Source organism: Perca flavescens, chromosome 9, assembly GCF_004354835.1.
Source record: "Perca flavescens isolate YP-PL-M2 chromosome 9, PFLA_1.0, whole genome shotgun sequence".
Taxonomy (NCBI): Eukaryota; Metazoa; Chordata; class Actinopteri; order Perciformes; family Percidae; genus Perca; species Perca flavescens.
The window spans coordinates 13,858,753-13,929,097 of NC_041339.1; the positions used below are offsets into that span (position 1 = coordinate 13,858,753).

At 39.9% G+C, this 70,345-nt stretch overlaps 7 protein-coding genes across 8 annotated transcripts; 6 read left to right on the forward strand and 1 right to left on the reverse strand.

The window, feature by feature from the left end:
- Window positions 1–3,806: 3,806 nt before the first annotated feature.
- LOC114561857 (trypsin-3) lies at window positions 3,807–5,144 on the forward strand. The gene is made up of 5 exons (XM_028587985.1): window positions 3,807–3,864; window positions 3,947–4,094; window positions 4,274–4,406; window positions 4,547–4,804; window positions 4,910–5,144. Exons 1-5 carry the CDS (start codon window positions 3,807–3,809, stop codon window positions 5,066–5,068), a joined length of 756 nt encoding a protein of 251 aa, XP_028443786.1. The 3' UTR covers window positions 5,069–5,144.
- Window positions 5,145–5,987: 843 nt separating this feature from the next.
- LOC114561856 (duodenase-1) lies at window positions 5,988–7,937 on the forward strand. Its single transcript, XM_028587984.1, has 5 exons — window positions 5,988–6,424; window positions 6,513–6,660; window positions 6,768–6,906; window positions 7,199–7,432; window positions 7,529–7,937. The coding sequence occupies exons 1-5, from the start codon at window positions 6,295–6,297 to the stop codon at window positions 7,670–7,672; spliced, it is 795 nt and encodes a 264-aa protein (XP_028443785.1). The 5' UTR covers window positions 5,988–6,294; the 3' UTR covers window positions 7,673–7,937.
- Window positions 7,938–14,702: 6,765 nt separating this feature from the next.
- Window positions 14,703–21,401, forward strand: LOC114562159 (duodenase-1-like). Its single transcript, XM_028588459.1, has 5 exons — window positions 14,703–14,765; window positions 20,177–20,324; window positions 20,432–20,570; window positions 20,899–21,132; window positions 21,229–21,401. Exons 2-5 carry the CDS (start codon window positions 20,224–20,226, stop codon window positions 21,379–21,381), a joined length of 627 nt encoding a protein of 208 aa, XP_028444260.1. The 5' UTR covers window positions 14,703–14,765; window positions 20,177–20,223; the 3' UTR covers window positions 21,382–21,401.
- Window positions 21,402–23,264: 1,863 nt separating this feature from the next.
- On the forward strand, window positions 23,265–25,934 carry LOC114561954 (serine protease 57). Its single transcript, XM_028588131.1, has 5 exons — window positions 23,265–23,359; window positions 23,458–23,611; window positions 24,114–24,243; window positions 24,390–24,644; window positions 25,279–25,934. Exons 1-5 carry the CDS (start codon window positions 23,317–23,319, stop codon window positions 25,429–25,431), a joined length of 735 nt encoding a protein of 244 aa, XP_028443932.1. The 5' UTR covers window positions 23,265–23,316; the 3' UTR covers window positions 25,432–25,934.
- A 1,381-nt stretch (window positions 25,935–27,315) lies between these two features.
- Window positions 27,316–31,563, forward strand: LOC114561549 (spindlin-1). Of its 2 annotated transcripts, none has more exons than XM_028587606.1 (5): window positions 27,316–27,480; window positions 28,231–28,269; window positions 28,559–28,806; window positions 29,017–29,250; window positions 30,876–31,563. In XM_028587606.1, exons 2-5 carry the CDS (start codon window positions 28,250–28,252, stop codon window positions 31,079–31,081), a joined length of 708 nt encoding a protein of 235 aa, XP_028443407.1. In that variant the 5' UTR covers window positions 27,316–27,480; window positions 28,231–28,249; the 3' UTR covers window positions 31,082–31,563. The 2 variants fall into 2 exon arrangements, with proteins under 2 accessions (XP_028443407.1, XP_028443406.1); XM_028587605.1 differs by having other exon boundaries at window positions 27,317–27,480; window positions 28,228–28,269.
- A 1,835-nt stretch (window positions 31,564–33,398) lies between these two features.
- Window positions 33,399–36,178, reverse strand: micos13 (mitochondrial contact site and cristae organizing system subunit 13). Its single transcript, XM_028588401.1, has 4 exons — window positions 35,994–36,178; window positions 35,417–35,573; window positions 34,216–34,273; window positions 33,399–33,931 (listed from the first exon to the last, which is right to left on the reverse strand). The coding sequence occupies exons 1-4, from the start codon at window positions 36,140–36,142 to the stop codon at window positions 33,834–33,836; spliced, it is 462 nt and encodes a 153-aa protein (XP_028444202.1). The 5' UTR covers window positions 36,143–36,178; the 3' UTR covers window positions 33,399–33,833.
- A 1,692-nt stretch (window positions 36,179–37,870) lies between these two features.
- Window positions 37,871–43,286, forward strand: hsd11b1la (hydroxysteroid (11-beta) dehydrogenase 1-like a). Its single transcript, XM_028588305.1, has 6 exons — window positions 37,871–37,955; window positions 40,271–40,401; window positions 41,540–41,743; window positions 41,816–41,909; window positions 42,857–43,022; window positions 43,103–43,286. The coding sequence occupies exons 1-6, from the start codon at window positions 37,871–37,873 to the stop codon at window positions 43,284–43,286; spliced, it is 864 nt and encodes a 287-aa protein (XP_028444106.1).
- Window positions 43,287–70,345: the final 27,059 nt, after the last annotated feature.

The window sequence follows — 70,345 nt, forward strand, 5'->3', positions numbered from 1 at the left end:
AATAAATGCCCGTCTTGGCCGGGTGGCGATGTTGCTGCGGCCTCTCGGGTGCATCTCCTCAAGTCTGGAGAGGATTGCTGCAGCCATGGAGCGTGGGCCTCCAAACACGCCACCTGCTCCTGTTGTGCCCCTTCCTCCTCCCACAACTCCATCTACGTCCACCCGCTCCATCAGGAGCGCATCGCGCATTCCACTCCCGGACCAGATCCCGCCTGATTGTCCAATCCTGCCGTAGTTCAACATCACTTCTCCTTATGTCCTCTAATATTTCCTCATTTATGTCATCAACACATCCATGATTTATGGAAATGTTGTGTAAAACACAACAAGCCACAAAGAATGCTGCGACTTTTTGAGGACTGTACTGTAAAGTGCCTCCTGACCGATCCAAACACCTGAAGCGCATTTTCAGTAATATTTTTCTTTGTTATTATGTATGGTTTGCAAAATAGGAACTGCTGCGTCCGTGTAGATGCGAGAAGCAATGTGTATGCGTGTTGTGCACACGCTACATTATGGCCAAGCATGCGCCCCTAAAATAGCATCTGAATAACGCACCACTGACTTTAGGCTAGCGCCACTGACTTTAGACCAGGTTTTTCCTGGTCTGTGGCGGAATTGTTTTCTGAAACTGCAAAATAGCACCAGGGAACACGCCTGAACACGCCTCCTCTTTTCGCTGGACCGCCCCTGGGAGCGCAAATACATTCCCCTAATCGGAGTGTCTATTTGCACCCCCGGTACGAATAGCCTCGGCCACACAGCTGAGCTATTCACACCCTGTGACGTAACAACAAAAAAATGTTGCTCACGTGCACCAAAATCATGGCGGACGTTCATCTTCCATTACAGCAGACACTGGCATAGTGGCACTGGGAAAGTTTTGTCTCTAAAGTTTATAACAATTGAATTTCTAGCGGAAAATGAATACTACAGTTGCGCTTTCTGTCTTCCGTGAAAGCATACAACCGTTAGCTTGTTAGTTAGTACCTATTGTTTTGTATACAGTAGGGTTACCAAGCAACCGAGGGTTGAAGACACCAAATGGTAAACAGTTGTACAACATTCTGTAAGAACTGCTAGGTGAGTGGTTGGAACACTGAGCTTTGGTCTGGGAGTCTGGACTTCGATTCTGTGGTGAGGTGATTTTTCATTTTGGATTAGATAATTTGCAAGTCATGGCCCGCAAACGCGAAATTTTTTTTGCAGGGTGGCAGGGGAAGACTCATGAATATTCATTAGGGACTCATCCCTGAATGGCTATTACTCGTTGTCTGCTCTGGTTGGGTTGGTTAGGTTTAGGCAAGAGGAGTGGGATTGGTTATGGTTATGTTAAGAATGTCAGGGCGAGCCAATCAGTGATGAGTTCCCTAATGAATATTCCTGAATCTTACCCTACCACCCTGTAAAAAAAAATATCGTGGCCCACACAAGTGTATGTATTAGCGTCTCTCTGTGTGCGTAATATTGGACACTGCAACAATAATATTCCAAAAAGGTGTAATACATGAGTAGTATGGATAAATGTGTGTAGATATATGCCAAGGTACTGTAAATGTATGTAATATCAATGTATGCAAATAGCATACATTGATATTTGTACCAGACGGGGTATTAATAGAACACATTGCTGTGTGTACCGGCAGGGTACGAATAGCATTCATTTCTAATTGCACCAGGGTATGAATAGCATACACTGCTAATTGTACCAGGGGTGCAAATAGCCTCATCCTTCCCTAATTTACCGATGTGCGTCTGTGGAGGGAAAAGTCCACTGTGCGTCGGGTGCAAAATAGGAATACATGCGTCGGTGTACAAAGGCAATTGCGCTGAGTGCAAGATAGGGCCCCCTATCTGTTATTGGTGCATACAATACCAAGCTATTAAAATAATTATTATTGACATATTTATATATTTAGGTTAAACATGCATGTGGCACAGTGAATCCTTATGCTTAACTGTGTGTGTGGATGTACACCTTATCTTCATTGTTGTGTCAAATAAAAAAGAGAATTCACAAATAGGCAATTTATCTTTGCTAATATTATGTTGGACTCATGTTAATGTATATTTTCAGACATATTTTAATTTCTGAGGACCCCCTACGGGTCGCAGACCCCCTGCTGTATATTTCTGGCATAACTTATTAACAAAGAAACTTTCAATGTACATTATTTCAATGTATATCTATTGGATTACCACAAACTGGTAAAAGGGGAGCCTTTGTTCCCCCTGAGGGTTTACCCAATTAGTAATCCAGCCTTGGATACAATGATTTTTATTCTTTACAAACGGAACATTAACTAATCTTTTAATCATTTTATTTCACTTTCTACTAAGACATAAAGTTGCAGTTATGGTAATCAGTATTTCCAACTGCTGTACAATATAATTCAAACTTTTTTGTGAAACTTGTTGTTGATGCTGCTTTGCACCATCTGCAGATAAACATGATCGTTGCGATTAAACTACCACATTAGTTTCATAACTGTAACAGGGAGAAATTGTTGCTTCAATCTAAAGCACGGAACTGGTTTCTGTGGTTGATCTGGTCTGTCGCAGAATTCAGAAGTAATGTTTGAGTGGGCTGTTTTACCAAAATCCAAAACAGCCAAATTGTGACGCAGCATAAAATAATTAGTATCTGATATCTTAGCATTAGTAACTAAATGTTCCATTAAATATAAAGACAACAAAGTGTTACTGACTCATCAAATTCACCCACTTTAAGTTGACTTATTATGAACTTAAACAGTGAGGAGAGTGTAAAGTTCTAGAATAAAACTCTGACACAGCAAAGTAGCTTTTAGACTCTTCAGTGAACTTATTAAGCTCCATTACAATCGTTTATATTTCTGTCTTGATTTCTGAATACCTTGCTGCTTCTGCAGTCTCAACACGACAATTAAACTAAAGCGCCCCCTTGTGGACTAAATAAAACAATGTCTGCTTACAACCTAAGACACATCACATGGAAATACTAGAACATCATAACATCACATGTTATAAATCATAGAGAGCAATGCAGTAATAAGCAATGAGGAAGGGAGGTCTCAAAGTCAGAATGAACTTAATCAAGAGGCTGAAGGGTCCTGTAGTTTATATGGTATCGATGGTGTGTTGCTGTGTGGAAAGGAATCCGCCGACACTGTTTCTTGATTATAAAGGTTTATTTACATCAAAGGAATTCAGCATCAATTTACAAGTCCTGCAGAGCTCGGAGAGCGACAGCTACCCAGATTCTCAAAAGTCACTCTGGCTTTCTTTGTTTGAACATGGTATATATTCTATAACATATGTAACATAGATGGGGGAGGAAACAATACTTTGACCAATGGCTACAAGCCAACCGGCCTTATTTTGGAGGGGCCATTGATAATGCATCACAGATGTTTTCAAGAGAGGTGTCTTCTGAAAGTAGAGTAAAGTTCATACGAGGTCTCCTGTCGAATCTTAGATACCAGTCCTAAATGTTCAGATAAAGCTCAATACATGTTATATAGAATGATCAGATAAAATAGGATGAAAATACCCCTCAGTCCTAAATGCAAAAGTGAATGATGAATGACATAAAAACTAAGAAGGAGAAAGATTGAATGAATGAATGTGGCAGACTGTGTTAAACGGTTCACATACTGACCATAATGTGTTTCAGACAGCAAACAAGATAATGCACAGATAATGAAAACTGCAGACTTGCAATCGTACATTGCCCAAAGGATGTGGTAAGAGTTTGAGATGAAATGCAAACTACTGTATAAAAGGGTCAACTTGAAACCCCCAAGGAGACAAGTCTGGCTGGCAGCATGCATGCTCTGCACCAGATTCTGCTTTTTCATGTTCTGACATGTCTCGGACGAAACGGTAAGATTACCAATCTCGTTATTATTCATCCAACCTTTTAATGGAACATTTACCTGATTTTGATTATACTTTTATTTTACAGCACATGGAAGTGTAATCATACACGGGAAAAAAGTCCCGCAGAATTCAATGCTGTATATGGCCTCGGTGCAGAACTCCAAACATCATGTATGTGGAGGATTCCTCATCAGTGAAAACTTTGTGCTCACTGCTGCACACTGTGATGATGAGTAAGTTGCTTTCCCTCTTTCAGCAATCTTTGATTTGTGTAATTAGAAATAATAATGAAAAAAAAAAACTAATATTTAGCAAAAAAAATGCATCAGTTTTTGCATTTTAATTTGTGTGATTTGATTTGTCGGCACAACTTAAGAAACTACTGACAACCTCTCTATGATCATTCAATCAGAGAACCAACAAGTGTGGTTCTTGGCACCCACGATATCACAAAGGCTGATGACTCAATGAGGTACAGTATAACGAAATTCAAGCATCCGCACTATAAAGGTGTCTCATATGGGAATGACCTCATGCTCCTCAAAGTAAGTAGATATTTAATTTTCATTATCAGCTCCAACTTCCAGCCATTGTTTGTTAAATTAAAGTCTGATGAATTAAAAGAAGTTAGTTATGAAATTAGACATTGTATTCATTTTTACTTTCTGACTTTGTGTGTCTCCAGCTGTCTAGGAGCATTGGACTGAACGACAGAGTACAACAAATTCCACTTCCCAAAGATGAAAAGAACATGACAGAAAACGTAGAGTGTAGTGTAGCTGGATGGGGTTATACTGAAACTAGTCCATTGAGAATAGTTGATGAGCTGAGAGTGGCGAATGTGTCCATCATTAACCAGGACATTTGTAACAAGACATGGGGTGGTCTTCCTGCCAATGTTATCTGTGCAGGTGGATATAACACAATGAAAGGATTCTGTCAGGTAAGTGTTCTGTGTGTTTATAGAAAATGTCAGTTGGTATAGAAATGCTACAAATATCTCAAACCAAATAATAAATAAAGAAATAAACACTCTTCTTCCTCACAGGGTGATTCTGGCGGTCCTCTGGTGTGCGACGGGCAGGCTGTTGGTGTTGTGTCTTTCAATCACAAGAAAAACTGTAATTACCCACATATTCCCAACGTCTACATGGACATATCAAAATACCTTGGCTGGATCAATGACACTCTCAAAGAGAATAGTTAAATGTAACAATTCAGCATGCTTTTATTATGTATTGTACTGGTTAATTGGCTTTAGAACAGCATTCTACTTCCTGTTGCTGCCTTTAAATCTTGTCTTAAAACTAAAAATCTTTAACAAAGTTTTGCTTTAGCATACATTTATTGTACTATGGAGGTTTTCTGGTGTCTCAGATTGCTCTGTAAGTAAGACGACAATTCAAAATTAAAGTTTATTTCAAATACCAGGTTTAATTTCCTTCTGTAACAATCTCATCAGACCACTCGAGTTGCATTTATATTTTAAGAAACAATACTACTACTACTACTACTACTAATAATAATAATAATAATAATAATAATAATAATAATAATAATGGATTATCTCTTCTGTGGTGTGTCATTTTGAATGAAGGGGAGTGTAAATATTTTAGCAAATTTGGACAACCCATTGGTCTTAATAATGACTTATAGCTCATCTATAAAGCATGTTAGCGTGTTAACCATATCAAATTTGGTTTGGCTATACCGTTAGAAATAAAGCTGCAAAAACTGAGCAAGACACTGTCTTACCCATACCAAGACATGGCTGCACTGACACATAAATAATGTTAGGAATAGAGTTGTTAAAGATATTGGTGATGGGGACACATCCCCTGTGTTCACTCACAAAAAATAAACTGACGGGAAAAACATAGGCAGGAGCAAACTGACGCAGGTACAAACACAAGGCACAGGGAGGAAACACAAGGGCATGGCTACAAAACGATCTGACACAAGACAAGGGGAACACAGAGGCTAAATACATGAGGTGATGGTTAAATCAGAAACAGGTGAGACAACAGGTGAAGCACATCAGGGCGGGGCAGGACAATCAACAAAGGCGGGAAACAAAGCAAAGCTAGACATGACAAGACAGAAGACCAGACTATCAAAATAAAACAGGAAGCAGGACAAACAGACAAAACATGATGTAACCTAAATACAGACACTTGACACAACACCAGGGATAACAGAGACGACAGGAACACAATGCAGAATAACAAAAACGGGAAACAAACACACAAAATACCACTATACACCATATAAATACAAAAATGAATGGGGAATGACATGAAAGAAGAGAACTGTAGTAGTGAGTTCACACATACTAATCACATGATGTATGTGCTGTGCAAAATTGCAAAATTGCATCGCCCATAGGATGTGGCTGGAAGTCAAGATAAAGTAGATGGATATCAACTTGTGAAGATGAAACTCTGCTGTATAAAGAGAATAGACTTGACAGCCTCAATACAACAGGTTGGTCGTCCTGTTGCCATTATGCACCGCCTTTACAAGTTTCTGCTTTTTCATGTTCTGGCATTTCTCGGACGAAACGGTAAGACGAACAATCTGACTACTTGTCTTCATCCTGCAAATGTGATATTTACTCATTTTAACTCCTTTTCATTTTCGTATGTTTTTAGAACTTGGGAGTGCAATCATAGATGGGAAAAAAGCCTTGGAGAAATCAATGCTGTATATGGCCTCAGTGCAGGATTATAATGGTCGACATGTATGTGGAGGATTCCTTGTTAGTAATAACTTTGTGGTCACTGCTGCGCACTGCAATGTGTGAGTTACATTTCCTCTTCCAGCATTCATTTATTCATTTGATGTTGTTTATTGTTGGCACAACTTGAGAAAATCCAATAACAACCTCCCAATTGTTACTTTTTCAGGGAAATGGAAAAAGCCATGGTTGTTCTTGGCACCCACGATCTCAGCCGGGTTGAGAAAACAGTGAAATACATTGACAAGATCTTTAAACACCCATCCTATAAGAGTGACACACGAGAGAATAACATCATGCTCCTCAAAGTAAGTATATATTCATTCAACCAAGTAGTTGACAAGTAGAGCATTTTTAGGGTTGTTAGGTTGGTACAATAGACTCGAAACATATCCGGTGGGGGTAAATGTAAAAAAGGGTCAGTGAAACGCAAAACGGCAAATTATGTCATTTGAACCTAAATAAAAAACCACACAGCACTATTGCAACCAGTGCATATACTGTAACACTTCTAAAAATAACCTTCATTTAAATGATTCATCAGCTCCGATTTCTAGCAATTGTTGTATTTGTACTTTTTTTGATTGTGTGTGTCTCCAGCTGGGTGGGAAGGATAACTGGCACTTTAAAGGACAACCAATTCAACTTCCAACTTCTGAAAAAATCATCAACGACAAGTGCAGTGTAGCAGGATGGGGTTTCACTGAAAGCAATAAGCATACAGTTAATGATCTGAGGGTGGTGGATGTGTGTATCATCAACCAGGACGTCTGTAAGAAGGAATCGTCTGGTCTTCCTGCCAATGTTATCTGTGCAGACAAAGGATTATGTAAGGTATGTTTATTTAAAAAAATGTGGTTTCTCTTCCAAAAATGTATCAACCTCTTACATCCTCTAGAATGAACAACTAAAGATATTTCCTGCTCACAGGGTGATTTGGGTGGTCCCCTGGTGTGCAACGGGACTGCTGTTGGTGTCGCATCTTTCTACAAAAATGAAGTCTGTGATGGTCCCAACGTCTACACGGATATCTCAAAGAGTCTTACCTGGATCAACAAGGTTCTGAAAAAATAATTAAATCTTACACAAAGCTTTGCATCAGCATACTTTAATTGTATTTGGTAGGTGAAGTTGTGCAGGGTTTTTTAACTGCAAAGAGAATTTTTTGGTGCCCCCCAAGGAGGTTTTAGCTATCCCCAAAGGAAAATCACCAGCAACAAAATGGTAAGAACTGGGAATAAAAATAGTAATTCAAATCCTCTCTAAATGTGTTTAAGAGTAATTTCAAATGAAATCAAACAACTGTTGTAGAAGCAGAACATAAACTTGAATATGAATATATCCCGTGATTTATTTAAATATGAATATCATTTTTTTTAAACCAGTTTTGTTAATTGGGGTTTCATTTACTCAAGCACAATATACATTTTTGTTTGTCAAATTGTCAGAATTAACAAATGCATATAGATTTCTGTCAAATAAGGTAACAGACTCATTGCCTTTACAGTATGTAAACCGGCAATGCTTACTGCTGTGTGTATCTGAGTCACTCTGTCAGTGTTTGCTCTTTAACGGAAAGGCAAAATAAAAAAAGAAATGTCTCAACAAATGGTTTTCTCTGTCCTTTATTACAACACACAAATGCTGTTTAAATTCCTTTTAAAATCTGTTTTCCAGGAACCCACAACATGTCTTAGAGTAGGTGTGATGTACAGTAGGATGTAGTAGAGCTGGTGTAACTGGCTTGTGTCGGCAGATGTTCATTCATTTGAGTTGAAGAGGCTTTATTACAGAAAGGCAGATGTTGAGGGATGATAACATGAATACAAAATAATGTGTTAATTAACCTAATTGGAAAAGAAACAAAGCTATTGCAACTCTTTTACTCTTTAACTCATAACCATGACCTCACCATTATTTATTTGATTATATATAGCTCAATGTCTTCTTAGAATAAAGTTAGGCTCAGCTGAAGGGTAATGATAAATGAGAATCAATTAAGAATGAAACAGTCCTGTACAGTCAATGACCTACATTATGACAAAGAAGATCTTGCATTGTGTTCATTTAGGCAAAAGGTAAAGTTTTAAGTGGTATAATCAGTGTTTGGAATAACGGCGTTTAAAAGAACGGCGTTCGGTAACGACATTATTTTTTCAGTAACAGGGTAATCTAACTAATTACTTTTCCCGTCGTTACAACGGCGTTAACGTTACTGGACGTTAAATGCGGTGCGTTACTATGCATTGATTGAATAAACTGTGTAATCCGAACGCATCGCTGGCTCACAGCTAGTGAGGAGGTGGGTTAATAACGAGGTAAGCGATTATGATTGGCTAAGGCAGAGTCATGTTTCATGGTAGCCAAACAGAGCAAGTGTTTTTACACACATGCCAGCACACGCGACACACACGCGACACACACGCGACACACACACACACACACACACACACACACACACACACACACACACACACACACACACACACACACAAACCAGCTAAACAGAGATTTGATGAAGCTGCAGAGATGGCGAGTCAGGAGCAATCCGAACAATCATTTTTCTTTTTATTGCACTATTTGCACATTTACACTGTACATTTAATATTTGATATATTATTACTGTATATTTGTTTTTATTATATATGTTAAAAGTCTTGATAATATATGATGTTGTTTTTATTTGTTGTTTGTGTACCTGGAGTGGTAACAAAAATAATTTCCCCCTGGGATTATTAGGCAAGGCAAGGCAAGGCAGCTTTATTTATATAGCACATTTCAACAACAGGGCAATTCAAAGTGCTTTACATAAAACATTAAAGAGCAGTTAGAAAACAATTAAAAACAATAATAAACAAATTAAAAACATTAAAAGACAAGAATAAAATTGATAGTGCAGTATAAGAATAAAAGTTACTGTGCTGTATAAGAAATTAAACTTAATAAAATAGATTATTTAAAGAAAAGCAACATCAAAAAGATAGGTCTTTAGCTTAGATTTAAAAGAACTGAGAGTTGCAGCGGACCTACAGGTTTCTGGGAGTTTGTTCCAAAGATGTGGAGCATAAAAACTGAATGCTGCTTCCCCCTGTTTAGTTCTGACTCTGGGAACAACAAGTAGACCTGTCCCAGACAACCTGAGAGGTCTGGGTGGGTCATAATGTAGTAGCAGATCAGAAATGTATTTTGGCCCTAAACCGTTTAGTGATTTATAAACTAGTAAAAGTATTTTGAAATCAATTCTTTGAGGCACTGGAAGCCAGTGTAGAGACTTCAGTACTGGAGTGATGTGATCTACTTTCCTGGTTTTAGTGAGGACTCGAGCAGCAGCATTTTGAATCAGCTGCAGTTGTCTGATTGATTTTTTAGGGAGACCTGTAAAGACACCGTTACAGTAGTCAAGTCTACTGAAGATAAAAGCATGGACAAGTTTTTCCAGATCCTGCTGAGACATAAGCCCTTTAACCCTTGATATATTTTTAAGGTGATAATAGGCTGATTTTTTAATTATGTTAAAGTGGCTTTTTAAAAATATTAAAGTATTTCTGATTCTGATTCTGATGAAAAATTGGCATTTTCAAGGTGGAGATATAAGCACTACTTCAAATTAATTGTGGTCAAAGGCAAGAATGTGCATGTAATGTCCTACATTATGTCCAGGAGCGAAGACTTTGTGGACTTCCGTTATAAGCAACTCTAATTTAATGAAGCATCTCACAACGACACACGCATCTACAAAGCTAGTGGCCAAAAACACCGATAGTCTACCTCCACCACAGATGATAGCTCGCCATCCACTAGCAAAGAAGGACTCGGAGCAAAGTTTACTTTTTTTGTGAACAAAACACTTGGAAGTACAAGTTGTTTACTTGACCAGTTGTCTCAGGTTGAGAGAGCTTGATTTCTTTTGCTAGAGTTAAATGCACTTTATATGGTGTAACTGTTTACTTTTCTTACAAAGATAATACTTGAAGTGCAGGATAAACCTCTTGCTGTCTGTTGACGTGCAATAAATATCGAAAGTTATGTACAAACACCTGCTGTTCTACTCATTTCAACTGACTTGTGAAAACTGCTCAAAAAAATCCAAATTCTTTGACATATAGCAACTTTTTTTTTTAACAGTAAAGCAAATAGTTACTTTCCCTGGTAACGAGTTACTTTTATTATAGAGTAATTCAGATACTAACTCAGTTACTTTTTGGAATAAGTAGTGAGTAACTATAACTAATTACTTTTTTAAAGTAACGTTCCCAACACTGGGTATAATACCAGTAATCTTATATGAGCGACATTATATGGTAAGACATGTTGGAGTTTGGTGTCTTTGGTGAACATTGACACTCACATCTTAGGTTGGAAACTGTGGTTACTTTGGTTCAGCTAGTTTGTCACAATTCAGAAATGTGGGCTGTGTCAAGTACATCCCCACTCCCCATCCCCTTCTGACCAAGAACAGATCCACATTCTCTCTTGTACCACAAGCCATCAAAGCCTTAAAGTGCCCATATTAGGAAAAAAATCTAATTTTCTGGGATTTGGGGTTATTTTGTGTCTCTGGTGCTTCCACACGAATACAAACTTTGAAAAAAATCCATCAATGCTGTTTTGAGTGAGATACGGTTTCTGAATGTGTCCTTGCCTTCAGTCTCCGGGTGAGCTGTTCAAAATCTGCACGGCTTTCTACGTCACTAGCCGAAACGAGGTGGCTAACCGCAACCCTTAGCATGCTAGTGTCAGCGTTAGCATGCTAGCTAACGCTAACACTAGCATGCTACCTTGTTCTCAATAGCAAAGCACTGCTACAACACACACAAGTTCACCATAATCTACAAAAGAACTACTTCCATGTGCGCCCTCATTTAGAAGTCTCCCAGCTAATCCTGCCTTGTAACTGACCGAAGTTGGAGAAACAGCCTTTCTTTTACTGTCTATGGAGCTAGCTAGCTGACATCTGATCTACATCTGAGCTACTGCGCATGTGCGAGTGCAATCAATCAAATCAAGCTAAAAAAGAGACAAGGTGAAAAGAGGAGCTGCAGCAGTGAGAGAGAGATGTGCAGTACAACAAAAAGATGGTGTTTTTTGAAAATTAAACCATGTAAACCTATTCTGGTACAAGCTTAAAATACATTACATTCCATTACATGTCATTTAGCTGACGCTTTTATCCAAAGCGACTTACAATTAAGTGATTTCAACTGTGAAGGTTCAAACTCCAGTAAGTGCAAGTACATTAGCTTTAAATAAGCAAAGCTACAAAGAGACATATGAAAGTGCAGGTTCAAGAATTACATTTTTTTTATTATTATTATCCGAGGTGTAGTCGGAAGAGATGTGTTTTTAGCCTTCGGCGGAAGATGTGTAGGCTTTAGGCCATCCTGATGTCGGTGGGGAGCTCGTTCCACCATTTGGGAGCCAGGACAGTGAACAGTCGGGATTTGGTTGAGTGATTAGTTCTCCCTCACTGTGAGGTGGCAGCAAGCAGTTTGGCTAATGCAGAGAGAAGTGAGCGGGTTGGGGTATATGGTTTGACCATGTCCTGGATGTAAGCTGGGGCTGATCCGTTCGTGGCCCTGTATGTAAGTACTAGTGTCTTCAAGCGGATGCGAGCAGCAACTGGTAACCAGTGAAGAGAGCGGAGGAGTGGTGTAGTGTGAGAGAACTTGGGGAGGTTGAAGACAAGTCGAGCTGCTGCGTTCTGAATGAGCTGCAGGGGTTGGATGGCACATGCAGGGAGGTCAATCAGGAGGGAGTTGCAGTAGTCTAGATGTGAGATGACTAGAGCCTGAACCAGAACCTGAGCCGCCTTCTGCGTTAGAAAGGGACGTATCCTTCTGATGTTATGCAGCATGTATCTGCACGATCGGGTGGTTGCAGCAATGTTAGCAGTGAAAGAGAGTTGGTCGTCAAGTGTCACACCCAGGTTTCTAGCAGTTTGGGTGGGGACTACCACAGAGTTGTCAATTGTTTCAGGTGGTGTGTGGACATCCAAGATGAGATGTCAGTTAGACAGGCCGAGATACGTGCTACTACTTGAGTTTCAGACTCAGGAAAGGAGAGAATTAGTTGGGTGTCATCTGCGTAGTTGTGATAAGAAAAGCCGTGCGACTGAACGACAGACCCGAGAGAGTTGGTGTACAGAGAAAAGAGGAGGGGACCCAGGACTGATCCCTGAGGAACCCCAGTTTTGAGTGGGCAAGGATCTGAGCTAGATCCTCTCCAAGTTACCCGGTAGGTTCGGTCTGCCAGGTAAGATGTGAGCAATGAGAGCGCAGAGCACAGATCACAGATCTGGTGGTTCACTGTGGTTCACTGTGTCAAAGGCAGCAGAAAGGTCCAGAAGGATGATGATGGAAGAGAAAGAGGTTGTTCTAGCGATGTGAAGCTGCTCAGTGACAGCAAGGAGGGCAGTTTCTGTTGAGTGACCAGCCTTGAAGCCAGACTGGTGGGGATCAAGAAGGTTTTCTGGTGGAGATAGGTAGAGGGTTGATTATAAATGGCACGCTCAAGAGTCTTAGATAGAAATGGAAGAAGGGAGATGGGTCTATAGTTATTTACATCAGAGGAGTCAAGTGTTGGTTTTTTGAGTAGTGGGGTCCCTCTTGCCTCCTTGAGGGCATTGGGGAAACAGCCAGTTGACAAGGAGATGTTAATGAGATGAGTGAGGAAAGGAAGAAGGTCAGGAGCAATGGACTGGAGAAGGTGAGAAGGGATAGGATCCAGGGGGCAGGTGGTTGGGTGGGAAGAGGTAATCAAAGTAAGAATTTGATGTGGAGATAGAGGGGTGAAAGAGGAAAGAGTACTGGATGTGATGGATGGTAAGGTGATTTCAGAAGGTGTTGTGAGAATGAAGAGCGTATGTCATCTATCTTTTTTACAAAACAGTTGACAAAGTGGGTTAGTAGGAGGGAGGAGGGAGGAGGTGGACTGGGGGAATCCAGCAGGTTAGAGAAGATGGAAAAAAGTTTTGGGGGGTTCGAGAAAGAGGATTCAATTTTGGTTTGATAAAAAGAGCTTTTTGCTGCAGAAATAGAGGCAGCGAAGGAGGAAAGAAGAGACTGATAGGTAAGCAGATCATCTGGGTATTTAGATTTCCGCCACTTCCTTTCCGCTGCCTGTATAGTTGATCTTTCAGCACGTACTGAGTCAGATAACCACGGTGCTGGGGAGGATTTGCGAGCCTGACGTGAAGCAAGAGGGCAGAGAGAGTCGAGAGAGGAGGATAGAGTAGAGAGTAGAGTGTCTGTGGCAGCGTTGGGAGGCATGAGTAAGAAAGAGTCAGATGGAGGGAGGGTTGATAAAGTACATGCCGCCAGAGAAGGAGAGAGTGAACGAATATTACGGCGGACAGGTACGGTGTCTCTTGAGATATGGTTGTGAGCTTGGGAGTGTGGGAGAGAGTAAGAGATGAAGAAATGGTCTGAGGTATGGAGTGGAGTAACAGTGAGGTTGGATGTAGAGCAGTTTCTGGTGAATAGGAGATCTAGGTGGTTTCCAGCATTGTGAGTGGGTGGTGAAGGAGAGAGTGAGAGGGCAAAAGAAGAGAGAAGGTGAAGAAAGGCAGCTGACTTCTCGGTCTGGATTTTGAAGTCTCCCAGAAGTACCAGCGGAGGGCCAGTTTCAGTGATGTTTGAAAGAAGGACATCCAGCTCCTCCAAAACCCCCCCAGAGGACATGGTGGGCGGTAGATAACAATGATGACTAGTTGTACCGGATGCGTTATGGTGACAGCATGAAGTTCAAAAGAGAGTGGAGTGAACTGTGGCAGTGGGTAGAGAGAGAACCTCCACTTGGGGTTAAGGAGTAGGCCTGTACCCCCGCCTCTACCAGTGGGTCTTGGTGTGTAGGTGAAAGAGTAGGCAGAAGAGAGAGCAGCAGGGGTGGATGTGTTGGTCGGTGTGATCCAGGTCTCAGTGAGAGCAAGGAAGTCAAGGGATTTCAGGCTGGCAAGGACAGAGATGAACTCAGTCTTGCGAGTGGCAGACTGGCAGTTCCACAGGCCACCTGCAACAAGGTATTGGGTGTGTGTGGAACGGGTGGGATAGGTAAGAGAGTTGGGGTTGCGGAAATATTGCGAGCTAATGCGTGGTTTGTAGTATCTCCGAGAGGAAACACGGACAGGAATGGAGTAGCAGCACATTTCCGGATAAAGACACCGAGCAGTGTAAGTGAGATATGAGATATCGAGCCCACTTAACTTCCCACTTAGCCTCCCGCGACGACTCCTGCGTAGACTCCTTTGTCTTTGTCCTCCGTGTCTTCGTCCGATGAGGCTGCCGATGAAGCTGCCGCGTCATGCAAATGCCAATATTAAATACAAGGAGGAGATTGTGTTGGCTACAGGTGGGGAGGCCACACCCTGGCTAATCAGTCAAAAGCACCTGAGAGTCATTTAACCTCCACTCCCCAAATTCACATTTCACACTGACTAGTTTCACTTTAAGAAGAACCATTAAATTATGCCTAACAACACAACCAATCCAACAAAAACACACAGCAGCAGTAGAAAGTAGAAAAGTAGAAGAAGCAGCAATAACCCAAATAAAGTAAGTACTTCTAGCAGTCCAGTAGTCAGTTCCTTCAGAAATCAAAATGCACTCAGAAAAAATACAATTATGAACCTGAAAATGAGCATAATATGGGCACTTTAAATCAGTCAAAATAAGCTAGATGTCCAGCTGGCCTGGTCATACCCAAGGGTGTAATGTATTGTAGTGTGTGATGTCTGTTCTTCATGTTATTTCTGTCAGTGTCTGATGTAGGGACTATTTGTTTGTATCATATGTCTGATGTCCTGTCATGAAGTGCCTTGCGACTGTGCCGCAAACCCAACAATAAAGTTATCTACTACTACTACTACAGAACCTTAGTGGTGCGTCTGTATTAACCCATTCTTAAATTACTTCAAATAAAGTTGACTAAATACAGCCATTCCGTGTAAAACAAAACCTAATTTTAAATCCTGTATTATTTTGTTTCCTGCGGTAACATTCTCCATCAAGAGATACAAAATTATATTTAAGTTAATAAAACAAATGCAAAGATTATTTGTATCGTGTTCAGTTGAGCTCAACCGTGTTATTAAAATCTAAAAGTGGCAACAAAGTTTTTTAAACACTTAATACAGTTTTACCGGTGTATTTGAAAATGATTCATTCAATCCCACACAGCTGAGAAACTCACTTGCATGTTAGAGCAGAATTATTCTGTCTGCATGTAAAGTGATGAAAAGAGGAACGTGAAATAACTTGTTTAATGTAACAATCACAGAGCTTTGCTTCAGCATACTTTCATTTGATCTGGGAGGGTAAGTTGTGTCTGAGTGGCTCTGTTTGTGGTTGCTATTTCAATGAACGACAAAATAAATAAAAAAAATTTCTCAATATGAATTAGAACACAGAAATGCTGTTTAAATCCCGTTTAAAAATTGTTTTACAGGAACTTATCCACAGAATGTCTTAGGGTAAGTGTGTTGTACAGTAAGTAGTTTGTAGTAGAGCTACTGTAACTGGCTTGCGTTGGCAGATGTTCATTAATTTGAGTTTAAGAGGTTGGTCTGACTGATTAGAGGGAGCCTCCCCCCCTCATTGGAACTACAGCCGTGCAAGCTGTAGTTCCAATGAGACAACCTGTAGGGGGACCAAAGAGGGGAAAGTTACATGGTGTTGCTTTAAAAAACTGTGTTTCCATAAAGAACTGTCACGAAACGACTTCGGGGCACCTTTAACCAAGTCCAGCTGATCTTGAGTTTAACCTTTCCCTGGATTTTAGGACTTAGAATAAAATCAGGCAATATTAACAATAAATAAATAAAAATGGAAATTACATTTAAAAAATATTTTTAAAAGTTTTGCCTTAGCATACATTTATTGTACTATGGAGGTTTTGTGGTGTCTCAGATTGCTATGTCAGTACGACGACAATTCAAAATAAAAGTTTATTTCAAATACCATGTTTAATTTCCTTCTGTAACAATCTCATCAGACCACTCAAGTTGCATTTATATTTTAAGAAAGAATAATAACACTAATACTACTACCACTACTACTACTGTCATGACTCCAGCATCTTGAGCCTGTTTTGCCTGTGTTTGGTTTTTGCTCTAACCTGAAGTCTGTTTGTCCTGAGTTTTCCTGAACACATCCCTGCTGATTCTCTAACTACGCACACCTGCTGTTGTGTGCAATCTGCACACCCGGTCCTGATTATCACCTCTGCACCATATAAGCCGTGACATCCATTCCCTGCCGGATTGTTAACCAGTATGTTTAGCGCTCGTATCATGCCTTAAGTTTTGGAAAGTTTTTTGCTGTTTCGTCACATTGTCCGTTACAGAGCGCAGGAGGAGGAGATGGCCCGACTGCATGGAATACAGGATATCATCAAATACCCAACCATTAGATAACGGCAGAACACAGTGTAAATAACTAAATATCTATCTTTAAAACTATGCATATATCATCAAATGTCAAAGTCTGAAAATACAGACATTAAAGTGATGGTTCGGAGTAATTTACCCTAGGGTCATTTGCACCATGACCTCGAGCCAAACACCCCCCCAGAAGTTTTTTTTCACCTGGGTCTAACATTGGGCGAGTTAGCGTAGAGTAGCGTTAGCAGCTGGGGCTAATGGACCCACGTTTGTATCTCATAAATGACCCCACTAATAATGCCCGAAATGATACCAAAGGTCTACACTAGTACAAATAGGTTATGCACTCATAAAACGATGGATTGGAAAGTTTATAAGTACACCAGAAGTTTATGAACACTTGCCTGCTCTCTTCTGCTCTCTGTTGCTGCCGGAACTGTGCCATCCCGGTCCAAATACAGGTCCTCGCCACTCTGGGGGCAACCGGCTGTTTCCAGAGGGAAATGGTTGACAGCTAAGTGCTGTTTTTTATAAATATTATATACAGTATAATCTTCAACTTTATCACTAAGGCTTGTTTGGATATAATATATAGTTCTGTTAAATCTTATACGTCTGGTATATCGAAGCTGTCCCCGAGTGCCGTAATGCTTGCCGTTTTGTTTGTTTTGTTTGTTTATTTAGGATCCTCATTAGCTCCTGCATTGCAGGTGCTATTCTTCCTGAGGTCCTTACAACTCACTTGTAAATGTGGCAATGCAATAATACATACTCATAACATCATAAACAAATGAAAAATAAAAATGTTAAAACAAAAAGTAAACATACACTATAATTTCTTGACGAAATGACAAAATACACACACATAAGACAAGGACCGACACATAGCTCCACCAGTGCAGTTATCGAGCATTACTTACTTTTAGGTTGAACAACTTTTTTTAAACAGGTACATCCACATACTATCGTACTAAAACATGGCTTTCCTCCTCTCTGGACACATCTCACAATTGAACAAACATGCATATATTTTGTTAAACCTCAACCAATGTTGTTTCTTTGTCTACTCAACTTCTTTAAACAATAGATATGTTTTAACTAAACTTTTAAATCTCCTTTTACTGCTTTCTTGTGTTATTTGTTCAGGTTACACATTCCATTCTTGCATTGCTCTATACATGACCATACGTTTAACAGTATTAGTCTTTGCTTTTGTTAAAGTTAAGTTACCTCTTGTGGCATGTCTAGTCGCCTTGTCGTGTATATCTAAACTGAAAGGTAATTTATTATACAAAATAGATGGTTTCTTTGTAACAAGAATATTCCTAAAAAAAATAAAAATGATCTATTTCTTACAAATAACCAACATAAACATTTGTGCATTGTAACAACATTTGTCCGATATCCACACCTAAGCGCTAAAGGCGCGGCTCTATTTTGAACCATTTGCAATTTAGTTATTTTTTCTTGAGTTGCATTAGACCATACCACTGAACAATAGTCAAGATTAGACAATATTAAAGCTTTAACTACTACTTTGATTGAGCTTTGTGACAAATATGGTGCACATCTTTTAACAACAGAAACATCACTTCCCATCTTAACAACCATGTTATTTATATTTGTTTTGGACATATTAATAAAGGTAGTCTATAGATCAGGGTTCCATACACTGTGCAAGGACAGGCCGAAATTATAATTCAATTTGCAGCAATTCCTGAACGTCTGAGAAGTGTTTAGCTTTTTCTCTGCCAGTCATCATGATACGGTGTAACAACACCGTATGCCAGTGTCATTCATACACTGATCAGCATTCACGAGGTGCTTTGCATTGACTATTTATGGTTAAAAATGGGCGTGCACAGGGCGGGATAAGAGGCTGATCCACGTAAGCACGCTTGTAGGTAATCTCTGATTTATAAAGGGAACATTGCTTACAGGTGTGCGTACACACGGTTTTATAAATCTGACTTTTTTTTGGCATACGCCATTTTAGGCTTTTGGGCGTACGTACACTTATAGTAAGGATCCTATGCACAGTTTTATAAATGAGACCCCAGGATTGTCATTCACACCTGCCTGGCTGTCAACTTCACAGTTGCATTCTTGGATCTGCACAAACCCTCCAGCCTTCCTGCTTCACCCACTGCCAACCATCTGGACTTACCCGCTTCAGTATTAATATTCCAAATAAATACTCACCTTGTTATTCAAACTTACCTTGTCCTGGTCTGCTTCTGGGTTCCAGCACTAGACAAATTGTGACAACTACAACTACTACTACTACTACTAATAATAATAATAATAATAATAATAACAATAATAATCAGAATGGATTAACTCTTCTGTGGTATGTCATTTTGAATGAAGGGGAGTGTAAACATTTTAGCAAATCTGGACAACCCATTGGTCTTAATAATGACTTATAGCTCATCTATACAGCATGATAGCGTGCTAGCATGTCAAATTTGGTTTGGCTATACCATTAGAAATAAAACTGCAAAAACTGAGCAAGACACTGTCTTACCCATACCAAGACATGGCTGCACTGACACATAAATAATGTTAGGAATAGAGTTGTTAAAGATATTGGTGATGGGGACACATCCCCTGTGTTCAGTCTGTCCAAAGTCTCAAGCTCAACGCAGGTCACCCTTCATTAATAGATTTAGTTCTGAAGCCCTGCAGTCTGATTTTGTTCCATCAATGTTCCCTGGTTCAAGCTGGATGTGGATGCCACATCCTGGTAGGACGAAACAGAGAGGACTGCTTGGTGAGCAGCAGCCCTATTGAATGTGTTAATATAACATTTAATATGAATACAAAAATGAATGGGGAATGACATGAAAGAAGAGTAGGAACTGTAGGAGTGAGTTCACACATACTAATCACATGATGTATGTGCTGTGCAAAATTGCAAAATTGCATCGCCCTTAGGATGTGGCTGGAAGTCAAGATAAAGTAGATGGATATCAACTTGTGAAGATGAAACTCTGCTGTATAAAGAGAATAGACTTGACAGCCTTAATACAACAGGTTGGTCGTCCTGTTGCCATTATGCACCGCCTTTACAAGTTTCTGCTTTTTCATGTTCTGGCATTTCTCGGACAAAGCGGTAAGACGCACAATCTGACTACTTGTCTTCATCCTGCAAATGTGATATTTACTCATTTTAACTCCTTTTCATTTTCTTATGTTTTTAGAACTTGGGAGTGCAATCATAGATGGGGAAAAAGCCTCGGAGAAATCAATGCTGTATATGGCCTCAGTGCAGGATGATAATGGTTGGCATGTATGTGGAGGATTCCTTGTCAGTAAAGATTTTGTGGTCACTGCTGCGCACTGTGATGTGTGAGTTACATTTCCTTTTCCAGCATTCATTTATTCATTTGATGTTGTTTATTGTTGGCACAACTTGAGAGAATCCGATAACAACCTCCCAATTGTTACTTTTTCAGGAAAAGGGAAACAGCAAAGGTTGTTCTTGGCACCCACGATCTCAGCCGGGTTGAGAAAACAGAGAAATACATTGCAAATATCTGCAAACACCCATTCTATAAGAGTGACACACAAGAGAATAACATCATGCTCCTCAAAGTAAGTATATATTCATTCAACCAAGTTGACGAGTAGAGCATTTTTAGGTTGTTAGGTTGGTACAATAGATTCAACACTTGAAACATTTCCGGTGGGGGTAAATGTAAAAAGGGGTCAGTGAAACTGTATCAAATTAAAATGTCCCTGAAATGCAAAACGGCAAATTATGTAATTTGAACCTTAAAAAAAAAACACACAGCACTATCGCAAACAGTGCATATACTGTAACACTGCTAACAATAACCTTCATTTAAATGATTCATCAGCTCCGATTTCTTGCAATTGTTTAACTAAAGTCTTCATTTTAACTTTTTGTGTGTGTCTCCAGCTGGGTGGGAAGGATAACTGGCACTTTAAAGGACAACCAATTCAACTTCCAACTTCTGAAATAAACATCAACAAAAAGTGCAGTGTAGCAGGATGGGGTTTCACTGAAAGCAATAAGCATACAGTTAATGATCTGAGGGTGGTGGATGTGTCTATCATCAACCAGGACGTCTGTAAGAAGGAATCGTCTGGTCTTCCTGCCAATGTTATCTGTGCAGACAAAGGATTATGTAAGGTATGTTTATTTAAAAAAATGTGGTTTCTCTTCCAAAAATGTATCAACCTCTTACATCCTCTAGAATGAACAACTAAAGATATTTCCTGCTCACAGGGTGACTTGGGTGGTCCCCTGGTGTGCAACGGGACTGCTGTTGGTGTCGCATCTTTCTACAAAAATGAAGTCTGTGATGGTCCCAACGTCTACACGGATATCTCAAAGAGTCTTACCTGGATCAACAAGGTTCTGAAACAAAATGATTGTTAAATCTTACACAAAGCTTTGCTTCAGCATATTTTAATTGTATTTGGGAGTGGGGAGTTGTGCAGCGTTTTTTACCTGCAAAGAGATTTTTTTGGTGCCCCCCAAGGAGGTTTTAGCTATCCCGAAAGGAAAATCACCAGCAACAAAATGGTAAGAACTGGGAATAAAAATAGTAATTCAAATCCTCTCTAAATGTGTTTAAGAGTAATTTCAAATGAAATCAAACAACCGTTGAACAAGCAGAACATAAACTTGAATAGGAATATATCACTGTGATTTATTTAAATATTAATATCATTTTTTCTAAAACAATTTTCTTAATTGGGGTTTCATTTACTCAAGCATAATATACATTTTTGTTTTTCAAATTGTCAGAAATAACAGGCAAAAGCATATAGATTTCTGTCAAATAAGGTAACAGACTCATTGCTTTTACTGTATGTAAACCGGTAATGCTTACTGTTGTGTGTGTCTGAGTCGCTCTGTCAGTGTTTGCTCTTTAACAGAAAGGCAAAATAAAGAAAGAAATGTCTCAACAAATGGTTTTCTCTGTCCTTTATTACAACACACAAATGCTGTTTAAATTCCTTTTAAAATCTGTTTTCCAGGAACCCACAACACGTCTTAGAGTACCAGTTTTAATGTATTTATTTTATCCAGAGGCCATTTCAGTTGAAAAAAAGGTCAAAGTCAGCCACTTCAGCCACTGTGTGCGTACGTCTCTAGCCTGAAGTATCCCCCCCAGTGCACGAGATTCATTTTCATGACACTTCACTCAAAGACATGTGAAAACACAGATCTTGCATTGTGTTTATTCAGGCAAAAGGAAAAGTTGTAAATGGTATAAAACCAGTAATATTAAAAAAGAATTTAGAATTATGACAATTATAATAATTCTATTATGAGCGACATTATATGATAAGACATGTTGGAGCTTGGTGTCTTTGGTGAACATCAACACTCACATCTTAGGTTGGAAACTGTGGTTACTGTGGTTCAGCTAGTTTGTCACAATTCAAAGCAATATGAGCTGTGTGTCTAGTACATCCCCACCAAAGAGCCTTAGTGTTGCGTCTGTGTTATCTCCTTCTTACATTCCTCTAAATAAAGTTGACTAAATACAGCCATTCCGTGTAAAAACAAAACCTAATTTTAAATCCTGTATTATTTTGTTTCCTGCGGTAAAATTCTCCATCAAGAGATACAAAATGGTATTTAAGTTAATAAAACAATGCAAATGGTCTTTGTCTATTGTTCATTAAACTTCAGTGTTATTAAAATCTAAAAATGGCAAAGACTTGCTTAAACATTTAATACAGTTTTACCGGTGTATTTGGAAAATGATCCATTCAATCCCACACAGCTGAGAAACTCAGTTGCATGTTAGAGCAGAATTATTCTGTCTGCATTAGACAAAACCACATTCTTTCGTAAGAGGACTTTTTTTTTGACACAAACGTGATGTAAACTGATGAAAAGGGGAAATAACTAATTTTGCAAGATTTTAATCTAAGCACTAATTGAGGATTAAACCACAACCTTACAACAATCCCCCCCACATACACACATAATGGCAACTTGGTGTTTTTTAGACAATGCAGACTTTAACTACCATTTGTCAAAAAACGTTTACCTTTGCTATGTCTAACTTTGGGTCGATCGTTAGACATGATTTGTGTGAGAGACACATATGGCAGTGTGAGCCCTCAGAGAATTTTGGGCCTCAGTATAGCCGTTACAACAGCAACGGTTTCTTGCATCAATAATGAAACCCTGTTTTGAAACCATATCTTTTTGTTACCCCACCAACAACTTCTCAGAAAGCTCAACAGCATGTTGGCAAACACACTGAAGCAACAAAGACCACAAAATAAGCAAGACCTATCTTCTCTAAGAATTTAAAACGGTACGTTGAGGGTGAGGATTTGACCAGAGGCCATGGCAACCAGCTACATACTACTGTTGTTCTTTGTCCTAAATGGTAAGCTATCTATACAAGACATATACATCTGCATTTACTACAAACCGAAAAATAACTTGGATGAAGATTAGCAAATAATGACTGGTTTTGTGCTTCAGGAGCCGATGGTACTCATATTGTCGGGGGCAGAGATTCTGTCCCCCAATCGCGCCCCTACATGGCCTCGCTGCAGGTCCAAGGAAGCCACAACTGTGGGGGAGCCCTGGTGAGACAGGACTTTGTGCTCACAGCAGCACATTGTCAGATACCCATGTAAGAATTCAAAAACGAACCAATATCCTTTTCCTATTTTCATTGCCGCCGCTTGTTTCTTACATGTCAGTTCGGTATGAAAATCAACGTGCAGGGAGGTTTCCAGTTTTCCAAATTTGCCAATGCATCATAGTAAACATTGCATTTTTGTATTTATTTCTTTGTCAAACTAAAGTCACAAGCAGAACAATTTTTTTTCTTGGTACAGTCAGGGTCCAGGGATGCTCTCTTTGACAAAAAATAAAGGCAGTAAAATGTTCACTTTGGTGAAGTACCGTACAAGTCTCTGCAAGGTGTTTGTTGCACTGTACAGAAATTAATGGAAAGCACTGATTTGTAGATAGAAAATAGGAAAAACTTATTAAATCATGCTTTGAAAGTTCTCAGAATGTTTTCTCTATACAGACACAGCGACCAATGTGGAAAATGATTTATGTCAAGGGAGGTTGTTAGTCTTAAAATCTAATCTGGCGTCCAGTCATCATTCAATTGTGATTTCTAGACCATACACAGTAGTACTTGGAGCTGATTCCCTGACCGCTAATGAGCCTACAAAGCAGGAGTTCAGTGCAATCAAATCCATTCCACATCCCAACTATGATGGACATGGAAATGATATCATGCTCCTGAAGGTAAGGGTGGATTGTTGCTTACTACACTGTCAGATTTTAAGAAGAATTATCTTCATTACTGTTTCTAGTTGGAACAAAATGTGATGTTACAATTACACAAATCTAACACAGCTAACATTTTTCTTTCATTAATCTGCTTGTCTCAGCTCGACCGTAGCGCCCAACTGACTGAAGCAGTGCAGCTGATTCCTCTGAAAACAAGCAGGCTGAATACATCTAGTCGGTGCATCACAGCTGGCTGGGGGGATATAAATGATAACGGTACCTTAGCAATCAGGCTTCAGGAAGTCAACGTAACCACCCTGCCACAGAAAACATGTCGCAGGAGATGGGGAATGGTTCCTATCACCAGGACTATGGTTTGTGGCGTCGGGGCCCGCGGCTTTCAAGGCTTCTGCTCGGTAAGAGAATACACTGGCAAGACATGGATCAGGCACTCATACCAACCTTTGAAGGAGTTGTCTTTAGTGTGTATAATGTTGGAGACACACTAAACATCTTCTTAAAAACCTGAGATTATTTTGTCAATAGAAAGATCTTTCTTTTTTTTTCCTGTTGCAAAATGATGCCACCGTAATTTTAGGTGTGCAGTAAGCAACTAATACTGAGCACAGAAAGAAAAAAACCTAAGTAGTTTTATATTTTTGTTAGTTACAGAGTTTATTTTTGTTTCCCCTGATTGCAAAGACTTGGGAGAACTATTTTCAAAAACCAAAAGTCTTAGTCATTATTGTTCTCTGTGTGATTTCAATACATTTCTGTGAGATTTCATTCCCGTTTAGTCTTTTCTTTTGTCTATAGAGTCATTTAACAATGTATACATTTATGTGGCATCCCTGCAGCATAAATATCCTGATAGCGCAGGTTCTCCTGAAAGAAATGCTGTATATAACTTGATTGTGCAAAACAGGGTCAAGGTTATACAAGCATTATTACACAAGGAGACCAGGCTAATCAAAGATGGGGGGAAATAGCTTAGACCTCAGAGAAGACAACGTACACCCTCTGTTAAGTGTCTGATCTTTTCTGTTAAAGGGGGATTCAGGTGGTCCGTTGGTGTGTGATGGAGCTGCTGCAGGTGTCGTCTCCTTCTCCGGCCAGCTATGCGGAAACCCCAAGACCCCTGATGTCTACACACGTGTATCATCCTTCAGAGAATGGATTACAAGCGTGTTGAACAACAATTAGGCAAATTAGATGAAATGGTAATGTGTCAATATGCTCAATTAGGATGTAATTTTTAAAGCAAGGCTCTTTGTGATATTCAAACATGTGGTGTAATGTTGTTAAATATCTGCTTATGGTGTTTGTTCAGATGAGGTGATAAATTATGTTTTTGTCACCACCACTTGTCATCTTTTGTATTCGTTATACAGTATGCATTGCAATAGGTCAGACAAAACTCTTCAAAACAAACACAACTTTTCATTCTAAAGATTCAAAGTACACTGAGTTGAATGTAATAATGAAATGAAAAAGTAAGGCACATTCCCATGCACTCACTCACTTTTGTTACACCCACTTTGTTTCTTGTATTAAACAATGGGTCGAACAGTGACAGCACCATAAAACCTATCATTACAGCATTGGAGAAAAAAATATTTTATGTGTCAACGTTTTGTTTGTGTTTGCATATTTAGTAGGTAGCTTCATTCTTGCAGCATAAATGTAATAGTTTCATTTAATTAACAATAAAGGTGGTTGGACAGCTGAACACGCTTGGCATTCAGTTGAACTACAAGTCTGCTCTGGTATATTGCCATTTCTTTAAACCAATCACAGTCGTCATGGGCAGTGATAAGCTCCGCACAGAGACAATGCATAATAGCCCCAGGAAGGAACTTGTTTTGGTGGAACGTCTACGTTCAAAAGTTGTTTTAGTCATGGGAGAGAAAACTCAGATTGGACAGATAGTCTAGCTAGCTGTCTGGATTTATCCTGCAGAGATCTGAGGAGCAGTTTACCATAGTCCTCATAAATCCACCAGAGCTTAAAATTCCAACACAGAGGAAGCAGAAGTATACAGACATCAGCGAAAAGACCTGCATCCGGCGGAATTTCCTGCGGCACCTGAACAATCCCAGAAGTGGAACGTTGTGGATATAGACTATGTGCAACTTGTAAACTGCAACGGGAATATGCAACTTTATAATGTAATTAGTAACTTAACATAATGATAATATAGGTTCAGGTGATAGTGGTGCATTGAAATATGCTGTTTTCTGTAAGGTGTCAGTTGGGACAAAGTATGAATACCTTTCTGTAAAGGCAGGTTGCACATGCTCATCTGATATTCCCAATTATTTGCCCATATTCACTAACCCTGAATGCTAGGCGAGCTGTCCAGTGGTCCTTTAGATTTATGATGAACCTGGTACTGATTTTCTTTCAGTTAATATTTCAAAATCTATTTGCAACTGTACATGCAGACTGGAAAAATGCATATAGTTTGTGCATCCTAATGTTTTAGGTTGGAATTTGACCTAATATTTCACAAAGATGGAAAGGCGTGGATTTCAATTTATTTCAGAGATCACATGTAATTTCCTTTGCTGCAGTAAAGGTAAAATGTCCATCTAGCATTTTAGTGCTAGTGTTAGCTGAGTTTATGAAACTTAAGATGCAAAATGTTGCCATAGGCCTAACGGTGATATTTAAATATTAGGGAAAGAGTGACTTGGAAAAACATAATTACTTTATTAATAATAATAATAATAATAATAATAATAATAATAATAATAATAATAACATTTGATGCTGATGTTGCTTTATAACATTTTTTATACACTGTCTGCCCCTTTAAGTCAAATTGTAGGCTACTCTCGCGTCACAGAAAATCCCGAGCTCTTTGCCTGCTGTTGTGTACTTTTTCTATGACTTTTTCCCATTAATCATGCGCACTTATACCGTAATTACACTATTTCCTAAAACACTCCAACGCAGCATGCACCACTGTCTCCCACTGTCTCCAGAACACCTGTGTGTAGGTTAACTCCGGTCGTTAAAAGTTCATGTCATTGTCATTAAAACACAAATTCCCAGTGTTCATTGCGCGCGTGTTCATGTCCTTATATGTGGTCTGGTAAGCGTAGGCTCGCTGGGAAGTAGAGTCTCGTCACTGCATCTCCCATTTTCCACAGGTTTCGCGAATCGCGAGATTTACATAGGCGGGTTGGTGTGTGGCAGCATTTTTCTGCCAGACGAACTGAACAATACTGATATGAAATCTGCGTAAAGGTAATGAAGACATGTTTCGCGAGTAGAATAAGGCTGTTAACACCTAGTTGTTGCTGGTGTTCGTTACCTGCCGTCAGGGACACCAAAGAGCGGATGTAGCTAGCCGCCTCCACTGATCCTACAGTAACATCTGCATTGAGGTAGAGCTAGGACAGACGAGCGTTATTGATAACCTACAGTGTGAGGTGTAGGTGTGTTGGATTTAGTCCAGGACAGGTGGTATACGGCATGACTTATAGCGTAGTGTATCGAGCTCGCCTCATCAAATTGTACATATATGAATGTTGCTAATGTCAAAGTTATGTGCACTGAAATGTAACCGGCTAACGTTACACACTGTAATTCTTCAGATACAGTGAAATGGCTGACGTATTCTCTTGAAGTTGTGTCCGCCAGATTTTTTTATTAGCTTTTTAATCCTTAACTGAGGCGAGACTTGTGCAATAAATACGACAAACTACACCGTCTCGCCTCTGTAGACTGTGCATTACAAACAGTGACCTCCATGGCTGTGTAGTTAACGTTAAAGCAAATACCCAGGAAGTTATTCCATCATGCTAATCTATTGGCTGTTGGAGTTGTCAGTCTGTGCTGAGCAGCCTGTCACAGGTCTCTTCAGACAGGCCAGCCTCTCAGCTGAAGCAGAGGCCTTCCTTATGCTGTACTTAGTACAGTACATGTAAAGTTTGGCAGCTCAGAACTCACTCACATAATAACTGAACTTTGACCTGTCTTTCTCTTAATCAGTAGCCTTTGACTTTCTGGAGGCATGTCCAAGAAAAGGGGCAGGTATGTAGAAACAAAGCTACTGTTCATACCATCACATGATGCCATTAATGGTGGTTTTAGAATCTAATGTAACAGTACAACTACAATGTCACAAACCGCTGTATAACAAAGTGATTAATCCAGGTATACAATTCTGAAAATAACTATCTTACATCAGATTTACACCTGGAATGAATGTAAAACAAGAAATATTGCATTCTGATTGAAATAATCAGATACATACAAAATAGTGAAATAAGTTTTGAGGGTGGTAACAGCAGACATCTTCTAATTCATCCTGTTTTACCAGAAAGCGGAGTAGCGGGGAGCTGAGTGACACATTGACCCCAGATCCCAACAGCATTCTGGGAGTCCGCATTCAGCATAACTGGCGCGAGAAGGGGAACCAGAGCAAATGGAAGGGAACAGTACTCGACAGGCTTAGCGTGAACCCTTCTCTCTTCATGGTGAAGTATGACGGCTTTGACTGCGTCTATGGCATCGAGCTGTTTAAGGACGACAGGGTATCGAACCTGCAGGTCCTGTCGGAAAAAGTCGGTGAGTTAGAAAGCCTCTCTTTTAATCTGTGCTAGCTGGTTTGATTAATTCACGTTTCAGAATCTGTTGTGAACCAAGACAAACATTTTTCATGTAATAAAATGTGATAAATAAATGAAGGTGAAATGTACTTTTTGCAGCAGTTGGGTTACAGATTTTTCATCTTTCTTAGTTTGATATTGTATTTCCGTTGCGGCTGTGTGTCCACAGTAAACAACAAGATCAAGATGCCTCCAGGGGCGGAGGAGTTGGTGGGCAAAGCTGTGGAGCATCTGTTTGAAAAGGAGGATGGAGAGAAGAACGAGTGGAGAGGCATGGTCCTCTCTAGAGCTCCAATCATGACCAACTGGTATTATATCACTTATGAAAAGGACCCCGTGCTTTATATGTACCAGCTGTGGGACGACTATGGTGACGGAGACCTCAGGATTCTGCCTGAAGCAGGTACTGGTGATTTGTGTATGACAAAGACCGATTGATACTTCACAAAGCTATATTAAGTCTTTAATAATTGTGTCCTTAGGCTTTATAGATCAAGATCTGCTATGTGACGTAAATTAGATTTTTCACTCTGGAGGACTGTTAAATCTTAAATCTTTTGAAATGGATACCATGTGAGTTCACCAGCAGCCGTTGGAAGTCTGTAGTCATCACAATCAATGGTGTTGACTCCAAGTAGCAAACCGGCAAGATAAGATATTTTAAAAGTGAGCACTTCTTGCAGCCATGGACACACAGACCCTCCTGACAGCGTATGTCAGTCACGACAGTGAATTAAGAGCTCGGAGTTAAATCAGGTGTTTCCTTGGGGACATTAGGTATTTATCGTCATGGTGTTCAATAATTAGAGCCAAGACTCTAGACTAATCACTGGTTTCACCAAACAACTGTTTCTGGAGCTGTTCCAGAGGTAATGGCTTGGTTTAAACATGCACAAATTGCTGCATATAATATGAGAATATTCAAATGATGCTGCCTGACATACATATACATTCACAGTAACACCTAATCAAGTGTAATTCAGATAGTGAAATATCAGAATACTGATGCATTATGCCAGATACTAAGGCCTGTAATAACTCATATAGTTTATTTGAGTCTGTCATGATAAAAACAAAAGATATACAGGTTTCTTACACTTCTCTGGAAAGTCTTGACAAGTCTGGAGATATATTTTCATTCCTAGCTTTGTAATATACTGAAGTAATAGTGAAATTGAGAAAATGGGATTGGAGAAAAAAAATTGTCTGTACGCTTCTAATGAGAGAGAGATAGATAGGATGCACACTTTCTTTATTTTTGTGATAATGATGAGATGGACCATTTAAAGAATAACACAGAACCTCTGGTTTTAATACCTTTTTATGCAACGTAATATCATGACTTCGCGTAAACATACACGCCACTGTGGCGTGTTATCTGTACGCATTTTGTGCTATCCGCGTGTATGTCTACGCTGTATACAGCAGACAGCAGTCTGCAACGTCACAGTATAAACATACACGCCAGTTTCTAAAGCCACGCGGCGTGTTATCGCGAGGCTACGTGTAATCGCGAGGCTACGTGTTATCGCGAGGCTACGTGTTATTGTGAGGCTACGCTTGGGTTTAGGAAACGTCACACGCGGGTTGGGTTTAGGAAAAGAACAAACGTGGAAAGGAAATGTCACGCGGAACACGATCCCCGCTCTCCTGGGTGAAAGTCCTGCGTTTTATCCATCCTCCACTAACCTCCCTAAGTGGATTTTCCCCGTTTCATGCTACTCGCTTACGGCGTCAATTCACACGCATTCGCAAGGTAATGTAAGTCAATGGAGGCCAAACGGCGTTGATAAACACACTAAAAAGCGAGTATGCGTCTTGATAACGCGCCAATAATGGCATACGAATTGGCGTGTCATACATACGCCACTTCATGAGATCAGTCTGTTTTATGCATTTCTTGCTCAGAAACCAAACCAGACATTATTTTTTTGTTACACCCACTTTGTTTGGTGAGCTACACACAAGCAACTTTCAAACTAACTCAGTCTTAACCGAAATGTAATGTTATAATGTTTCACTCCTCAGAAAACAAACACCTGTTGCCTGCAGACAGGAAGCCCGGAGAAGAGACAGAGAGTCTGGTGGGGAAACAGGTGGAGTATGTTACTGACAAGGGTGTGAAGAGAACCGGCCTGGTCATCTACCAGGTCCCAGCCAAGCCCTCTGTCTACTATATCAAATATGATGATGACTTTCATATCCATGTCTATGACCTGGTGAAAACCACCTAGAGATACTGTAGTGGACACTTTATCTCCCTCTCTCCAGCCCCCTCCACCCCTCCATCTGCTTCTGTTCCACTCATCGTTATAATCTGTTATCCAAAGCCATGCAGGGTTGAATAGTTATATGCTTTATTGTTCAGAAGAAAGTGCAATCTGTTTTTCATATGCACAGCAGAACTGTAGCACCGCTATACTTGGCTATTTCGAGCAGATGGGAGATTTCTTTTTGCTGCTTTACTTTATACTTTAAGTTTGGACAGTCCAAGATTGCACTGCCCAACAGCGGCAAAGGGCAGTTGTTATTGCATTTGTATTGTTGTCCTTGATATACTTGTTGATCAGTCCTTAAAGTTATTATCTTAATTAAATCCCAGTATGACTAAAAAAAGCTGCTCAAAACGTTCTTTTAAAGACACTTTTCTTTGTTTCATCTAAACAGCTAGTAAGTAGGGCTGCACGATATGGGGACAATATCTAATTGTGATTATTTTAAATATTGCAACTCACAATAATGGAGGGAATGATCATTTTTGCATCATTATTTTTATTTTCATTGAAAAATATAAAATAAATTGCCATTGTGTGATTTATGCAATGATCTGTACCAAACAAAGATTTTTTTTTTTTAAGTCTGTAGAACACGACATTTCTGCAGCACCACAATACTTAATTCAGAATGGTATTTAGAATTTATTTTTTGCCTTTAACAAATATTACGCCCCCCTTCCCCCTGCGATTTGGATATTGCACAAATCAATATTGTGATTTTCATAACATTTTTGATTGTTTATTTATTAATTTTGTGCAGCCTACTAGCAAACACATGCATTTATTGCATTACATGGGCAGATAAATTTGTGTATTGTATTTATCTAACCATATATTATCAAATGCAGTGTTAGTACTGGAAGGAAGGAATGAATGAAAGCAGAATTGCAAAATCACCTGAATGGGGGCCCTTATATTTACAAAAGCCTTAAATGAATACTGCTCATGTGGAAATCTTCTACTGCACCTTTGCACCATATTTAGCATTGTTTAAGATCCTTTGCAGTGGTGATGAAGATGCAGTTTGCTAAATTCTTATTTAAATCTGATCCCACACAAATCATAAAGTGCCTTCCGGCTTGTCACTTTTGCAATATTGTACATACTGTTTCTCCGACTGTCTACGCTCTTACGGAATCCTTGCTTATAAAGGCTGCTTTTTTTGGTTTTCATTCAGAAGTGGTGACACTGACAGCTTGAGGAAAGTTTTGCAACCATTAGTTTAAATATTAGTGCTGGGTTTTGCTCTTAATGCAGTATAAAAATGTTCTTTAAACATTACACACATCATCATTGGTTGTATAAGCTTACTGTTGACCTTGTGGGGAGCACTTTAATGTATAAAGTTTACATGTTTATGGTACGCTATATAGTTTCCCCCAAAATGCTTCTTCCTGAAGAGCAAATGTGGCAGAATACATGCTTTATATCATACGCATGAAGAAAAAAAAACGCTTTGCAATACATTTTCAGATGACAGTATTTAATATGTACAACTTATGTAAAATGCCTTGTAACGTTGCCAGTAGTGGTTCCTCTCATTTATACGAATATCTCATCAAAACACCACCAGCTTTTAGTGAAAGGGTTGTTTATTTACATTCATTATAAACTGAATATTTAACATAAGGTATAATCAACTGACAAACCAGTATGTTGAAAGTAACTAACTCTGGTTCAATTCTTTATAACTGTCTCTTTGTATTGCAAACATGACATGTATGCTTGCAGTATTGTTTCATCCCAACTTTGTCACTAGTTGACGAATTGGTCTCGGCCCTCTCAGTCTTCTTCAAGTCACTCCGTGTATATCCCTCAGTAAACTAGTCAAATCGGTAGGTATACGGTTATTTTTAGTTGTCAAAACTCTGCATGCATTATCTGAACAGTGTGTCCGGAGATATTCAAACCATACTTACGACAGTAGAGAAGTGACAAGGTGTGGCAGAATTGCTACCGTTTCTTTAACCCACGGAAACTGTTAAAAAAAAAAAAAAAAAAAAAAAAAAAAAAAAAACTGTACATCACCGCTAGTGGTGCTGTGTGGTGTTTGTGTTGTGTAGAGTGGAGTTACAGATGACTGTGCGTGCTCTTCTTCATGCTTTAAATAACCTCCTGTTCTGAAGTTGTAGCAGCATCAACAGGCAATTTTGTGTCATTATTCTGTCATGAGTAATAAAGATTTTTGCACATTTGTTTGGTCTTGTTCTTTGAACACACTGCCAGGATCAACAATGTAGTACGTACTCCGCCTCAATAAATCAAAACTAAAGACTGGACGTGTTTTAAGATTGATGTATTATTTAGTCACAAATGGTGAAACTGTATATATACACACTCAACAGACACTCTTCATAACAATGTTTGGGTTTGAGAACAAAGGGCAGTGAAATATTGTATTAGACAGCACTGAGCTAAATTAAATTAGGTGGTATACACAAAATGAAAGAACAACTTTTTTTAAAAAGACATTATGCTTCCTAAGCATTATGTACAACTTCCAACCAATGCCACTATCATTTCGAGAACCGCATTAGCCATTCAGGAGACTGCACTCCTTGCAGCTGAATTTTTGTCTAGCTGTTTTCTTTAATATTGGGCGTTTCTTCTTTCTTGGGAGGGGCTACAACTTTTTAAAGAAGTAATGTCATTTCTCAAGTGCAAAACTCAAAAAGATTGATAAATGTCAGGTTGTCCAGAGAGTTCCTATTCACTTGGTGAGGTCTTTCAGGTACTGCAAACACTGATTTGTGTATCCAGTTGCTTTTGTTGGAGCCTCTGAAAGAGTTGAAATTGTCTGCCGCACCCCTGCAATGAAATAAAAATCAATGGTTTGGTTTTAGGCACCGGAAATGTATACAAAGCATTTAAGGTGTTAACCACTGGTAAGATAATCATCTCAGAGTCCTACTAGTGACGCTGACAATGATTATTGCCCCAATGAATCGCTAACATTATCACTGCATCTAACAAGTGCACAACCACAATTTAAAATTTGGGCACAAAACACAAAGTCATGACATTAGCAAAGTTGTGCCTTCTCTTTAAAAGATTTTTTTAAATAAGGAACAAGCTTTTCATTCAGTTCTTACCAGAGTTCCACGCCTGAACAGGGGAGAATTCAACCTTAGGCATGGTTGGAAGCTGAGCCTGATGAGGGAGGGGACGTTAGTTTGAAGCAGCCAAATGCTTTGTAGTTATGCACATTATATTGCATGTTCAACACTTCAAAACCAGTAGAGATATTGAGCGAAATGTGAAAAGATATCATTTTGGTTGATCACTCTTCATTCGCAGCATTACAACATCCTGGCAATAATAATGGAGGGGTGCTTCACTAAAAAGCCGGCACATTACTCCAGAATTACACACGGACTAGGAATATGAAACACATAAGGCAATTTTAGTGGGGCATTTTGTAGAAAGAATATACGGACACTTAGCTAATAGCTACTTAGGTTACATTAAGAGGTCTACTGTTTACCGGCGTTTCTGAAAAGACACAACTGGGCAGATGAGATCTGGAGTTAACCAAAGCTCCGTACTTATTGTTCAATGTAAAATTATATTTTACTAAAAAATGTTGTTCTTTATAATTTACCAAATGAAAAAGGGTCTCTGTGTTCTGATTAGAGCTGGTATACTGCCTCTTTGTGCCTGAAATAGGCAGGCGCATTGTTATAGAAGAAGAAAGTGGAATCTGTCCAGTGTGATCAGGAAGAAATAGAGAATGAGTATCATTTTGTTTTTTTCACCGTCATATGTACTGGAAATTACATAATCCTTTGTTTATTGACACAAAAGATGTAAGTGAGCAGATGGATATGAATCACTCTGAAAATGGTTGTTTGAAAAAGAGAACTTCAATTTGGCAACTTATTTAATAAATCCATGGGAGTTCAGGAGAAGAATTATGTATCACTAAGGGCTGGATGATTACTATTGTTGCTGATTTTTGGCCAGCACAGCTGGAAGCTGTTAACAGTTGTTCTGTAAATACATTATTTCTGTCTTGTGAAGGTAACCTACAATTCCATGAGGGATGGGCCATGAGATGGCAGGACACTGAAATAACAAATATCACACCACATATATGTCCTTCTTTCATCTACTGAATTAATCATCAAAAGCTTTGTCAGAGGTCTACTGCAAGGCCAATTTCTACAACAAAGTTCGATACAAATGTGTTTGCCGTCATATTTGTCTTCCTTGTGTTGCATTATCATGCCCCCTAGCCCGTATCCAGGCCGTCCTGGATCAGAACTACGCATAAGCGATGCATCTTATCTGTACCTCCAGGCCAAAGTACTTCATCCATTCCTCTATGGCGGGGGGTATTGCAGCCTTGGCCTTCTCCAGGGCCTCAGAGCCTTGCTCACTGCTTCCCAAAAGACCAGAGTCACAGGCGACGTAGAGAGCTCCTCCTGCAATGGTCAACTTGGTGGCCAGTCTGAGAATGAAAGAACACGAGACAGTCAGGCAATAACCAAGATTACCCACCTCCGTATCCAGTCAAATAACGTCACACTGACTGAAACCACGCTTGTCGGATGTTACTATAATGCAAAGAAAAGGAGCAGTTGGCTAGTTAACCTTTTAGCTAGCGTTAGCGAATAAAGAAACTTGGTGTAAATTAGGCCAACGTCTAACTCCAATCGATACAAACTATTTTTACTAGTGGGTTATTGAGTCAACTTGCTATCCAACCAGCGAACAGTGGTTGAAGATGACAGCTGGAAAGCTCTCGGGCAACTGACAGTTAACTTAACTTAGCATCAGTTAGCTAACTGGCTAATCGAGCAGCTAACATTAGCACCTACAGCAGCAATAACGTCAGGCAAATTACGGGTGAAATAAAGAAAGTACTAACTTCACTACGGGCAAAATCCTTGCCGCCATGGTCCACTGCAGTGTAGTTTCCTTTAACGTACTGTTATTCCAAGTACGCCAAGAATAAGCTTGAGTGAAGGCTATCTGGATAGCTCTGCTGAAGGACAACCCTGTTTGATCCCTGCGCATACGGGCTGTGTCAATAAAGTTGCCCTTTCAAAAGGAAAGCATTAATAGCCGCAGATTCGTTTTTCTGCTTTTTAGAATTTATAGCGACTTTTATCACAATTTCAACGTATTGAGTTAAACAAAACAAATAAAAAAATTTAAGAAGATGTTTTTGATGATCAAACAAATATAATTAGTTACTTCTGTCTGAGATCAGGTCTCCAGGGTAAGGTCAAATATGTTTACATAATGTTGAGACCATAGATATGTTTGAGACATCTTAAAAATGGGGATTTAAGGAAGCTTTTGGTTCTAAGTTAATGAACGATAAAGGACTAATAGCAAATTATTAAAGTGGGTTTAAGAAAAGAAGGTCAACTCTGGATCCTTTGATTTGTTTAGAAAATTAGATCACAGCACAAATTATTAAAGCATTATTTCCTGGCGTAAAAGCTTATGATATATGTTGAGGAAGGATGGTTCTTCTGTTAAAGTGAATCAATGGGTGTGAGGGAGTGTATTCAACTGAATAAAGGACTTAGATAAAACAAATTAATTTAGATTAGGATTAGGATTGGCTGTTTTGGAAAAGACAAAGTCATATCTTGTGCATTAAAGGAAGGAAGCATTAGGTTAAACAGTTGGCATACAATTGGGATTTCAATTTTCTGCTGAGAAAACCTATACAATAGTTCTAATTAGAAAACGAGTTCTCCCTTACATCTGCAGATTAATGGAGGACCATTGAAGAGGGTGAATGTTTCTAGTTTCTTATAATTTATTTTTTGAATCTATGTTAACATGCATGTTAGATCATGGTCTGATCATGTTAACTAAATAGTGGGGAAGTGTCATAAAGTTATACATATCATGAGGTGCCTCAGTGGGTTGGAATAGGGGGTAAACTTATCTTAAAAACTATTTATGTAGCAATGATTCTGTCTGTAATTGATAACTAACCACTCACACTGTAACAGACTTATTATGTGGGTTCTGGCACATGTAGGTCTCAAAGGAAATGAGGAGGGGGACAGGTTAGCAAAACAAGCTTTACAGAGAGACACTATGGATTTACAAGTCCCATTAAGCAAATCAGAGGTCGAGGGACTAACAATTAGACATCTGGCCTTCATTCATACCATTTAAAACCTGTCTAAAGAACCATCTCTTTTCCTAAGCCTCTTACTGTTATTATCATCTTGAGGACATGCCTGACCGCACTCTGGTGTTTATTTGTCTGTGCAATGCTGTTTGTGTTATGATTGTATCAATATATTGTTTGCTTTTACAAATCTATTCTACTATTTATGCCTGTGTTTTCATTTGATCATTCCTTTTTTTTTACCTCTATGTAAAGCACTTTGCTCAATGTTTGTTGCTTGTAATGTGTGTTGTTACATAACCTGGTACAGTAGGTAGCAGCATGCACATTAAAGTTTGGTTTATAGCCCGCCTATAAAACTAAAGAAGAAGAACAAGGGCCCAACCATGGACTGTAAATATTAACACTCTATGGTCCCAACCCACACCCACTTGGTTCAAGTTCCATGAAGCTCTTTTTCTCTGAACCACACACCCCATTTACACGTCAAGAGAAAGGGAGGAGGGATTAGGGATTACATAAATGGTAGACCTACTTAGTATGCTCATATTCTCTGTGCCAGGAAGTTGTGGGAACTGGAATTGTGGAAGTCTGGGCTCACTCCAGAACACGTAGTGCTACAAATTAACTACCAACAAGTTCACAAAATGGGAACTTTCACAAAAATCCTATTAGCTAGTATATGTGTTGCTTTCCTAGCTGTCAAGTGGACTGTACCCACTTTTGATGCAGGTAAGTGAGACGCAAGATCCAAGACTAGTTGTTGAAATAAGACACTTTTGTTTAACATTTTTATGAAAACGTTTGAGGTTTGCTGAAAAATGCATTGGATTTTTGTTCAGTTGAACACAGGTTTTGCTGTTACCATATGCGATTTGAAGTCAATCTACTGAGGAGTTTTGAAGAAGAAATCAATCAATCAATCAATCAATCAATAGACTTTTATAAATGGTTAATTTTTAGCAAACCTCTTACAGACATGTATTTTTTAGAGTAATATGAATGAATTATGTAGTATTGACAGTGGAGATACGTGGTGCTTTTTCCATGCATAGGTTATACAGCTACTATGTCCACAAACTTAATGTTGATATTGTTGTCACCAAGTCACAGCTAATGTGATCCAAACAATTCCAATAACTCAGGGCGTTGTATAATAGACTAAATAATTTAATCAAATTAATCACTTTATGTAAATGGTTTAAACATATGTTGGAGAGCATGGATTCAACAAGCATGCATGGTGCGCTTATTTGAGCGTTTTCTAAATGTGTAGTCGACCAATCAGATTGCCTGGTCGTATACAACAAGTAGCCTAGATCCAGGCAATATACTGCAGCATGCAAGTGTGTTTGTGATATTCATATTTTAAGTTTTTCATTTTACATTGACAAAATTATTGAAAATATTCAAATAATAAATAATAAATTGCTTCAATAAGCAATCTCTATGTACTGCCCCATCACATCATGGTCTACAGGCCCCACACTGCAGTACAGCGCAGCCTCAACCACATGGTCCACACACTTTAATATGGGCCATGTAAACCCATCATGTAACTGTTGTAGTGATGGAATGCTGTGCATGCTTATTGCTCTGCATTGCTCAAAATATCTATGTATAATAAGGATGAAAGTGTAAAGCTCCCCTGGGGAAATTTAGGAAAGGAAGCACAAACTGAGTGAGTAATTGGTGATAATCTGACATGCTTTCCGCTTGTGACTGAGGCCTTACCAGAAAGAGAACGCAGCATTTATCCATGCTGTGAGGAAGCAGTGTATAAGTTGAGGTTTCGCAAGTAATGAAATTATATGGTTTGAGTAAAGTGGGATAATGTGTACAGTTTTCAACAATTACAACATCAAATGTCACCTTGTGAAAAGCTACAACTACGGCCCTAATGAAGATAATATTTTAACATTTAACAAGACTGCATCTTACAAATGCTGAATGAAACCTAATGATTTGTTTAAGATGCACTCTGCATCTATAGACATACAAAGGTGCAAACTGTGGAAATAACAGGAGTAAAAATAATAAAAGGTGCTGATATGCCTCCATATGAAGGAGTGTTGAGGTTGGGGGAAAAAAGTAGCAGTTATCTCCTGGACATAAAAAGCACAGTATTAAGTTAATAAATAAACATGATATATGACTACTTTATTACCTCATATACTCTAAAGAGGAGACGGATGATTGTGGCTATATGTTCCACCTGTGTCAGAGTCCAATGAGTCAAGGTTGTTAAGGTTCTAAATGCCCTTTCAACTGAAAGAACCTTTAGGGGACTTTGATTAGTTCATCTTTTTTTGATAAAAACCCTTGTGTTGAATGATTATTAATAAAATGGGGATCATTGTGTTCTAGATCTGCTCTGAGATAAGTTTAATGTCATCAAATCACAAATTGATATTTATTAAAGTGCTCATATTATGCTTTTTGGCTTTTCCCCTTTCCTTTATTGTGTTATATATCTTTTTGTGCACGTTATAGGTTTATAAAGTGAAAAAGCCCAAAGTCCACTCCAACACCAACAGAAAACGCTGTTCACAAATTGCTCCAAACAGTTCTATTGTAGTCCAGCCTTTACTTCCGTGATGAACGCTCGTCACTTTGTAACACACGTTACAATGCTCACCTAGCTGCTAGCGTGGCACCCCCTCGTACTCTGCAACTGACTAGTGTGCGACTCCAACAAAGAACAGAATTGTGATTTCTCACTCTGTAGCTAAAACGGAGAGCTCAACACAGAAAAGAGCTGCAGCAATGTGCAGTACAACTAAAATATAGTGTTTTTTGAAAATGAATCCACATAAACCTATTCTGGTACAACCTCTAAATACAATTATGAACCTGAAAATGAGCATAATATGAGCACTTTAAGTTTATATCAAATACCAGTTGGCACAAATACCTGTCGAGGCAAAATCGAAAATGTCCAAAGTGTATCAGTGACACTCAAATTTAAATGTTTATTAATTTCCATCAACACAACTGTGTTCACAGTACATATGAGAATGTCTTTGTGTGTTTCATGTGTCCTTCAGAATCTCTCAGAGGTGCCAGGGTGTTGGTGACTGGGGCCAGTACGGGTATTGGTGAACAAATGGCATATCACTACGCCCGCTTTGGTGCCCAGATAGTAATTACAGCAAGGAGGGAGAAAGTGTTACAGCAGGTCAGTGAACTTAACAACATAAAAATGAACAAACTAATACATGTATAAAACAATAAATGCTTATAATTCTGTTCTGTGTCTATCATATCATGTACAATATATTGGTTGAAATTAAGTAGGCTAAGACATAAACCATTACGTCTGGCTATAGGTTAAAGCAGAGATCTTCAACTGAATTACTGCAGCCAGGTCACCAAATTATTGTTAATTTAAATTTTTTTCAAAAATTAAAATGTTTAACATGAATGCAACATATAAATGGCAACATAAATCAGCCTATTTGGGGAAAACCCCATTAATGAAAGGCTTACTGGCCTATAGGTAAGGTAGTCACTAAGGTAGCCATCCACTGATACAGTTAAACCTAAGGTATTGTTAAGCATGTTTTTTTAACATTGAAACATGATTTATTAAATCATGCCAACATTTTTTTATTTTAATAGCTTAGTATTGTATCCACTCAAAAGGTATGTATAAAGGCTTTAGGCTGCCCACACGTTATTGTAGGCACAGTTTAATATGCATCTTTAATTTATACAATATATGTAGTACCCTGATCCGTCTCTCTGTGTTAAGGGGTCCTTGGCTTAAAAAACATTGAAGACCCCTGGGTTAAAGCTGTAGTGTGTATAGTGTCTGTTGCCCCCATGAGGAATTCTAAGTAATGACAACAACACTGTTGGCGCATCCACATGATAACAGCCTTCGGTGATTGCACACCTCCCCCGCAGCTGCTAGTAGTGCTTACCCAGTCAAATCAAGGAGGACGCAGAGGATTAAAAAACCATGATGGACTTCAAAAGAGGTTAATGTATTGTAATAGTTATGTCTCCAAAGCTGAACGCTGCTGTTGTCCTTTCTCAGCGGTAATGTAAAACACTTGAGCTCCTGCGTATGAATGCCGCCGGACTACACCCTTTTGTAAACATAGCTATGCTGAGAAATACGGAGAGAGTTTTGTGGAGCTGATAGGCTTATATAGCTATGTAACAACTCATTTGGCAATGGCTTGAATATACCGGACATTCATTTATATAAAATAGTTGCGCACTATAGCTTTAATAACACACATTCAAGTGTTTTCTATACTCATTTCTGCAACTGCATTTGATCTATTCTTTCCAATCTTTGCTTATAGGTGGCAGAAAAGTGCCTGAGTTTGGGAGCCCAGAAAGCTCTCTACATAGCAGCAGACATGGCCAGTGAGTCAGATCCCGACAAAGTCGTAGATTTTGCTCTGGACAAACTCGGAGGGTTGGATTACTTGGTTCTGAATCACATTGGACCGAGCCCCTTCAGTATGTGGGAGGGAGATGTAGAGCACACCAAGTGGCTGATGAAGGTAGTGCAGCATTTTGATAGTCAATCAGCACATAAAATGAAGGGAATGCACTGATCTCTGTGTTTTCCAAAGGTCAATTTCTTCAGCTACATTCAGATGGCTTGGAAAGCTTTGGCCTCCCTTGAACAAAGTAAAGGATCACTGGTGGTTGTTTCATCGCTTTTAGGTAAGTTTGCCACATCATTTTTATACATGTTGATGAAAGCAAACTGTATGAAACATAAACCTTTACATACATTATTACTTTCACCCATTAATTCCAAATAATGTATAGTTTTTCAATTCATTTTAACAATATAGTTTTTATTAGATTAATAGTAATATATAATAATAATAATAATAATAATAATAATAATATATATATATATATATATATATATATATATATATATATATATATATATATATATATATATATATATATATATTGTATAGCACTTTTTCTTAACAAAGTGCTTGCCAAAGAAAAGAAAACTGAAAAGACAAAAACATACTTGGTTAGACCACACCATTTTGAAAACATGTTTACTTTCAAAGTTCATTCTTGACCAGCATTTTATACCTCAACATCCATTCAGCTGTTGTGGTGCTTTTGATCTCATCACATGATCTCCATCAGCCGTCATGAGATTGTAGATGTTCAAATCCCCTCTTCTTTTAGGGGCAGAGTTTTTTATGATTCACAAAGTGCTCTGAAAAAGTCGACTGAACACTGTCGAAGTTCATGACATGATCAAAATCTCCAACAACAGCTACTAAATGGACATTCTAGTGTGATTGTTTTGAAAAATGATTAGAAATGTTTAATTTCTTGGAAATGTTTTACATTCTGTTTTTTCTCTGATGGATTAGTGTGTTTTATTTGCTGTTTCGTCATCTAGGAAACATCTAAAACAACAGTCAGGATTTGTGCTCCTTAGATGAGTTTATAAGTAGACCCGGCCAAAAGGAAATTTTGTCCTAACTTATAAACATTTAGGAACTGCTGATGAATCCCACATCCAAATTTTTACATATGCACTAGTTAAGATCCAATCTGTGAGTACCTTCTTATGTTTTACATCTGACAAATGTGTATTGGAAACCCGACTCATAGTTATTGATGCTTCACAGGTAAAATGCCCAGTCCCTTCGTGGCACCTTATACCTCAACCAAATTTGCCTTGAATGGTTTTTTCGGGGCCCTTCAGCATGAGCTGGCGATGAAGAAGAGCAATGTGTCCATCTCTATATGTACACTGGGGCTCATTGATACTGAATCAGCTATGGAGAAAGTCAGGTTAGTCAAAGTGATCACTATTATTGGCTGTAATTTTTTGGCATTCTCTTCACTTAAGAGCTTATTTTTCTGTCTCCTAGTGGAGTCACAAGTGTACCAGCCTACCCTGCCACAGATGCAGCCTTGAACATCATCATAACAGGAGCTACGAGACAGCTGGAGCTCTTCTACCCTTGGTTCACCCACATTTTGACTGTGAGCAAAGACTGGTTTCCTTCCGTCACAAACTATGTCATCCAGAACTCCTACAATTACAGCCCATGAAAAAGATTAATTCTGTAATTGATATATTCCATTACACAAATTTAGACGTAAAGGTGCATTATACGACATTCAGAACATTAATATAGCAGTCAACAACTATTTGATATGTAAAAGATATGGTGGAGTGATGGCGTACTGAGCAGAGAATGAGGGCACGGCTCAGGGTCCATGTGAGTGCATGTTAGTCCTTCTCTTTGAAACTGTTGGCCTTCTCCATCCTCCCTCCCGTCGTGTTCAGGTCCCACTGGCTCGCTGCTGCTAGCCAGGCAGCAACGAGCCAGTGCGTGCACAGGAGAGCAGTGCTTATACGGCGGTGCTCATACAGCGGTAACCACTGATAACACGATCCGTACCCACATTGGCTGGACAGCGCCATTGCCATTAACACCGTGCAGCACTGTTAGCCGCCGCCATTTAGGCTCAACCACCAAGTACACATGTAGCAGAGTCGCCTCCATGTGTCCATGTGTCAGAGGTGAGAGACGTTTGTAGGCAATCAATCCCGGCCCAGACGCTGAATGTTGCATAGAGCACCTTTAATATTCTAATACAACCAGACGTTCTGCCCAAATCTTTCCAGTTAGAAAATAATGTTCCGAACAGCCAAATGGTTCAGGTTACAATATGTTAAAATAAAAACTAATTAATACAAAGTTGTCTTCTTTTCTTTGTTTTGCTTTTGGGAGAGGTCCAGTAATAAAAAGTCTACAAGTGAAAAAAGCTTATACCGGTAGAGTGGGTTTGTTTCACGTTGGCCTACATTAAAGACATTTAAAAAGGGTTAGTTTTTATCTGTAAAGCACAGCCACCAGCCAAGGCACCAATAGTCATAATGTGCCAAAAGAGATTTGCAACAAAAGGATTCCTGGCTAGAAATTGATCAGAGATGCTGTGATCAGAGTATTAAACACTCAGCCACCAGGAAACCCCATGAACAGTTTCATTGAGGTCCAAATAAAAAATATTTCAATTTCTTTTTGATTAATTACAATTAAAACACACTTATAAGAATCAAGTAAATACTCCATACCATCGCCTGAAAGGAATAGTACTTTAAATGTCCACATGGGGGCAGTAGTGCCAAAGTAGTGAAGTCAGGTTCACTTCATCTCCAGCAGCCAGTGAAGTCCATTGTCTGTAAAGAAAATCTTTAATAGCAGACTATCATGCATTTGATGGCGTTGTAGCAAGTTGGTTTGAAACATTTTTCTCATAAATACTGACTTCTTTGGATGAAAAAATAATTGAGTCCCCTGTGTTTACAGATTGAATCATCAGATTTTTTTTTCAAACCTCTATCACCATATCAATCCTCACCCTCCCTGTTCCTTTTCCTGTCTTCACTGTTCTCCACCCCTGGATTCCTCTCCGTCTCCATTCTTCTCTATTTCACTTAGTTCCGTCTTTCCAAAGCTGGCCACAGTAGGCGTTGCAGACTTCCTACAGAGCAGGACTTTCTCAGTGGGTTCCTTTGTGTCTTTGTTCATCATCCTCTAAAAGCACCACAGGCTTCCTGTGAAGCTGTTGGCTCAATCCATCCTGGTGGTCTTTTCTTCATTGTAATACACCCCAGAGGTTGTACCCTGCTGATAAAGTGATTTTCTACTGTATACCCGGAGTGAGTTATCTTTGTCAAAAACCAATGCCTCGCTAAAAATATAGTGCCATTTGCAAAGTTCCATCTCCATCCATCCATCCAGCTAAAAATATAGTGCCATTTGCAAAGTTGAGAAACAAAATGAAGAGCACTTTTTCCTGGATGCATGTGAATGACGCCACACTTTTTGCACAGTTCACTCGCACCTTGCTTTGTGGTCTTTCGATTTCTACGGCTGTTCGCATTGTTCTCTTTGAGGATTGTGGAAATGGTATAATCTCCCTGCAAATGTTTTGGAAAGAAAAAAAAGTCTCTGTGTGTGTCTCTCTCTCTCTCTCTCTCTCTCTCTCTCTCTCACACACACACACACACACACACACACACACACACACACACACACACACACACACACACACACACACACACACACACACACACACACACACACACACACACACACACACACACAAATATGGTGGGGCCTCCTGGGGAGGAGAGCAGGCATGGCCTGGGAGAGCAGCCAGAAACACCTGCAACAGATTAGTGTTCCTAATGCTAGGTAATAAATCCTCTCACCCTTCTCTAGCATCTCCATCTCCACCAAGCATTGATCTAACAGGCTAAGGAGCATCCACCCACAACACACACAAAATATAGTATCAAACACTGAAACGTTGATGCATCCATGGATGCATTTAGTTTGTCTTTCTCAGTTATTATCCACTGCCGTGCATGCTGCAAAGGAAACTACACATACACCATGTATAACCAACATCAGCATCGTGGAGGTTTTCCCCAGGGTTTAACACTGGGCTCTATATCAAGATCAAACATTTTCATTATGACTGCCAACAGCCAAGGCCAAGACCAAAGCTGAGGCTGGTTGCTTTACTGACTACACATAAAACTTGAAAGGTGGCAGACTGATTGGCCAGTTGGACTCTTACTTACAGCGGTTTGTAATGGAGGGAGAATTCTGCTTTAATGTCCGTGATACAGCATATTATTTAATCTGTATGTCGACCGATAAAGGAAGACAATCTATATCAATGTATATGCACTACAGTAGTAAAATCAAACGACATGTAAAATAAGTCTATAACCCTTTTCCAGATAGCATAAAGTATGTCCTCGGTTTTATATTTGCACACAGCCTTTGCTGATGCAGCAGAAATGTCATGTTTCAGACCATAAATAGTCACCTATCCATGGCAATAGTACAGCACACCTCAACCATCATCGTGCACCGGTCCCAATTTATGGTTCTTTCTTGTCCTGCTTCTTTGAGCACAAAGGACACTGCTCCACAAATCTTTGTCCAGCTTCATCCATCACTTACTGTGAGCACTACAGAAAGAGTGGCCTTGATGTACACACACACATGCGTCATGTCATGCCTGTTCGCTGACTTGTGTGTATTACGTATGTGTGTGGCATTTATCATCCGCTAGCTTAGAAGGGGGCAACCAACTGCTGAGAATGTGACTCGGGAGCCTCCCGTGTGAAGCTGGAAGTGGGGATGGCAGAATAGACACACAAATGCATCATATCTGTATGTCGGTGCAAGCCGACCATGTGACAGGCAGACAGTACTCTCTCCTGGAAAGAAGGTGAAAGGAGTAATTGAAAGTCAGTACTGAAAGGAACTTTGCACACACAAAATATACAACTACTTTTTCAAAATGTGTTGTTGGTCACTCGATTGCACTGTTGTACTGGCTGTTTTAGGTCAAATGCATTCATGATATTCTCTTTTGGACAAATAGTTCTACATGTTGGTCAATACGCTTGCTTTTTTGCCAACAGTTAGATGAGAAATTGAAACCACTCTCATTTCTGTACAGTAAATATGTAGCTGGAGGCAGCAGCTGGTTAGCTTAGCTAAGCTTAGCATAAATACCAGTAACTTGAGTTCTTGAGTCTCCACTGGTCGCCTAGCAACTCGTCCCATCTAGCCCCTCATAAAATGCCAAATAAATGTTTTTATACTAATTAAGCAAATGAGGTACAACATGTTAATTAGGGAGCTTTAGAGATGCTGGTAAGCAGATGTTGTTACCTTTGGACAGAGCAAGGCTATCTGTTTCCAGTCTTTGTGCTAAGCTAAGCTAATCGGCTGCAGTTTCCAGCTATGTATGACAGATATATATATATAGAGTGGTATTAATCTTCTTATCTAACTTTGGGCAAGAAAGTGAAGAAGGGTGTTTCCCAAAATGTCAAACTTTTCTTCCAAATGTTTTCACAATATACCATAGATCAGTTTGATACGTGCATTATTTTAAAGCTGCAGCATAAAGGCTTTTAACATAATGTCTGCTAAATTAAAATTAAACTGATGAATTATTAGGCAAGACTTGTAGGCTACCAATAGAAGAACCCAAAAAATGTTAAACAAATATTGAATGAGGTGTAAATGATATGTAAAATTTCCCTCATTCATTGGCTCCTGAAGTTGAAACCAGCGATTGATCTGCGTAGCTGTGTGAGCCGATTCATTTTCAAAAGAATGTTAATCTTCCTGAATACTGAGCTTGTGCATGACCTCCAAAAAGTTTTCACAAAACATTGAGCTATGATAACAAAAGGAGAGAGTGAGCGGGAGAGACAGAGGAGGAGGGGGGACGCGATGAGAACCTATGAAAGGGAGCGTCAGTGTGAATGAAAACTGTGGGTGTGAGAGGTGGCTGAGGTGGCCCTGGGACCCCTGACCTCCTTCCCCCAGGTCCATTCAGAGCAGCAAAATGGTTGACACCTGTGTCCTTTCAGTACCAGCACTATTATTATTTACATCAGTCAGTGGGAGAGAGAGGGAAAGACAGAAAGAGGCCAGAGGTGCTGTGAAGCAGAGTGCACCAGCCTCATGCCAACAACACCCCCCTCTTCCCCTGTCTCTTTCAAAGACAGGTGCCTTCCTATCTCTCTCTCTCTCTCTCTCTCTCTCTCTCTCTCTCTCTCTCTCTCTCTCTCTGCCAATCTCTTCCTCTTTAATTATTTCAGATAACTCCAAACACATCGGCAGAAGGAGAGGAATCACAAAGAGGACAGAGAGGATGTTTTTACATCCTGTACCTAGTCTGACATTGCTCCTGCTCCCCTGTATCACCACTAACACAAACTTTCCCCCCGTTAACAGAAAATGAGAGCAGAAATGCACTTTTATCTCTAAAACAAACGGATAGCTGCTGCTTTTTTCTTTTTATTTGAGGAAGATGCGTACAAGTGTTTGCAAATGCAAAGTGTTAAGCACGATAGCTAACGCAACCCAAACAGTTTCATTTACATTTAAAAGGACTCATATTGCGAGATTTGTGCGTATGTACAAGTTTAATGACATTCACAGGACAATCCCTTCGTTCTGTTCTTGTCATTTATCCCTCTCTAGCTGATCAGGCTGGTGGGGGGAGTCACAGGGAGTATGGGTGGCAGGCTGGGGGTTACATGAATTCTTCTTCTTTTTTCATTGGGGGAGAGAAAGCCCAATTAAAAAAGGATAAGAAGTGAACCGTAAACACCCTCAACAAGGCCCAACAAACCTACAAGAACAAGAGCTTCTCTCTCTCTCTCTCTCTCTCTCTCTCTCTCTCTCTCTCTCTCCTCCCTCACCCCCCTCTGCTGACCACTCCTCCCTCCCCCCTCTTGCTCACTCACTCTCTCTTCCACTTCCCTCACAAAAGGAAGGCTCAGAGCTTACAAAGTGCCAATTAACACTGAATGTTTGCCCCTCGCACCTCCCTCTCTGAACTGCTGACAGCTCTGGTGTTTGGGTTAATACCAAAGGCCTGCAAAGAATTATAATTCTCCTCCTTGCCCCATCCCCCCTTCTCTCCCTCTCCTATCCTTTTATTTTGTTTCCAATGGGGTGGTTTTACAGTTCAATGCACAGTCAAAGGGTGATATAAAATGACTTTCCTAAGAATTTCATTTGGGGAAAAGAGGGGCTGTGTTGCATTGGGACAGCCAAGGGGGGGTGGTCAAAGAAAGAAAAATGAGACAACCATGAATTAGTATTAAAGACAGTAAAATAAATTGCATCAAAATATGTATACAATGTGTTGATCTTACTTTTGATTTTTACTTTTTTACAAGCAAAGAAATGCTTGCTTGTATTTCTCCCTTGTGAACTCCAATAAATCAGCCTACTGAATAAAAAAGCAGCCAATGAGAAGAGGTGAGAGGGTTAAACTCTGGGAGAAACAGAGACCACTAGGCGTCTTAAGGGAGCTTCTGCCTGTACTCAATTCCCTGCCCAAACTGGGTCTGCCTTGACAATTTATGACCTCATGGGACCAGGTCTCTCCACTCTTTCTTTACTTTGGGATGAGATGCCCTGTTGAAATGGCTTATGTTTAGGGAAGGAGCCAAGCTTGAATTATATTTTTAGGCCTCATGGGTCCTTCTATATCACAATTAAGCCAACACACTAAATAACTTGCAAGTAAAGGGAAACTGTGCTGATTTTACACATCAAAGTTGTTTACAGGTCTTTGTTAGTAGGCTACTTCTTTGTGTAAAAAAAAGCTGTTTAAAGCCTTTTGTGGCTCCAGGGGGAGCTGTCCAAAATCTGATAAACTGCCTCAAGTGATGTCACTTGAGTCAGCATCCATTGGTTGCGGAAAACTACAAGTTTAAAAAAAAAAAACTGTTGGTTTGGAGTTAGAAAGAAATTAGATTACCAGTCCTCTGTAATTTTGTCAGGCCACATTAGCATTACTAGCATAACACACTCAAACGTTGGCCGTCGAGCAGAGATGGGGACTTGAGTTTGAGCGTTGGATTCAAGTCGCACTTAAGTCGCATACACAAAGACTTCAGACTCATGTCGGAATCGAGATGCAGGACTAGTGAACAATCTTTATTTTTAGGAAATGTCTCATGAATGTTAGATCCCTCCCTGGCTAACCTATAACCTACCTACATAACATGTAACACGTAACGTATCTGCTGTGCACGGCCACACCTGAGAGAGGACAACAAACATGACGACCGCACCATTCATCAGAAACTTTAGCTGTAAAAACTTGATACAACAAGGCCCAGACAAAAGAAGCGCTGAATGCAAAATATGTGGAGGTAGCTCGGAGACTTATGCCGCGTTCTATTTACCTCGGAACTCGGTTTTAAAGAGGTCAAAGTCGGAAACACGCCCCCTGACCTCGTATTTACAAGCTCGGAACTCGTACAACCTCGCAGTAGCCAGAGTTCAAAATCCAACATGGCTGCCCCCTGTATCAACAGTTGTGAAAGCTGCAGTAACATAAAGTTATAAGCACTTCTGTCTCATTTGTGTCACTAAATCAGTCGTTCACACAGGCATGTCCAACTTCTATCTGTGGACATGTTGTTACGCTGTTTGCATGCACAAAAAACAGCGTAATGCGTTGTTATCAACTGGTATTGCTAACAATAGCTAACCAGGCTAGAGCTAATGGAAACACTGAAAATCCGACTTTTAAATAGAACGCATTCAACTCGGGTATGACGTAATTCCCAGTTCAGTCTTCCGAGTTCCGAGGTAAATAGAACACGGCATTAAGACTTGACTCGGACTCTAGCTCAGAGACTTGTGAGCATCTCTGCCGTCGAATTGCATTTTGGGTAATGTAGGCGCAAGGTTTTGACAAGGAGGAAGAATGCATGGACTACAAAAGATGACATCTCTGGTTCTGCTGCTTTGATTTTGATCCTTTCTTTTTAAACCGTTCATCATGAGTCAGAAAATGTTATGGGAGTGCTGTATAATAACATGTGTAATATGTGATAATATGAATGCTAAATCTTTTAATAGTAGCAAACCTATAAATACATTAAAACAAGTGTAAGTAACTTTTGAAGGAAGACATAACACACTACTCTTCTAATCAATAAAATGAGCAGTTGTTCTTGTCAATACACTACGTGGTTTTGCTGCTACTGGATTTCTTGATCTGGTTTGACTGTTAGCATATGGTGGCTAATGTTAGAAAACTAGATCAGCTAGATGCTACTGGTATACATTTTTGTTGTAGCAATATCAGTTTTAGCATTTAAAATGATCACATAATTAGCAAAAGTATCCACAGTGCCTTCTAAGGATATTAATGACCCTACTTTATTATTGTCCAGTAGATAAACAAGAGCTTTAAAGTGAACACCTTCCTGCTAGGATGTCATCCGTTGGCCCTACAGGAGATTGTGAGTGGTACTGGTGGTGTGGAACCAAGCAAGATTGGCTTTATTAAAGTAGGCTGAGCAGACAGCTGACATGACCTGACACGGTTCATGGTTCCACCAGCGAGGACTGACTGGGCCTCTACCTCAACCATGGGACCCCGGGGTCAAAATGCTGTGCAGCTTCTCTGGGATGAAGGCGGCTGGCGAGACATGTGACTCTGGCCTCTGCTTTAAATCCTGAATTTTGCGCAAAATGGGAACTTATAACTTGGGGCGATAGAATAAGAATTCACGTGGGAGTAAAAAAAACTGTATGTATGTGCAAGGAATCAGATTTCCACATTTCCAGACATATGATCGAGCTACAGTATATCATTTTTATCTGAAGATTTATTTGGAAACAGGTGCTCCTACTCTGGCTGAACTGCCAGGCAGCAAAGGAGCACTCAATCTCCTTTCTGTAACATCTGATTCACATGAACTATAATTTCTGCTTGCCAAAATGACAGATCCAAAGGTCAGTGATGTGGCTGTGTCAAATGAGGGTCGTGAGAAAAGCAGAAAGGAGCATGTGCCTAGAATTAGATGAATGTCAAAATTCGTTCTACTTCTTCCTAAAGAACGGACACATGTGAGAGGAGTTACTTTGACCTAAGTGCAATTGCAGGTCTCTCTCTCTCTATCTATCTCTCTCTCGCTCTCTCTCTCTCTCTCTCTGTGAAACAGGATTTCCTTCTTCCTTCATTTCAACATTCTTCTCTTTTTTCCCTCAACCTTGCATCCTTTATTCCTCTCGAGCCCATAGGAATTTCCTTCGATGGGACCGTGATGTGAGTGGTGTGTGCATGTCTGGAGTCTCCGTGACCCCATCAGCGCTGAGCAGAACATAGTAGACCGGCCATGGGGGCCGATGGCCCTGTGGGACCCAAATCTGGCTCAAGATCCAGGACCGTTGTGCACCACATTGGATCTCGGGCTGTAACTCACCCTCTGTCTGTGGTTTGGGATGGTGTGGAGGTAGGGGTGAATTGCAGGTCAGCCATGGAAAATGTTTGCTTTATTGTCTGTCACAGAGAATGAAGGATAGAGGGAAGAGAGAGAGAGAGAGAGAGAGAGAAAGGGATGGTAGGAGGTGAGGGTGGATGGGAGAGGAGGGAGCTTGGTGGTTGGGCAAAAGGGGGCAAAGAACATGAAGGAAGAGGAATGTATTAAACATTAGGATCGAAGAAGAGGTTTTGACATGAAGGTAGACAGAGGAAAAAAAATCTGAAAGTCTCAATATAGAGAAATGGACACCTCTAATTCCACACGTCTCCCTCATCTGGGATTTTCAGCTTTTTTATGGCAGACTGAAGACAGAATGGTTGTGAGCATATTACGGCTGAACCAATACCCTTGACATATTTGTATCAAACGGTAGATCAAAAGGAACTCTTGCAGTATGTATGTGCTCTACACTATAAGTAAAGGGCTTATGAAAGTTATATTAAGTGCACTTGACAGTTTTGAAATGCCGCTCAGAATAGCACTGATAGGGGCACTCACACCCAATGGAGAAGAATATGAACCTATCGTACACATAAGCAGATTTCTAGAGTTCTCTAGGTTATCAAAGGAGATGATTTCTAGCAGATTTTGGGCGTCAAAGTGTTTTGCCGAAAGTGATCGATGAGTGCTGGGTAATTGTCCATTGTGAGGAGATGTTAGAGGGAGACGGCATGTCACCTCGCAGTGAGAGTAAAAGAGCCGGCAAATGGAAGTGATTACATCTAATATTCTCCATCTGGGAGCGATTGCCTCAGAAGACAAGTTTCAAAGAGGAGTACGGCGGGGGGAGAAAAGAAAGAGGCAACAGTAATTTGCACAGGATTTACAAATCTCCTGAATCAAATTTATGAATCTTTTGTGCACATCTTGTTCTAGTCCCTCAAGACCTCAAGACAATCACTCATGAAATGTACATACACATGCATAAACAACGCCACATAAATGACTCGCACTATGCTATTGAACAGATGTATTTAGGCCTGTAAGATAGCTTGTTGCACAAACTCTTAACGATCCCAGGGAATAAAGTTGTAATATTCACTGCAGCACGTTGGATTTTGTGGCTCACACATCAATACTCAATATATCTCGCAGTATGTCTGTGAGCAATCACAAACCACCCAAGAAATGGTTGCCAGTATGTCAGAGTAGCCTGGAGCCAGGTCAGAAGTGATCAAAGACTTCTGAGGAGAGAGAGAGCAAGAGAGAAAAGAGAGAGAGAGAGAGAGAGAGAGAGAGAGAGAGAGAGAGAGAGAGAGAGAGAGAGAGAGAGAGAGAGAGACTGTTATCTGGTCCCAATTACATTCAATCATGGAAAATTGGCAAAGTGCAAAGCGAGACAGATCTTCATGATGGGAGCAGGAGGCCAGATGAGCCGAGGTGGTCTGCAGACATTTCTGACTTCACAGAGAAGACGGGAAAATGAAGATTGGGACTCTGGTCGAGATTTCTTTTCTCTTTGGATTATTCTCTCAATGTCTTTTTGTTGTTGTGGGTCACAGTGACATTAAATTCACGACTATTTCATTTTCATTCAGACAGATTTTTCATATTTGGACCAGGCATAAATTGACAAGAACATAAATAAATGTAAAATGCAAATGGCATGAAGAAAACACATGAATGAATAAAAGAAGATAAAATCTGACAAATCAAAGGTTGTTGGTTTGATCCATGTCACCTCGTTTCATTACAAACTATCTATTATCTATTTCATCATCAGTTACAGACTGACAAATGAGCAGTACATTTAAATGTTATTTAACCTTCCTTACACAACATCACAATTACACAGTGTTGGGCAGTAATGCATTACTTTGTAGTAATGTGATTACCTTTTCAGTAATGAGAAGTGTCAGGGGATTACAATTTGAAACTCAATAATTATATGCAATTGCAATACAAAGTGGGAAGGGTGCACATACAATGTATAAAAGGAGACTTATTGCTTGCTATAAACTTACTTCAACAAACACAACTGAGGTGTGTGTGCGATATGTTTGAATTTTCACCTGGTTTAGTTCACATCTGGAGGGTGAGGGACAGTACTTCATACAGTGCAACTGAGATCCCATACAGTCATCCCTTTTTGTTGTCAAAAAGAATATGTTTTTAAAAATGCAGTGTTAACGTTTTTTGTTATTCAAAGAAGAAAAGGCAATATTTGCCAAATTAATACAAAACTAGGGGGGAGCCATCATGAAACCAAGAACATAAAATATATATTTTTCTTCCTTTTGGATCAGATTTTTCTCTCAAAGGAGAACACGGGAAAAGTGAAAGAGCAGATATGTATGGTGTAGCAGACACAAAAATGCAATTTAATTTCCGTTGGACTTTTAGCTAGTTGTTAATGGTCAGTAAATACCTCCAAACTGTAGGCCAGCTGATGTTAAACCGCAATGTCTCATTTTCTTTTCCTACACGTTATACGTTATACATCTTATGTATACATAAGATATAACTTGTTTTAAGGCACATTAGCTGGAGCTGGGTTAAGTAACGAAAGTAGTAGCAAGTAATATAACACATTTCTTTAGCTGCTGAGTAATTTGTAAAGGAATGTAAATACTTTTTCAATTAGTAATCAGTAAGTGGTTACAGTATTCAAGTAGCTCGCCCAACACTGTCAATTAAAATATTCTGCTAACAATCTGTACCTCGATCCATTACTGTTTATTGGGCAATAATAAGCAAGATCAGGACTTTAAAACTATTGAGACTCAAGAATTTCAATAATTAAACTACTGATAATGTGTGACAACGCAATGATAAGTTAAGAAAACACAAAAAGATGAAGCAGCTCAAACAAAGCCTTCTCTCTGTATACAAAGGAATGGAACAGACCACATTTCCCCACCTAATGAATGCTGATGAAGTAAGAGGAGATAACCAAACAGGCATAACAAAAGGGATTGTGCTCACTGAGGGTTTCACTCTGATTTGTCAAGTGGTTCCTTCTCCACTCTGATTGGTTGGGAGCGCTCACCAAAGAATGCCAACAAAAAAGTGACCCTCCAGTGAGCACCTTCTCCTCCCTCAGACCCCATCCATCCCCCAACTCACCCTCCCTGCTCTGTGTCCTTCACCCATCCCCCCCTTTCCTTCCACCCGCACCCCCTCCTCGCCCTCTACCACCCCTCTCCCCTCGCTCTCGTTCTCTCCCAGTTGCTTCACGGCTTGCTGTGACCCATCTTGCACCTCCCGAAGCCCACAACAGACGCTTGGTGTGTGAAGAAGGTCAGGAGTTCAGGCTTGGCTGAGGCTCCATCCCTCCCTCTTCACAGAGGAGGCCTGCCCTGCGGGTTTATAATTATCTGCCGTTGGCATTCAGCACAGGTTCAAGCACAGTGCAAGCGCTGGCACCAGCGTGGGGGGATGCGCTTGGCTACACACTTGGTGATTAGTTGTCCCTAATTGTCAGTTCCTTGTTCCTTTTTACCTTTCTCTCCCTCTCTCTGTCTCTCTTTCACCCCCTTTGCCAGTTAGAACATCGTTACACAAAACTCAGCGCTTGGTTTATTGTCCCAAAAAATTCACTTGGCTGTGTTTCTTTTCTGCTTCATTATTCTTTGGATCAGTCTTTTTATAATTCATCTCACACACACAAAAAAAAACTCCTTTCTGGCATCTGGTTCCTTCCCGTAGATTCATACAGTAACTCTGATCTCAGTCTTCTGGGATCGAGTGAGAAGAATATGCAGTGCCCGTCTGTCAGCGCACCGCCAAATCTTTTTCTCACTGACAGACACAGGTAAATTCAAAGAGTCGAATATCCTTCATTCTTGACTCTGTGGATGAATAATGGATGCTGTTTTATGTTCCATTGTTTTTTTATGATAAATCCAAATGTGTGAGTGACTAATGCAAGGTTATCCTCATAGTAGGATGGCTGCTGAGATGACACACTGGAGAGTAGAGCTTTCTAAACCTCACTGACGGCAGATGCAAGAAGCACGCCATAAAACCCTTCTGAGATAGGATGAGGAGAGCTAAAGTTATACGGCCTCCACAGATGGTCGGAATGGACCACAGTTGCTGACATGGGAAAACCAGGTGGCCCTGAAGCTGTCGTATTCTTGTCTATGTGTGTGTATGTGTCTTTGACCAAAAAAGGTGCTCTTCATACTCACCTTGAACTTGTTGTTTTTATCTCAGAATTTGGCAGGAAGGTGTGCTCTCCGTGCTCCTATCTGTTCCTGCCATCTGAATTCATTTTCAATATTAAAATGAATACAAATCTTTCACTCTCAAATGTTGCGTACACTGTATCTGGTGATTTACTCAGATTTTCTCCCCAGTTTTGTGGAACAACTGAGTCAGTTTCAAAGGTGAGTGTGTGCTTTCCATCAGGCATCTATATTGGCACTGACAGGCAGTGTGATAAATGACATTGGATAAATCCATTCCTCAATGCCTTCAGAGTTGTCTCCGCACCATTAGTCACTCACACTAGAGATCTGTACAAGAGTCCATCATTGCTGCTCTGAGAAACACATCTGCAGACCTTGAGACAGACCCTGAAATAGGCTGACAACTGAACCAATACTGTTGGGGGCTGTTTGGGGGGAAAAGAAAGAGAGGAACAGCAGTCAGGCAGATGTGGGGCCTGGATGGCTGCCAAACAACGCCCTGTCATCCTACAGCAGACCCTTCATCTCAATATGAGTGAGGGAGAAAGAGAGAGATGTGGAAAACAGCAGGGAATAGGGGGAGAAAAAGGGGGACATGGATAGATTTTGTACAAAGGCTCCATGACTATTCCTTCATCTGCGAACATCCTCCAAAGCTCTTGGCATCATTACACTGTGACTGCAATACCCACAGTGCTATCAGCAGGGCCAGCTGATGATGAAGAAACAAACAAATTGAATTTGGAATCATTTATTGTGCAAACACCTCACTGAATGCAGCACCTTGACTGGCCTATTATTCTTTGACATTTTAGTGGAAAGTAGAACTAGTCCTTTGAGCCTTCCATAAAAATCTATATTTAACACATGCACAGATGGTTGGAATAAAACCCACATATACCCCTCTTCCCCTCTGTTTTTGGTGCGAGGAAGTAGTCAAAGTTTTTGCCAATTTCCAAGAGCTATGTGAGATGAGACATGGACTTTTGACAGGTGTTTGTTTGAAAATCAAACAGAGCCGTGGAGGCCTGCAGATGGCAGGCAGATTGCATTCCAGACAGGGGCTTCAATCTGGGGCCGGAGCAGTGGGGGAGAGTCCATCTTTGCTCCTTGATGCTTCTCCAGGGGAATGGATGTACAAAGCTCTCGTCCGCATGAATATCTTCATCATCCTGATCAGGGGCGAATTTAGCCTCTTCTAGCGGTGCCTAGAAGACCCCTAAACTTAATCCCGGCACTAATAAATAATAAAAAAAAAAAGGACTGTGTTTGATGAGCTCCCGCAAGATCAGTTTTTGAGCCACAGCAGTGATTCCGTATAAGCTGAAACTGCACATCCAGCCAGCAAGTAGGTGTCAACCATCTTAAGCTAGCATCTTGGGAAGTGGCTGTAACATGCCCTCAAAATTGACGAAGCTGATTAAAACCTAAATGGGCATGATTATTTTCAAACAGGTCCATTAAACTATCACATCAGGATTCCTGAATGAGCTATATTTGGCTTTGGTGAGAGTCATTTACAGCCATATCTGACACATGTCAGCTAGCTATAGCCTAGGTAAGTTAAGTTCAGAGTTCTGTGTGAAGTGAAAATAATGATTGAAATAGTGAAAATATGTTAATATTATTATCACCTTTTTCCCTTCCCTGTTTCTGCATACTGTAATTGAATGTGACTAAATACTGATCCTAACAGCCCAATTTATTAAATATTTGTATAATACCATTTAATTTGTAATACCAGCTCACATTTGTAGTAATGGCCCTTTGGCTCAGCATTAAAGGATTTTTTCTCAGAATTGTTGGTGTCTTTCTAGTTACATAATTCCATGTTTCCCTTACCATGATGGTCCAAAATTATGTTAAAATGCACAGTTAGCACAGTATAATAATGTTTTTAAAATAACATTTAAAGGGTGCCAGGCACCCCTAAAGCTCTAATGCCCCTGATCATGATCATGGTGGCCTTCAGACATCTGTAGACTGTAGTCTGTCCACTCTGGAACAGCACAGCACTTTTATTTTCCATGAGCTGTGTGCAGAGATGGGCTCGGTGTTGGGTCACAAACAAACACTACTTAGTGTTTGATGTTGGCTTTTGTGTATTTAGCAATATTGTGACTGAATTTAGAACCAAAACACGTTTTTAGAATGTACATGTATTTAATTATGTAACATAATATTGTAGTTGTAATGTCCTGACTGAAAGAGACTTTCTTTTTTATAGAAAATAATAATAGTTCAGAGAAAATGTTGGCCTACAACGTGATTCGTTACATGGAGACCTCAGCTCTCGGTTGTGATATGTGGCTGGAAACGATGTTTAGTGTTTGACTACATAGAGGTTAGGGTTAGACGTACAGTATACAATTTACAGTATTTAGGAGAACGCAAAGGCCAACGGTAAAGTTATTACCCAAACTATCAGTTGTAAACATGCATCCCTGTTTACAGACTGACTTCCTGGTTCAACATTGAACCACCATACTTGGCTTGTGTACTGGTTGGGTTCTGTACTCCCTCCATATGGTTCATACCAGTAGGATAAGTCATACAGATTTTCTGCACACAATCCTCCTGTGCAATAACAATTTTCTTACTGACATGTTGGGTGTGTTCAATTTCTATGTTACCTCCAAATAAAGTAGTTCAGACAATCTGGCTTGTTTACAACATGTCTGATATCTATGGACAAGTGAACATTCTTGTCTCTTGCCCTTTTGGCATTGTAGTGATGCTGCCACATTCCCGGATCTAAGTAATTTCTTTGGTGAGAACAATTTGATTAACACTTACTACATGTGTTAATGCAGTTAATGACACAGCTACAATATGTTTTAAGAGACATAACTGAGGAGGTATAGTTGACTTTTCTCTGAAGCATACTCAACCCACTTACCAGATGGCTTACACAGACAGAGAGATAGATAGATAGATAGATAGATAGATAGATAGATAGATAGATAGATAGATAGATAGATAGACAGACAGACAAATAGACAGACAGACAGACAGATAGATAGATAGACAGATAGATTTATCATATCAATCATATAAATCATATCAATCATCAGACCATTATCTCCGAGCATCATTTGTACACCATACCAAATAAATAGTACATATAAAATAGTACATGTAAAATATTACAAAACTACAGACATTCACTCTATGTTGTTTTCACCAGAGTTTTGTGGTAGTCCCACCAACTCGGAGGAAACACTACCCTTTGATGTGGCACAACGCTTGAAATTGCAAATTATTTCAACTTTGATCATCGTTCAAGGCGCAACCATGATAGGAGGTAGGAATGATGATGCATACCTGCGCTGCACTTTGCCTCTGCCTGCACTATACTCTGCACGTTACCTTGCGGTTTTACCTCTAATCATGTGTAGGCAGTTTTAGTCTTGAATTTCCCACCTGGTCAGCTGGCAAACTGACTGATTTGCTGGAGAAATAAAAAGAGAGTGGGAGGAAGGTATGAATAGCTGGCAATGTGCACCTCGTGAGTAAAGAGACATTGGGCACTGCCAGAAAAGGTCCATGTGGTGTTGGCTAATGCAGAGGCTAGCACTTCAGGTTGTTTGTTCTAGCCTCTATGCTCTGCTTCTTGCCAATGAATTTCTTTCACAATTAGTTTATAATATGTTTTCACAGTTGTTTATTTCAAGCCTGTCATAATCAACATGTGAGCCAGTGCAGCACGAGAATGGGAAAGGCTGAAGAAGAGGTGAGAGGCCTGAAAACAGTCTTGGATCCGTTCCTGTAGACAGATCCTGAAGAACATGGCCAATGTCAACAGGAACCAGGCCACAGCTCGGTGCTCCTGCCCACGCACACATCACCCATTTGGGTCTCATTACATAACCTGTTCAGAGAACAACTGGTTGAATGTGGTTCTGTTACTTATACAGGTTTTTGTTCTTCGGGCATTATTTAATAGCCCTGCAGCTGCATCTCTGCTCACTTTCATGCATGTTCTCTGAGTCCATGACCATCTTAGAAACTGAACCAGCTAGAATAAATCCCCAAAGGGAAAGTCAAAATTCCCCTAGGTTGTATTTTTTATTATTATTTTTTTTTTTGTAGAATGGAGAGACTTTTTTTTAAGCAATTCAAGACCATCTGCACTTTTAAGGAAAAAAAGTAAAAGTCCACACAACGTGTACCAGATGTGCTTTTAGGCTCCACAGCCAAGTCTCCATCAGCAGCCTGCACTCTCCTTCCCCTGAGGGTGGCAGGCCGGCAGCATGCATAATGCCTGAGCTGTTTCATGCAACAGGTAGCCTCAATTTCCACATTCACCTCCACAGCTTTGTAAGGAATTCTGCAGATGTCTCACTGTAAACAAACCCACAGAGAAGAAGAAGACAGTCTGTTCATCCCACAACTCCATTGTGAGCATCCCCATGCTCCTTTCTAATGTAACAATGACATGTGGATGAATGCATGGCCTCCCCCAGGCCCCACCCTCCCCTGACCCCAACCAGCAATGAGGTAAAGACAGTATTGTTTTCTTAACCCTGATACAAGACAAATAGAACTCCCAGGGAAAGGATCCGGGCCAAATTTGTCTTTAAATTCTAGAAAGAGTAGGGGGGATATGCTGGCTGGAATGTACGACTACTATCTTTCCAAGAGTTAGGGAGCATGTCAAGCAGAACTGAGGACTTAGTGGCTTTTTACAAAGAGGCTTCTCTCTTCTCTCAGACAACTTCAATCAAGTTTCCTGAGAATTTTTCCTCCTATAAACACAGAAAGTTTTCATTGTACTTTTACTCTGACAGAAACCACATGACACGGGTAATTGTGAAAAGCCAATGAAACAGCCCACATGCTAATACTGGTCTGACATTTTGACAATGTGACCACATAAACGAATTGAAACGAGTGACTCCTGCCACTCATCTGTGACAGTGAGACTTTCTCTCTTAATATAAATCAAATCAAAGTGTTAAATTTTTTTCCAGAGAGGCCAATAAGCTGGCAGTTACTGAGCCTAACCCTGCCTTTGGTTGGATAAGTCTATGTTACTACAAAAAGGGTTCAAGGTGAGGAAAGCCCCTCAAACAAACACAAACTTCGAACAAAGGAGGGATGGAGGATTCTGTGCTGAAAGAATGTGGCTCCTCTTTCAACTGTTGGTATGCTCGCGGCACCTCCTGTCAAGAGAAGAAAAATCCCAGGAAGAAACAAACTGAAGAAATGCAAAACAAACCCGACCTCCTGCTGCCTGCCGATTGATTGATTAGGAGTTGTCGCATTTCTCTTCCTTTCAAATTGCTTAAGGCACTGAAAGAGTAAGTTTAGACCTCTGGGTTCATTCACATAAAGACATAACATTTTAAAGTTATAACCCTTAAGCTTTTCATTAAAGCCACCTCTATTTTTATGGTCTGCATTTTATCAACAATAGTTATTCATTACGTTGACATTCTGTAATTACCTCCTTTTCATTGTTAGTGGCGGAGTCTGCCATACCAGGGCTGGATTCTAATTGCTTTCACACACATGAGGCATTCACATGCATGTGTGTAATCCAGTGTTACTGTTTTAATTTATATCTCATCAACCTCACTGCTCACTCTCCTAAGGCTGTATGAGAGCTATATTACGTAAATTACTGCTAATGCAAACCGAACATTCCCTAATGTTGCTAGTTCACATTAAAACTATTCAACTGGCGCAACATCCGGTGGCTTTTATTGTAAAGCAGTCACAGGAAATGGATGTATTTGGTTGTTCATCACAAATGCATCTACAAAAAAAGTTTGTCAATTTGTTTTTGACTGATAAAATGGCTGCGGCCGGAAACAACAACAGCTGCGAAAACTTTCTTTTTAGTAAATCTGTGTACACAAAGAATGTTGTCAATGCTTTCGTTCATCTGTAGAGCCCCTGGTGATACTTCGAGCATAGTTTCATGTTTTGTCAAGCCTTCTTAGTATTTCAAAAATAGCTATTTTGAAACTAGCATAAAAGTGCCCCTAGCACCCATTCAAAAGGCCATTTGACCCAAAAACGAGAATACGGTCAATCTTAAAAGTGGCGATTTGGTCCTAATTATGCTTTTAAACTAAAGTTTGACTCACGTACATTCACAAAAATACCCTAGGATGCATTTTGGCGAGAGTTACGCTTTAAAGTCAGTAAGTCATTTTAAATTTTTGCAAGGGATTAGCCACAGTGAGCTGTTAGATGAAGAGTTGCAGGCAATATTCCAACCCGTCAGCAAGGGTAATCTGATTTGCCCCTCTCCCCCTCTGCAATTTGATTTCATGCCATGTTCAGCATGAAATCAGATTGCTGTTGCAATCATTATTGACTGACTGCTTTATTAAACCAATGTGAGTTTGTTTGACCACACCATAAACATATATACAGCTGCAGCTCCTCTGTATGACAAACTAGCTGTTTAAGAAGGGTTTCCTGTAGTATTTATGGGTGTTGTCAAATAAACCAGAGCTGAAAATTTAGAAGATTATGACTTCAACAGAGTTGAAATTGTGTAAGGTAGGTTATGATTCAGGCGAAATCCTAGATGCCCTGTAGTATCATTGTGAATCAACTTTTTTTTTTAAAGCAATGGGCAAATGGAAGCACTATTTTCAAAATCCCATCTGAGTCCACACAAAGCCTCTTGTTGGCTTGTTTGTTCTCCTCGTGTTTTGCTTTCCACTCCTCAAGCTGCAAGTCTTTAGTCAGAGCTTTGCTTTGACAGGTGAATAGGGTGACCATATTTGGATTTCCAAAAAAGAGGACACTCGGCCTGGCCTCGAGACAAATCCAGACAGTGGTGATTCTCAGAGGTTAATGAACATGCTTTATTATGCCTCAATTGTGCAAAAATAACTTCTGTAATTAAATTAAAACTGTAACAGCATGTAACAAAATAATAGCTCTCTTTTAAAATAAATAAATAATATGAAATAATGTTCTAAATATGACCTCTTCTGTGTTAGAAAATCCAGCTTCAACAAAATATCTCTTAATACCTTTTCAATGTAATAACATAAATAATAAAGACACTGAAACATATGTGCCAGCTTTGCACACGGTGCACTCCGCCTCCCACTTGTCCGGTCCCGACCGGGACGGTATGTGGGACTTTTTTTGCAGTTCAACTGTGAAGCTGCACTAGTCTTGTTTTATGGTTGTAAGTGGACTGATGTTTATACTTGTGCGCTAGTGTGTGCGTCGAGACGGCGTGTGTGTGTGTGTGTGTGTGTGTGTGTGGGGAGTGGGTGATATAGAGCGGGGGGGAAGTGAGAGTGACAGCCAGCGAGTCCTACCGACTCTAGAGTCATAGTGAGAGAAACAAAGTGTCTCCCCTGTGTTTTCTGACCACAGTGGGAAATCTTTAGCAGGAAACGCTTCGGCATTTTGTGTGTAATGCTGCTCCGCTGTCTGCCCTGGTCCCTGTCTGTCTGCCCTGGTCCCTGTCTGTCTGCCCTGGTCCCTGTGTATGTGCGCGTCGCAGCCTCTCGTGAATTACTTCACACAACAAAGTAGCCTACCGTAGTATTGTGTTGAGCAAAGTGCCAGTCAATTTAATACACGCTTAATGGTCCCATGAAAAACAGTGAAAACCGGACATTTTAATGAATTTATAAAACCCCCCCGGACGCCCCGGACAGTAGGTAAAAAGTGGACATGTCCGGGCAAAAGAGGACGTTTGGTCACCCTACAGGTGAAGATCAACTGGAGTCATCGCTATTGGCAACTGTGTGGGAATGGAGGGTAGAGGTGGCAGAGGGGTCAGCGGCTGCGGAGTTATTCTATACCTATGCAATAACACACCGGGCTAGGGCAGAGTTCACAACATGCCTTTATCCTCTTCCTGCAAACACACTGCAGGACTATTTCACATTAAACTCCACGAGAACCACCATATATTTGTCGATTCCTCTCTCTTGTCAACAAGAAATGATGAATTGCATCACCTCAAGTACAAGTACCTGTGTTAACTACTGTGTAAGTTTTCCTTTCAAGCTTGCCATTACAGGAAGACAACTATCTTGTATCCTGCATCCTGTTTTCTGATGAATGGTCAGAGAGGAACAATTGACTTCCGCTGCAGACACTTAAAACGGTGGTACAGCGGCTGGAGCGATTATGCAGCAATCACATTTGTAATTATGATAATGTCAATTGAGCTTGTCAGGGATGAATAATTTCAGGGAAGACAGTAAAATATACCTAACAAGGCTTTTCTCAGCGGTAAACACGGGGCTTTTAAAACTGTAATTAGCCCTTTAATGTTTAACACATGGCTTACAAGCCATCCATGGGCCCAACTTCCCTTCTCTAAACCACTTTCCCCTTCTCTCTGTAGGACACACTTTTCACATAGCTGGAAATCTAACCACACAAATAGGAAGCTCTCTCAGTGGGGTGGGGGTGAGTCGCAGGCAGGCGTAATTCAGCAATTGTGGGACAAATTGTTATTTTCCTGTGCCTAAAATAGACACACAGGAGATGCAAAATAATATTCTTACTGGGTCTACTGTTGGCTGCATGCACTGGATTCAATGCAACACATTATCCTGACTGTTATGTGCTTTTTTTTGTTCATTAGCAACCTAAAAACACAAATAGAAAAGGTATATGTTCACTACAATCCCTCCAAAAAGTTCCAGGCCAAAGAAAAAGACAAGATCTGAAACTAACAAATGCAGCACCCCGTTCCCTAATCACCCACCACCACCACCAGTGCACCCCAGCTCTCTCTCTCTCTCTCTCTCTCTCTCTCTCTCTCTCTCTCTATCTATCTATCTATCTATCTATCTATCTATCTCTATCTATCTATCAATCTCTCAGCTCTCTCTCTCGCTCTATATCTCTCTCTCTTTCTCTCAATTCAATTCAATTATATTTGTTTATTTGGCATGAACAAAGAAAACTTGTTGCCAAAGCTGTTTACAGAAAATGCATATATAGTACATATCACATATTAAATACATACAGTAGGTGTCACATAGATTCTATACTGCACTGATAGTTATACAACATACTACATTACAAAACAATTACATAACACAATATAACACTTAACAGTTGTGTACAATATAATTACTGTAAAATCCTAAACCAATCTGTAATGTTGGGATCTTATAGTGGTGAGTCCCTCAGGTTGTGGCAGGCAGATACATATTTAGCTGCCTAGAAGAACTATCAGCTTCTCTTTTGATGTTAACATTGGGAAATTTGCTATTTTTTGGGATATTTTTCAAATCTCTTAGTGAAGAGAATTTTTCACAGTGGAGGAGGAAGTGTATCTCTGTTTCTATCTCCCCTGTTGAGCAGCGAGCACATATACGCTCCTCTCTGGGCAGTCATGTCTGTCTGAGTCTTCCTGTCTCTATGACCAGTTGGTGCTCACTGAGCCTGTATTTAGTCAGGATCCGTCTCTGCTTTAGATCTCTGACAGTGTGCAGATACTCAGCCAATTTATGTTCTCTGTTAAGAGTCAAATAACAATTTAGTCTACTTTGTGTTTTTGCTTGACTTTGTACTTCCAATGTTCCAAATATTGATCTTTTGAATTATTCATAATCTGTTTTGTTGTTGTTTTGAACCAGTGCTGATGGGACCCTGGTTAGTTAGCTTCACCATCAGCTGACTGAGGGGACTGTTTTCAGGATTCATCTCTTGGGTTTTTGTGCTTTAAAATGAAGTGTGTCTTTTTGGCTTAAATTTAGATGTGTCCAAAATGTAATAGCTCATTTCTGTATATTTAGCAGTACTGGGAAACATCCCAATTCTGCTCGACAGGCGTTATTTGGGGTTTTCCTTTGAATGTTTACAATTCTTCTACAGAATTCTGTGTGTAGTGTCTCTATCAGGTGTTTGTCCCAGGAGTCATGCTCCAATCTACTGAGTGGGCCCCAAATTTCACTTCAATATAGTTCAATCGGTACAATTACACTACCAAATATTTTAGTCCAGATTCTAATTGGAATATTAATGCTGAACAGCTTGGTTTTTAATGCATACAAAATTTGCACACGAAATTTCCTGATGCAGATAAGGTCAGACCAAGGTAAGTTTAATTTTGTGTGTGTTTAATTTGGGTGTTATTCAATGCTATTTGGTTTTAAGACATCTGGCTTTTTTTTTTTTGAAAGATCATAATTTGAGTTTTCTTGAAATTGACCTCCAATGCCCAGTTATGGCAGTATTGTTCCAGGATGGACATGTTATGTTGAAGACCATCTCTGGTTGGAGACAACAAAATAAGGTCATTTATTAGGTATTTAATCTCTGTGTCTAAGAGTGCGAGGCCTGGAGCTGCTGATCAGTCCAACTGGTCTGCTAGCTCATTTATGTACAGGTTGAATAATGCAGGACTTATACAGCATCCTTGCTTCACACCGCGTCCTTGAGTAAAATATTCTGTTCTTTGATTATTAATTTTCACAGCACATTGGTTGTGCTTGTACATACATTTGATAAGGTTATATACCTTGCCACCTATTCCACTTTGAAGGATTTTGAAGAAAAGTCCTTCATGCCAAATTGAGTCAAAGGCTTTTTTTAAAGTCGATGAAACCAGCAAATATTTTCCCTCCCTTTTTTTGTGGACATGTTTGTTAATTAAAGTATGTAAGGTCTCTCTCTATCTCTCAGCTCTCTCTCTCGCTCTCGCTCTCTCTCTCTCTCTCTCTCTCACAACTGCCCTTATGCATCCACCCACCCAGAGTGTTCAAGAATTCCCCCTTGAGAGACAGACGCAGATAATTGGTCACAGATTTTTGTTGGCAGGACACAAAGGGACCTCCTATTCACCCCTGCGCAGCTGTCTACTTCCCATTCTCCCATCTCTGCTCCCCTACCAGTTGTGTCCCCTCCAACTCCCACCACCACCATCGGACCAGAGCTGAGCCGTTCCTCGTCCACAAAACACAGCCCCTTTCACTGCCACAATAAAGCCATGCCTCTCATGACCCTGACCCAGAGCCCCTCTCTAGCCTCCTTACGCCTCCAGGCCTCAGTGACATCTATGATACCTTTGAATCTGTTACAAGTCCCTTTGATAAAAGATATTCCACTAATTAGGGATCCACTGGCCTTCATTAATGCACCTGTACTGTGATGCATAACTCAGCTCTATGTTTATTTATTTATTCTATAATAGCCAGATTGTGCCACCAGACGCATTATATAATTTTTTAACCATTGACTATTTATGATATAATAGTCAATGTAATACAACAATTGTACAGTAATATTTTATGAACAGACCCTTATTGTGGAGTATTGCTTATTTCGTATTAGAGATCCATTCTTTAGATTGCCTTTAAATATATTAAAATGCAGTGGGGGAGAAGTAAAAGGTCCTTTCCTAAGTAAAAGTACTCATACAGAACAACAATAACAAAAAATCTCCACTACAAGTAAAAGTTCTGCATTCAAAATATTACCTAAAATACAGAAGCATTAACAGCTAATTATAGTAGCAAAAGTAAAATCCCTCATTGTGCAGCAGAATGGTCCCTGTCACTGTTATATTATAAATGATTTACAGCATGTAGAACGGCTCTACAGTAACACATTCTGACGGGTCACATATGTCTTTGTAACGCCGAAAAGCCTACGCAGCCAGGTAAAGGATAGCAGGAGTTTTCTTTATATAGGCCTAATTGTATTTTAATTTTATTTTAGTGATTTTAGTTATATATATAGAATTGGCCCTTAATATGTCTGTTTCATTCATAAAGTAACTTTACAATGTGTGATGTGGTTGTACACCAGTAGCCTACATTTAATTACGTCCCCTTCCATTTAGCGCCCGGTTTTTATTTATTTTTATTCCATCTTTGTGTTGGCCTACTATTTTCTTTTACCTTGTCCCCCTGTTCTTGTGTTAAGCATCCTTGGCTTTCATGAAATGTGCTATATAAATCAAAATTATTATTATGTTGGTTGCTACAACAAACTCTTAATGCTTTGGCTCGTGACACAGTGACAGTGATAACGTTACCCGGTTTAGCACACGAGACACAAAGTAGGCTAAGTTACCGTATGCAGCACTTGAAATGCAACCATGCATCTGTAACGTATTCTCATGTGAACGAATGATTTTCTGTCCGAGCAAAACATTCATCGCAACTATATATGACCTCCAGGTATCACACTTGGCAATACAGTGGATAGTCTTAGTCCATGACGTTCCATTTCTAGGATTGCTCCGTTACTGCCGAAAAATCTGCCAGATGTCCGTTACCTTCCGCTTTCTTTGAGTTGGAATTTTAAACTCCGGTGGAGGACTATAGTTAACTGCTCCTCAGATCTCTGCAGGGTAAATCCAGACAGCTAGTAGACTATCTGTCCAATCAGATTTTTCTGTTGCACGACTAAAACTACTTTTGAAGGTACACGTTTCACCAAAACAAGTTCCTTCCCGAGGCTATTTTACAGCGCGGTTCTGTCCGGAGCTTAGCGCCGCCCGAGACAATTGTGATTGGTTTAAAGAAATGCCAATAAATCAGAGCATGTTTCTCTCCCATCCAGGAATGCTGTGTGGACTAGCCAGACCCTCCGCAACGCTGTGGAGGAAGGTCTGGCAATGCGAGACTATACAGTGGGCATTACAGCACCGTAAAAAAAATACCTTTACGACAGCAGGTGTGGTAAGAACACTACAGATTTTGTCCAAAGCAGCCACTAGAATCAACACAAACGGAAAGTTACAAATAGCTACTTTAAGTAAAGTACATGTACCCTACAAGTATGCTTAAGTACAGTACTTAAGTAACTGTACTGAGTTACATTCTAGCACTGTTAAAATGTCAGCGTGGCTCCCGGATACTCAACCAATTTGTTATGGAAAGTACACAATTGTGTGAAGTGTAAGGTTCCACAACAATATATTCACCTGGTGGTCCTAAAAAAAGGAATCTATTTGTGAACATCTCTAAAGCAGGGGTTCTCAACCTTTTGCAAGCTGGGCCCCCCCAAAGCTGGTTCATTGCAGTTGGGCCCCCCCCTCCAATTTCTTGGCGAAATGTCTGATAAACATAGCCTCAAATCATCCTCAATTTGTGCACGATTGCGGTATTTCGTTTTGAGTGCAGTCATTTCTGAGATTCCTGCCTCACAAAAATATGCCGACGCAAAAGGGAGGAGAATCTTCAAGGTGACGTCACAGAGTTGAGAGTATTCCTGCATCAATGCTGCCCAGAATGACGAAAGAGGGCAGGAAGTCAGTGGTGTAACGAGCCAACACCGGGCCCCTATGCAGGATTATCAAGGCGGGCCCCCCTACTACAGCATGTGATGAATGGCGCGATGTCCACGAGTAGGCTACCATGAATAGGACAGGAGAGGATCATAGAGACACAGCATATAAGAGATGGGATGACTGACAAAATCAGGAGTAGCCTATGCGCACCACAACAACAAAAAAACACTGTTGAATGCGCACCATAACACATGAAAAAACCATTGACATATATACAATGGACCAATAGACCCCGTTGCTCTGGACGGAGACCAGTGAAGGCTATTAGAAGCACTTTTCCGGTGATCTCTTGCTTTACTGCGCAGCCTCCAACTGACAGAGACAACGTAAATGTGACGTGAGCAACCTGTCTGAAAGTTGTAATGCTTCTGGTAGCTGTGCCAAGAGAAATCTCAATCATTCCCAATCTTACAGAGACAGAGAGTGTAGGTATATGTAAGGAGATAACATAATCACAGGCTAATTATTGCTAACTAACATGCTAGTTAACATTAGTAATTAAACCTAAACAGATAATGTGAGTCGAAACTGCCTGCGAGCTTCTCCTGTACTGTATGGTAATTCCTCTACTGTGCTACAGTAAGTCACTTGGTTATGACACAATCGTTAGCTTATTTTTACAAAAACGTCTGCTACGGAGCCATAACGTGAGATACAAGGTAATGGAGCCTTTTATACATTGTCGTGTTTCTTTATAAATAAACAATGGACAAATAGAGTCTTTAAACGCTTCAGATGTAAAGTTATTCGCAGTCAAGTGACGTAAAAAAAAAATGGCTGTCAGTGTAATGCTAACAAGAGGTGATCGCTTTGTAGCAACAAAATGGCACCATCGGAGGTTCGTGTTCTGAAGCAAAGCTTACCCCCTTGGAAAAAACACACA

Coding starts and splice junctions, on each gene's coding strand:
- LOC114561857 (XM_028587985.1), top strand. CDS start 3,807: ATGCATGCTCTGCACCAGATTCTGCTTTTTCATGTTCTGACATGTCTC. Junction 3,865..3,946: donor GACATGTCTCGGACGAAACG/GTAAGATTACCA, acceptor TTTATTTTACAG/CACATGGAAGTGTAATCATA. Junction 4,095..4,273: donor GCTGCACACTGTGATGATGA/GTAAGTTGCTTT, acceptor TCATTCAATCAG/AGAACCAACAAGTGTGGTTC.
- LOC114561856 (XM_028587984.1), top strand. CDS start 6,295: ATGAAACTCTGCTGTATAAAGAGAATAGACTTGACAGCCTCAATACAA. Junction 6,425..6,512: donor GGCATTTCTCGGACGAAACG/GTAAGACGAACA, acceptor GTATGTTTTTAG/AACTTGGGAGTGCAATCATA. Junction 6,907..7,198: donor ATAACATCATGCTCCTCAAA/GTAAGTATATAT, acceptor GTGTGTCTCCAG/CTGGGTGGGAAGGATAACTG.
- LOC114562159 (XM_028588459.1), top strand. CDS start 20,224: ATGCTGTATATGGCCTCAGTGCAGGATGATAATGGTTGGCATGTATGT. Junction 20,571..20,898: donor ATAACATCATGCTCCTCAAA/GTAAGTATATAT, acceptor GTGTGTCTCCAG/CTGGGTGGGAAGGATAACTG. Junction 21,133..21,228: donor CAGACAAAGGATTATGTAAG/GTATGTTTATTT, acceptor TCCTGCTCACAG/GGTGACTTGGGTGGTCCCCT.
- LOC114561954 (XM_028588131.1), top strand. CDS start 23,317: ATGGCAACCAGCTACATACTACTGTTGTTCTTTGTCCTAAATG. Junction 23,612..24,113: donor GCACATTGTCAGATACCCAT/GTAAGAATTCAA, acceptor TGTGATTTCTAG/ACCATACACAGTAGTACTTG. Junction 24,244..24,389: donor ATGATATCATGCTCCTGAAG/GTAAGGGTGGAT, acceptor TGCTTGTCTCAG/CTCGACCGTAGCGCCCAACT.
- LOC114561549 (XM_028587606.1), top strand. CDS start 28,250: ATGTCCAAGAAAAGGGGCAG. Junction 28,270..28,558: donor ATGTCCAAGAAAAGGGGCAG/GTATGTAGAAAC, acceptor CTGTTTTACCAG/AAAGCGGAGTAGCGGGGAGC. Junction 29,251..30,875: donor CAGGATTCTGCCTGAAGCAG/GTACTGGTGATT, acceptor TTCACTCCTCAG/AAAACAAACACCTGTTGCCT.
- micos13 (XM_028588401.1), bottom strand. CDS start 36,142: ATGCGCAGGGATCAAACAGGGTTGTCCTTCAGCAGAGCTATCCAGATA. Junction 35,574..35,993: donor AGGATTTTGCCCGTAGTGAA/GTTAGTACTTTC, acceptor TTTCATTCTCAG/ACTGGCCACCAAGTTGACCA. Junction 33,932..34,215: donor TGTTCAGGCGTGGAACTCTG/GTAAGAACTGAA, acceptor ATTTCATTGCAG/GGGTGCGGCAGACAATTTCA.
- hsd11b1la (XM_028588305.1), top strand. CDS start 37,871: ATGGGAACTTTCACAAAAATCCTATTAGCTAGTATATGTGTTGCTTTC. Junction 41,744..41,815: donor ACACCAAGTGGCTGATGAAG/GTAGTGCAGCAT, acceptor TGTTTTCCAAAG/GTCAATTTCTTCAGCTACAT. Junction 43,023..43,102: donor TCAGCTATGGAGAAAGTCAG/GTTAGTCAAAGT, acceptor TCTGTCTCCTAG/TGGAGTCACAAGTGTACCAG.